The sequence below is a fragment of the Hemibagrus wyckioides genome, linkage group LG27 (genome assembly GCF_019097595.1).
Source record: "Hemibagrus wyckioides isolate EC202008001 linkage group LG27, SWU_Hwy_1.0, whole genome shotgun sequence".
Taxonomy (NCBI): Eukaryota; Metazoa; Chordata; class Actinopteri; order Siluriformes; family Bagridae; genus Hemibagrus; species Hemibagrus wyckioides.
The window spans coordinates 9,702,036-9,756,437 of record NC_080736.1 but is presented as its reverse complement, the minus strand read 5'-3'; the positions used below and the strand labels follow the sequence as shown (position 1 = coordinate 9,756,437).

General features: G+C 38.4%; 1 protein-coding gene across 2 annotated transcripts; it reads right to left on the bottom strand.

Annotated features, from left to right (window-relative positions):
• Nucleotides 1–3,452: 3,452 nt before the first annotated feature.
• On the bottom strand, nt 3,453–39,297 carry kcnq1.1 (potassium voltage-gated channel, KQT-like subfamily, member 1.1). 2 transcript variants are annotated; one of them, XM_058381985.1, is made up of 17 exons: nt 38,769–39,297; nt 30,144–30,234; nt 24,973–25,099; nt 24,750–24,828; nt 24,543–24,639; nt 24,305–24,445; nt 24,099–24,209; nt 23,925–24,020; nt 23,705–23,821; nt 22,773–22,908; nt 22,547–22,612; nt 21,701–21,830; nt 11,051–11,126; nt 9,494–9,588; nt 9,211–9,257; nt 8,694–8,755; nt 3,453–4,295 (listed from the first exon to the last, which is right to left on the bottom strand). In XM_058381985.1, exons 1-17 carry the CDS (start codon nt 39,053–39,055, stop codon nt 4,101–4,103), a joined length of 1,953 nt encoding a protein of 650 aa, XP_058237968.1. In that variant the 5' UTR covers nt 39,056–39,297; the 3' UTR covers nt 3,453–4,100. The 2 variants fall into 2 exon arrangements, with proteins under 2 accessions (XP_058237968.1, XP_058237969.1); XM_058381986.1 differs by lacking the exon at nt 22,547–22,612 and adding an exon at nt 22,242–22,295.
• Between the last annotated feature and the right edge of the window lie 15,105 nt (nt 39,298–54,402).

Sequence of the window (54,402 nt, the reverse complement as noted above, 5' to 3'; positions counted from 1 at the left end):
TCCTTTATAAAATTACCCCTAACTTAATGAAGATAAATAATAATACATTTCAATTATGCTTAGAACGCACAGAGAAATATTTAGATGAGTGTTATTCCTTTTAGTCACCAATTTCAGAAATATTTGGTTTCACTTTATATAACCTCAAAACAATTTATGTTTAGTGAGCAATTTCCCCCAAAAATGTACATTTAAGATAATCCTGACACAGAGAGAGTATTCAATATGATGTTAAGAGATGGTCTTTGTATTTCACTGCTTTTTGGAAACTGTCCAAATTTGCAGAGCTTTATTATTATTATTATTATTATTATATCATCTAACGCCTGCAATGTAAAACTGTTTAATACAACTTGCTTATAAAAGTTTAGTAAAAATAGGAATAAAACACATAAATTATACAAATAGAATCATTTTGATATTTGATATCAGGCCCTTTGTTATCTGTAAACATTGACGAATGTGTTCTTTTGGATTTTATTTTATCTTTTTAATTTTTAGAAATGTCTAAATCAGAGCCAAATTTTACACTAAACGAAATTTCATTCTGAATCACATTATATTCTTTCTTTCTTTCTTTCTTTCTTTCTTTCTTTCTTTCTTTCTTTCTTTCTTTCTTTCTTTCTTTCTTTCTTTCCCTTATCTAAGAGTACTTTTTTTAACAAAGTTTTTTCTCCTTTGCGCGGAGGAACATAACCATCATAAACATCATAGATAACCAATATAAGCAAAAAATTCGTTGCATTTCCATGTGATATTTTTTTATTCTTTGCGGTGAGACGCAGTCGGTGGGAGGACCTGGGCGTGTCTCATTTCTCCGACCATCTGGCAGGAAAAAAAGGCCGCAGCGGAACAAAAGGAGCGAAAGGCGCGTCAGGCCGAGCGAGTGCCATCGCATTCACCTGCAAATGAGCCTGTGCGCCTTAATGGGAGCCCTATGCGCCCCCAAATCCTCTGTTTGATTTGGCTTTTCTGCCCTATCTTCAGTCGTGTGCAAGAAAACAGAGATTGACCCCCCAAGGCTCCCATCAGACCCCAAGGAGGAACGATGGGTCTCATGTCTAATCTGTGCTCCTTTTGATCAGATGCACTCTTTGGTATCAGCTGAGCTGATGACATTACATTTTCGCCAGCAAGCGGAATAAAACTGCTGGATTGCAGGATTAAACTGCCATCGCGATTTAAAAGCAAAAGCAGAACAATATATGTTTACAGAATATGTCCAGTTTACACAAGAAAGCAAATCTCTGCCTGAAGATGGAGAATATTTTAGTCCTTGAGATTCCGAAGTGCAGGGTTTTTTTGTTGTTGTTTCGGTAGTTGGATTGACATGGTATACTGATTTTGTACTTTATGTTAAAACTTCATGTAGTTCAGATATATCTAAACAATTTATAGGTCTGCCCGCCCTGAGGGTTAAACTGGGACCTCATTATTTGATCTTATACAATAAAATCATTATGTCCAGATTGTCAATATGCTGTACCATTACCAGTGGGATTTCTAACCAGATGGATGATTTTCTGAGACTCTTGGGACTCACAGATTGACTTGCAGAAATCCCAAAGAGCCATAGCCATTCAGCCTCTAGCAATCTGCACACACCTCAGTGTAGTCAGGTCTCATATCTGAATCGATTCTTTTGCCCAACTCTTAGTTCATTAAGATTACTTTTGCGTAAAATGGGTATTCCATTCATACTTGCTAAATTGAAATTTACTTTCCAATTTTATACCAAACATAGCATGGTCGCTTAATACAGGATGTCAAATTACAGCATTTAATGATCTCATGTGGGAAAGCTCATTTTCTGTTATCAAAGAAACCACTTTCCCAGCGCTGTTAACCCTGTTATAATTCTATCAGGCTTCCAAGTTGCTGCCAAACCATCAAACCATCGATCTTGCAGATACTTCAGCCTCTTCCCATGTCAAGGCACTTCTTTTTCTCTCTGAATCATTTGGCCCATAAAACTTGCAGAGGCATTGGCAAGCTGTGTCTTTAAGGCTGGATACACCTCTATGGGTTCACTAGCTTGAATTAATAGCATTTGCTCCCCAAGTTTGCTCAGCAGTCTCAGAAAAAGTGGCAGCAGTGCGTCCTTTTAAACGCATAACAAAGGCCCATCATTTATGTGCCGGCATATGGCCCAGACCCCCACAGTAGCAAGGCCTGCCCTCCATGCTGCCTACCCGCTCTGTTGTCCTCTTGCCTTTACTGTTGACACAGTTGTCTTGTTGCAGGGTAGCAAAGTCTAAAGAACAGTCAGTGCTCTGGCCATGCTTGGCTCTTGTCACTCACTCACCTTCTGTGCTCTATTTTTTAAGAATTTAAACCCTTCTGTGTTGAGAGTCAGCCGTGTCAGGACTACATGCTTTAAATGCTTTTGAGTCATTATGAAAGAGGGTTATATAAGAGGCTTGAGCCATGCTTGTCTTGTGCTTTTATACACACAGATATGTATGTATTATCAGCAGATTAGGGAATACTGATTAGAAGAAACATAAAAAAAAAAAGAAAAGTCGAATAAGTATTGCAGGAAATAATTTTGTCTAAACCTCAGAAAGAAACAGCTGATATTAGTCACTATGAGGAAGTAAGTCATGTGAAGTTATTTTCTGATGATACTGCAACGGTCAGTATCATATTGACTTTATATGCTTCGGATCAGCACTTAATAGTTTATATAGTAATGTGTTTTGTAAAAAAAGGAGAATTAACAATTATTTTGAGGAAAACAAAATCTGGCGTAACTTTTAACCCAAAGTTTTTTTTCATGAAGTGAGTTTTAAGAAACTGCTTCCAAAAAGTCTTAAAAATGACTAGTTACTGGTTTCTAAATCGTGAAATGTGTTTACTCCATCCAACAGAGTTTCTTCAAACTTGATTAGGTCAAAGTGGTTTGGACAGTTGTTCTTAAGTTGAAACTTTCTAAACTAGATACTAGATACCTTAAGAAACAAGATAATTCCCTATTTGAAAAATCAGTTCACTATAACTATACATGAGCAGTTTGTGAAAGCATTGGTTATACATCTTACTGGCAACTCTAGTCAATATGATAAGCAATAATTAAAAGAAGCAGAGGAATGGCCATGTTCCTTCACAAGAGAGGGTCAGGGGGTGCACATGAAGTCATCTCCATAGAAACAAGCCCCTTCACCCAAAAGAGCAGAGGTATCGGAGAGAGGTCACAGGTCATGGTGCTGTCCATATGGTCGTGTGCTGCGTAAGTCATTGATCTGTCAGGATACACTAAAGGAATTCAAGCGTAGCTGAAAGACTTTTTAGAAAAAGGATTACAACCGTTCCTGAATGCCATAAATGCCTCCACATCACCATCGAACCGGCAAAAAGATATATGGGTATGGCCCAGAAAAGAGCGGGAAACCCACAGACACACCACAGAAACAGTTTCAAGATGAGACCTCACTGAACAAAATAATACAAACAAATTCATTAGTGATAGTTAATATTTATTAATGAGAACAGAAAAAAGAGCATGTATAAAAATCAAAAAAAGAATTTAGCAGTGTTGCTTCTGGAATATACCAGTAAACAACACCTGGCTCATTATTTGAACAACACTAATACTTTAGCATGTGAAAGAAAATCAGTACAAGTATGCATGTATACATTTGTGAATCAATGTATACATGCCTTAATAAATAAAGTAGATTTCAAATGTACAGATTGCAAAACCACCCCAAATGACTGGATCTAATAAATATTTATGCAACCATTTGGATGTGCATAGCTTGCCACAAGCTTCCCCGTACCTTGCATCAAAACCTAACAAAAAACCCTGATTTAATTTTAATCAGTAAATGAAGAAACTGAAGTAATTAAAAATGATCTCACATATTTTTCCTTATACAGTAAACACACCAAGCCAAAACAGTAATCCACGTCATACTATGTGCATGAGAGATTACATCTTTTTAAATTCATCTTACAAGTGACTTGATATGATTGGTCCACCTGAGTAAATCTAATCAAGCTCTGACTCAGTGTTCTTTTGTCTGTGTCTACTCTTCTCCAACACAAACCTCACCCCACTCAAGGCACTTGATTCAGTTGTTTTTGGGAGCTGCTTCAGCTCAGGAGCTGTCCTCGAGGGCAGATGGACATGGGGTGGAGAGCTGGTCATACGTGGGCAGACTGAGGTCGCGTGTTAGCATGTGGGCCCTTTCACCCTGTGTTGCTCCTGCCACACTGCTCACATCACTCTCCCTCTTCAGCAGGAGGTTCATAGAGTCCACAATGCGGTTTAGTGTCTTGTCCATGTGTAAGATCTGAAAACAAGACATGAGATGTAAAGTTAGACCTCGGCTAATCTTTAGGAATATAACCTGTTGAGATACTCTGAGGTAAAGTACATTACCTCTAATACAAAATAGCTAGATATGTAGGTTTTTGACAAGATCTTTGAACAAATTCTGTAACAAGCATCCATCTAATCATTTTCTAAGCTTTGAGGTTCTGGATGGTCTCACATAGACACTCATAGACACTTGCACTAAATTGGAAAACAATTTAGTAGAGATTTAGTAAAAATCACCTGAATACTGTAGATCTGTACATGTACTCCTGCTGTAATCATAAACACCACCCTATGCTCATCCTAGAACTCCTATTTATAATATGTTTATACTAAACACTCAGTACTGTTTGACATTAAAGTATACTGTAAATGAGTAATGATTTATAATGTCACCCAGAAGCAGTCTGGTTCCTCTTGAGCTTTCTTCCTCATGTCAACTCAGGGAGTTTTTCCTTGTCATTGTTACCTCTGGCTTTGCTTACTAGAAATCTAAATATAAATCTACATCCGGATTTCTGTAAAGCTGCTTTGTGACAAGGTCTTAGGCCCTATACAAATAAAATAGAATTAAACAGGACATTGTGGTTTCAGGCACATTCATTATGTATTCTGAATTCTCCTGAAGCCCAGGAAGCTGATAACAGACAGATGAAAAATATTGTAATCTCTCTCTCTCGCACATTTTTTGTTGCAGGGACACTAGCAATCTAATAACCTTGTGGAGATACCTAAATTTTACATTTATACCACTAAGCAATTGAGGGTTATGGGCTTTGCTCAGGGGCCCAGCAGTGGCAGCTTGGGGGAGCCAGGATTCAAACTCACAACCTTCCCATCAGTAGTCCAATGCCTTAACAACTAAGCTATCACATCCCTAGAAACAGATAATATAAGCTATCACATCCCTAGAAACAGATAATACTACTATAACCTACTATAACCATCTATTATAAAATAGGTTTTTAAAAACAATGCAGAAACATTATTTTACAGTCTGTTCATTTTAATACAATGGACAATTTGTTGTATGATGGTTGCTGAATTAGTCATTTTAGTTATTCCAGTACTTCCAGTGAGTGCTGGTTTTGTTGACATTCCCAAACTGTTAACACTTTATCAGAATTTAACACAAAAAATCCCTTTATGTATCTGTCATTCATATCATACCATAGTTCCCATTTCAGAAGCATATCATCATTTATACCTACTTGGCATATAATGCTTAGGATTGTAAAGATAAAGTACATCCAATGACTATGGTGCCTTCTTTTCTTCCTAATTAATTTGTCCAGACATGAATCAGCGACATATTACCGTTACATGTTTAGATGCATATGGAGATATACTGCTGTGAGGTTGAGTGTCCTTCCATGTTAAGTAATCTCTGGAGCCGAGTCCATCTCCACCCTATTACAAATCACCAGATGACAACATGTCTCTGAGCAACAACATAGTTTATATCGAGGTAGCGTTAAGGCACACACTCGCAAACACATTCACAAACACACGCAGCCATCCACATGGCATGGGACTTGACATGTAAACATGTACAAGCTCTCCCACGTAGACGCAGATATACAAATATACACCCTTCTAACCATGGAGAGACAAAACCCCAGCTCTAATGGAGTGGAATGAGACTGCTGGATATGATTGCTTACAGCTGAGAGCTGACAGGAACACATCTGCCATTGCAAAGAATTTTACTTGTTATTTATAATCGTATATATTATGTAGTCATCTATTTTAAAACAGATGTTTACAAGTTGTGTATGAAATCATATCCTATGACCTAAAAATATTATATATACTAATCTAGACAATAATTATGAATCATGACAAATTGAAATAGTGACCTCTGTTTAGCTATGTAAAGAACATTATGCTAAAAGTGCACATTGGATCCAAATTTGTCATGTTGCACTACACTCTTCTCGGTCAATCAGAGCGCCACATAGAGTGACATGGACGTCTGTGAGCTTGTGTATGTGGCAGCTGACAGTTACTGCTTTCCTCTGAATGTGTTCAGCTGCCCTGTGAAATAACAGAGATTCGGTAAGAAAAACGTGACAGTTGCTGGTTTCAAATGTCTCAGAAGAAGCACATGCTAGCTTTTACCCTCCCAGGTTGCCATGCGTCCTTTTTAGTTTATTGTGATACAGTTTTGACACGGGGTCAGAAGAGGGAAAATGGATGCAGTACTATTATCCCCTCTGTTCTGTGGTGCATGGAGAGGTTTGTGCAATAAATGTCTGCTGAAACAAACTTTGTTGGACAAATGGATTTTAGCATACTACATTTGTAGTCAGACAGTTATGTACACACAAACGTAGTGTAGAATAATATACAAGTATGGGACTTCATAAATAACATGGGCTGGCTGGCAGAAATGGACTTCTCCATAGGTTTAATTCTACAGACGTGCGTATGTAATATATATAAATATAATTTAAAAAAAAAAGGCCCTCATGCTCATAATGAACACCTTTTTAAAATACTCCGTACTATATGACTCATTTAGAAGAGAACTGGCTCTATTTTTGTGTCTGGTTCCTCTCATGTCAACTCAGGCATGTCTTCCACAGCGTCATATGAAATACAATAGGAGGCATAATAATCAGGAACAAAGTGCACTACTTTCTAAATAATTATGTTTTTTCATCATTACTTTCCCCTCAAATTGCAGCTGACACTCAAAGTTTTACCAAAGTTTGGGAGAAACATCAGAAAGTTGTATGTTCACTGACAGAAAGAATGGGTTCTTCTGTTTGCTGTACTTGTTATTCAGGAAGGGACACGACATAATTACGTGTTTTAAACAATTGTTAAAAAAAAATTAGGAAGCACAAATTGTGCTGCTTATCCGTCTTCCCGTTAGTGAGTGTGTTCCCATGTGTACGTGTAATCTTTTTAGGCTTAAGTCTATACAAGGAGAGTATTATAAGCCTAAAACCTAATGCTTTCACAACAGTACCGGAGTTATTAATGGCTAGTAAAATTTGGTTTTAGTGCTCCCGATCAATATCCAAACTAATCATCACTGGACAAACGTTTCACCACTGGAGCTGAATGTGTTTATATACAAATCTATGATCATACTCAATATTTCTACATGTTGTGCATAGTTTTCTATGGCTATATAATATGAGTGTGATATCTCGTGTAATATGTCTTTGTCCCACATACTGTAATGCCGGTATCACAGTGGGTGGCAGAGCAGAATACAACGAGCAAGTCAGAGGAATGCCTCAGGCGCCTGCTTGCCTAAAAAGCTCCAGCTATTTGTTCCTGTTTATGTCCACACTGTCTGCTTCCTGTTTACCAATGTACTATGGAAAGAAGAGCAATAGATTGTGGGGTGGGTCATCCTGTCATCACTGGACAACAGTCAACACAGTCTATGTGGTAACTAAAAAATGAGTCGTTATGGAGTAAAAAACTAGGCAAACACATCTGGTCTGCTACTGCAGCTTATGTGATACTGAGAGAGAATAAGTGAATTAATTGCTAATTCAGCGTGCTAGGTATACCAAACCCCCCAGTGCACTCAGTGGTCAATGAAAAGTTTTTTCATTACCTGACTTAAAAAAAACATGCATGTTGTCTTAGGAATACTTTTTGATGCAACTTATCGGTATTCATTTGAATCATTATAGGCATGGTATTTAGACAGTCAGAAGGATACAGAAAGATGACTACATTGCATTGGATTACATTACATTTACATGACTACAGAGAAAAGGAGAGTATATGAGACACTGAGTGGGAATGCAGGGCAGACAGAAGCAGGGGGTGGAGGGTGGGGGGAGTACGTCAGTAAGTGTGTGTTTTCCCCGGAGTTCATGTCTGGGATAAAAAAGTGTTTGTAAAGGGATTTAGGGCCAGAGTGGCAAATGAACAGGAGCATAGTGAGTGTTTGTAAAGCTCCTGAGTCCCTGGCTGTCAGTCAAGTCAGTTAAGAGGCTACACACACACTCTCTCACACACATACACACACACACACACACACACATACACAAATGTTTGTTAAAGTATTTTTGTGAGGACTTTCCACTGACATATATTTTTTTTATAACAGCCAATTAAATGCTACACCATAACCTATTCCTAATCTTAACCTGTGAAACCAAATAGAAATGTCTTGGCCCTGATTATTCTGTAAAAAAGCACAACAACAACAACAACAAACTACGGTGTCAGCTGTTGTGGGGAACACGGTCAGAGACTGAAGAAGAATTTCAAGTGTGAGTCACTTCAAAATGAAAATGACTTTCCCACCATGTTTTCCCAGAGGCACAAAGAGGAATTAATATGAACATTGGCGCTAAATTTAGGATCGTAATCTGAAAACAAAAATGCAAGGCCTTACCTTGTCCTCCATCCTTTTGAGTCGGGAGCCAATTGTATTTGTGCCTTTATCTCTAGCTCTCTCTGAAACAAAAAATTAAATAATCATAATCCATGAGGTGAAGGTGCTGATCCTGTTCATGATGTATCATTAATTATTACAAACGGAAAGAATAATAGTTTATGTCTTTTTGTCTTCTTGATTCTAAATGTTATTGATTTTTCTACATGCAGGCATGCAAAATTAATGAATAAACTTGGTAAAAATTCATATGACTCTAAGAACAATACATTTGGTAATTTTTTTTTTCCAAAAGGGAATAAAGTATTAAATTAAATCGGAAAATATCTCAATAAAAGTTTAGTTTGTATATTTCAAAAAATATTCAATCCAATGGCAAATCTGGTATAATGATAGCTTTTGCATTTATTCTGTAGTCTGTTGGTGTTATACACAATGCCTTAAGCCTTCCTAGTATAAATAAAAAAATAGATATGTTCTCTTTATTGTGACAAAGAAAGAGTACTACAAACTTTACCTGAGCTTGTCTGGAACAAGGACAGTTTCCCCAAACTCTGATCCAGTCTATGGAAGGCAGATAAAGCAGATTAATTAGTGTGATATATATTCATTTTTCTAATTATCCGTCCAGAAGTAACATACTTCAAATTAGTATACTTTTTTTTTTTTTTAATGGCTTAATGTTATAATGTAGAACAGTTATAAAAACCTCCAAAGTTTTTAGATCTGGAGCATTTATTTCACAGAAATTTGTGAAAAGTGAAGTGAAGTTGAAAGTGAAGTTGGCTGCAGTATCCCACCTCCTCTGCAGCTCCTTGATGCGCACCATGAGGTTGACATGGCCTTGAGAGTACTGCTCGATCACATCTCTGACATCATATGGTTTACGTGCTTGCTGCAAACACACAAACATGGTCAGTGGCGTGTTTCTACTTGTCTTTCCTTATATTATAAGTTCAGCACAAGGAAACCCTTGTATTACAAAAATAAATGGCATTCAGGTAGCAAAACTAAACACATAAGCGCACGAGAAAATGAGTAAATGACTGCGTAATTATGAACATTACATAAACTTTCATCACCTCATATTTATCCTGCTGTAGATCAAAGAGCACTAAGACCTCTATGCTTTGGGTTTAGCTTTGAAGAAAAGCCACCCACATGAGCCGACACCAAACGTTCATATTGATCAAGCACTCAAGCACTGATTCCTCGCTTTTGAACCTGATTAGACCTGCACTCTGACACCCTGAGCTGTTTGACTTTATTTGATGACTCCAAGCAACATGTGGAGAATGTGGGAAGTCACATGTTTGTTATGAGGCTTCAGTTGCTTAAGCAAAAAAAATGCAAACATTCACACATCTCTGGTAAAAGAACTCCCAAGTCAGACAGGAGTAAATCTGCTCAAAGAAGAGCAAACATTAGTCATGAAACTGGCTGCCAGTGTCTGACACACGGTCATGATTATGTGTTTGGTGTCACAAGAGTGTGTGAGAGGTGGAGGGGAGGAGGGGTGAGGGGATTTCAGAGACATGTAAGTGTGGTAAGCCAAAGGCAAATGAAAGGACTCTGAGAGGGAAGGAGGACAAAGATAGAAAGCGCAACAGAAAAAGGACCAGTGGTCGAGTGTCTAATAGAAGAGGGTGAAGAGTGTGTGGGATGCAAATTTGACATCAACACAAATGTGTGTGCAGTTGGATGTAATATGTCCAAACAAACTAGAACTTTGAGTATTTTGTTTGTTTGGCCTGCAGAATTTAATGGATCCAGTGAGATTAAAGAAAAAAAGCTGTATGTTTGACCACTCAACAGTTACTGCACAACATTAAATCTGCAGCCAATCATAGCAGTCATTTCTTAGCAGTTATTTCCAGTCTGTCTATATTCTAATATTTCTGAATGCTCGCTGGCACAAAACTCACTTTACATATTCACTCACTTTTATTAGGAACACTTGTATTGAGAGACTGGAAAAAGACTTAAGCTGCCTTTTAGGAGGTGCTGCCTTTCTGCCCTCAAGCCAGAAACCAGTACATGCTGTGTGTTACAAATATAATACAAATAGAAAAGCAGTTTTCTGTTGCCATGGATAAAGACCTTTTAGGATGAGGCCAGCTCTTCAACAGGCACCGAGAGAGACATTAAACCCCAATTACATTGGAACTCCTCATGGAGGCGCAATTACAGTTTATAATTACTCACATTATGGTGATAAGTGATCTGACCTTAACACTGAAATCCCACAGCCAAGAGCTCAGCACGAGATATAAAGTTACCTGCCCCCACTGCAAGGGGATTTCTAATTTCAGGGTACAATTTATTGGGAGGTAAAAATAAAATTAAGTCAGTCTTACCTGGAACCTTTTTTTGGCCACAAAATAGCGCATTCTCTGGATCACTTTAATAGCCGCCCGGTGGGTTTCTCGCAACCTGTGTATTAATGGGTGACCAAAAGGATGAGGAACAGAAAGGGAGAAATGACACATTACAGTTAGAGATAAGAATGTACGATTAAATAAGATTCTCAAAGCTTTAGTGTGTCTGAGAGAATAAAAAGGACAGCATGAACAAAAACACTGTTTCACTTATACTCGTGCTTTGGGGGGTGTTTGAAATCATGCCAGACTAATGCATGGTTTGGGTCCTTTACAACTTACAGAGAAGACGAGGAAGACAATAAGGCTGTAAAGTGCCACTGGCATCATGAAGATAATAGTTCCAAAGCACCGAATGCACTCTTGACACAAGCCATGCTATACCATTTGCAAAACAATCCTCTCCGGCTTGGGAAAGGCCCTCAGGTGCATCTTGGAGGATTTAATACAGAGGCTTTTAATGCTGATGAGCCCAGGTAATGACTCAGGCAGGGGTTGTGACCAGGACATGGACCAAACACAACCCTGATGCTGTCAGCCTTAGAGGATTTTGAAAGGGTTGTGTGTGAATGGGAGTGTGGCTGGGGTGAGATTTGCATCCTGTAGATGACCTGCATGTAGATCCCCTGTATAAAGGGATAGATGACCTACTTGTAGAACCTGTATAAAGAAGCTCTTTAAGTAAATTGAAAATTTGATTTTCTTCATGATAGACCATGCATAAATGTGTTTGTGGTGCTCTATGTGTATTTCTGTTGTCTGTATTTGTGTATCTCCAAAAGAAGGTGATAGTATCAAGCAGGTTGTAAGACATCAGTGACTTAATGTCCATAGCTGCCTGAGGGTGTTTGGTTCCTCAGCACCGGGAAATGGAGCATAACATATGCACGGCTCCAGGCAACAGCAAATAAATGGCTTGTAGCCAGTTCAGGATGTAATCTAGCATCATTCTTGTCTACTAGATATAGCTAATATACCTAAAGTTGAATGCAATTTAAGTTTCTAGATGTAAGGAAAAATACATATGAGCATTCCAATATTTGCCCATGCTTGAAGTTTTAACAGACAAAACCCTTGCTGATGTGGATAGCTAAGTTTGGATAACAAGCTGTCCTAGAGTGCAGTACAATTATTCCAAACAGCACCCTTGGCCCATTTTTCACATTCCACTGTTGGACAAGACATGCATTACATAACTGTCTTTGGGTTATTGAGTCTTCATTCTGACTCACAAAGATGCTGAACGACAGTGACTAACACGAAGACAATACAAAGCATGCCATCACTGTGGGATACAGCTCTGCCACTGACAGCCTTATGATGACCCTGCCGCCTCTACAGATGACAACCACAAGATCATTATGCTCTGGAATCGGACGCTTGTCATTCCAGTAGATTGGCAAATGGTGCTGAGAGTATTTATGTGCGTGGGAGAGTGAGAGAGAGTGAGAGAGATCAGGGGGGAAGAAGAACATGGGAACCAACCCATCTGTCTAGGGGACAGCACCACTTCCTTTCCCCATCCCTGGCTACCAGCATAGCAACGCTAGTCTCATGACCCCATCAGGGTCACCATCTGCCTTTGGTGCTGGCACAAAGCCTGGCTAATGGCAGACACTGGCAAGAAGCTACGCAAAAAGAGGAGAAAGAGATCTCCTGGAACTGATAAAACAAGTAGACAATCGGCAATGGCAGTTTCTCTTCCAGGGGCTGATATCAGTAGCAGACAGATGTGAACAAACCACAGAGTGTCTGGACTAGCAAAAGAGAAGTCAAAGAGGTAAACAACTTTAAGTATTAGTATACGAGAAGAGCTGACTCACCAAGACTGAAGTAAAGCCAAGTTCAAGTAAAGCCAAGTCAAGTTTTATTTATAGTCTACTTTTTATAGGACATTGCCAAAAAGCATTACAGAAAACTGCGTCCAGAGCTCTAATGAGCAAATGAGCGTGAGGGAGAAGCCATTAAGATTTGTTTTAAATAAAAAAAAAGTACATCAAACCCAAGCTGTCACGCTATCTCCCAAAGTCATTTGAAAGTCACGACATGTGTGCTGGATCGCTTGATTGCGTAGATGCTAACGGATGTTGTGTTTGTGTCAATGACAGTCACAAGAAGACCAAATAAAGATCAAAGAGGTGCAGCGTGGGACAGGAAACAGCCACACCATTACTCCCATCAACACCCAATTCGGAACAGCCTGCCCACCTGCGTCCCATGTACAGTGTGTGTTCAACACAACAAGGCACTGTCGGTTTAAACACTGATCTTGTGGTCAGGTTTTTCAGGTTTTTCAGTGCAGAAAGAATAAAAACAAGAAAAATTAGGCTCTGAAATTGGCATTGAATTCCTGACTGGAGCTGTACTGAGGTAAACAATCACAACACTTCAGAGTGGCACCATTAACAAGGAAACGAGGGAAGTAAACATGTTGGCAGGGACAGAGAGGGATTTTCTGCTTGGCTTGTTCAGACTGAGTGATAATGCCACATAACCGCAAGCATCTGCTGACTCTTGAGTTTGCACTAAAAGAAAGCAACAAAAAGTAATATTTGTAATGTTTACTATTTTATTTATCAGGTATTTTCGTTAAGTGGTATTCATGTGAATTTTTTCTCAGAGCTAATTGGACAGTTATCAGGACCAGATAAACAGGAAGGAAAGCAATCAGGTTCTGGAGTTCCTTGTTAATCTTATCATCAAGATAGAGACATTATGCCTGCAGCAGCAATCAGTACATGTACACACACATCCACGGGGACTGAGCACACAAAAACGAACAAACACACAGCTGTGCAGTTATAAAACCATGACGAGGGCTTAAGACAACACAGAGATGTGAACGAATGCTTTTCCGCAAACGCGGAGACAACTGAATAAATAGATGCAACTTTCTTTTATCTTCTCTCTCTACACACCAAAAACCAACACAGTCCTGACTGTAAAGTGTTAATGACACGCAATTTACATCATCAGTCTAAAATGTGAAATACACACTGCTGTGCTCAGCAAAAAACCCTGCATGAATAAGCCAGAATTGAGCAATAAAAGTGTCCTGAAAATGCTTTGTGCCCCAGAATAGATATCACGTGACATGATTCTGTTACTATAGCACCCCCCTTTCTAACACACACACACACACACACACTGCCCCTCCCCCGTCCTTAGCCGTGTCAGAGTGCACTCTTGTCCTCGTTGCTCTGAGTCAAAAGTTGAAGTGCTTTTGTGTGGCTGTGTTGCGCCGCAGGCTTTGGGAGTGCAGTGCTGGGGCACTAAAAGGCTGGAGGCTCTAAGAATAGCCCCCCTGCAGCAGGAGGGGAACAGCACAGCGATTAGCCCCAGTCTGCAGGGATATAGAATGGGGGGGGGGGGGGGAGTCTGGGCTTCTGCTCAATAAAACATGCTAGCCCAAACATCGGCCCACTCGTCTGCTCTCAGCTCAAATGCCTCCATGACGTTTTTATAAGTGTCCAGCACAAGATAAGCACATGCGAGCCTTGGGCTGCCCGATAATCATTGACCAGATGCCGGATCCTGGAGGATCACAGGTCGTGAGTAGGTCCGGCATGCCTAAGGACATCACACACATACACACACATATATACACACACACACATAAACACACGCCCATCGAACAAGGGGTCCCCATGGCTTTAGTCAAGCAAAGATTTCTTTCATCCTGATCATCAAAGGGCCAGACTAGTGCACCCAGTATTAAATATCCTTTAAGGTTGGGATGGAGCACCACAGCGCTGGATTACACCATGACTAAACAGTCAAACCTGCTTCTCCATGCTCCCAAGCCTAGCGACAAACTGACTTTTGCCACGTCTTCAATATGACCAGAAATAACTACAATATTATTGAATGACAACATTAACAATGTTCAAGGATATATCTTTCAAAGCCTGTATATGTGGTATAATAAAATTGGCTGCATTTTGGCTGCAAAAAAACAGAATTTTGTCCTAACTGATACTCTATAATATGTTGATAAACATTAATTCAACAAAAGGTCAATTTTTTTTTACCCTGCTTTTAAAGTCTAATTAATTTTAGTATTTTAACAGAATGATTTAGAATTTTTGATTTTTTAAAAATGTATTTAATATTGAATTTCTTTCTTTCTTTCCTTACATTTTAATTCACATAATATTCACTGAGTTCTCTTCGATTTGAGAAATTAAATCTTACATTTTATGACCTGAGATGTCACTCAGCAACACAATGCTCCCCAACAGTATGCTGCATTTAGTAATGAGAATTATGGCTCTTTTCAGCGACTCTGCAATTGACTAAAGCTCGTAAATTTTAATTTACAAATGAAACCTAAAGAAAACGCCCCCTCAACATTGAATTCCTTCTCATAAAGTCAGAAAGCTTGCCTCAACCCTGAGTTCAGCATGTGTCATCATAGCAACAGAGCTATACACACTGTGAACTGTAAATAATCCTGCATTTTTTTAACTTGTGAATTTATGAGTTTATAGAAGTATTTGCATTGGATTAACACATTAACACATATTGACACATTAGTTGGTTAATTACATAACACTGACAATATCGTTTCTGAGAATATAAGACTTGTTGTGAAGGTTGAAGTTAAAAGTACATTATACAAGTGAAGCTTATAGGCGTCCATATTTCTTTCCACTTTGTAGCAAAAAAAGGTAAAAAAAATTCCAAGCTCGAGATTCCCACTACAGAATTCAGTCACTTACTCACTATTTAAAATCCAAAGCAGCTCTACTAATTTTTATTTCTTGCATATGGATCTACATATTCAATAAAATCTAGTCTGATTAACACAACAATATCATGTCATGTTTGTTATGAAACCTTTCTAAATAAAATGAATAAAAATGTCAATGTGCCTTATATTTGTATTAGTAAATACAGTTAGCATTTAAATATTATTGTGCATACACTGTCTGCACTTAAAATTTGAAGGAGAAGGTTTTGGTCCATTTATCCTGATTACTGTTCACCTTCTCAGTATAATACATTTCACTACACACTATAAGACGCAGAATCAGACCCTGCTGCTGTAGTCAAACACACAACCTAACATTCTCAGCAGAAGCAGCTATAATGTTCAGATTTTGGTAAGACTCACTGGATTCGTTTCAACCATTGTTGTCCTGTATGAAAAATACAATTGTAAATTTTCAGCGTTACAAAGAAAATGTTTATTTAATTATATGTATCACTGACCTGTGTAAATAAATACTGCAGGGCAACAACCAAATAATTAACAACAAACACTCAATGGCCATTTGATTCAAAACAAAATAGTGGTCTCTGACTTTTGCACGGGACAGAATGAGGATCCAAAATCAACCGAAATCCTAGATTAATCTTGATTACAGTATCATTTCTATACTGTTTAAGTTAAAAAGACAGTAGCTAAATTGTTAATAGCAAATAATTAGCTTTAATCCATTACAATTGTTCGTAAAGGAAAAATATATTGAAATCACATTCCCAAACCAGAAAATTCAACAGATTAAGTGAAGTTTTAAATGCATTTTACACTTGAATGACGTTAGCAGGAACTTCAACTGTGTCTTGTAATAATAAAGTTCTAAGCTATGCAATATTTGACCAAGTTTTTACCAAATCTGACAGCATACAAGAGAAAACTCTAGAATTACATGCAATAGTGGATCCTGCTATCTATCTCAATCTGTATCTGTCTTCTCTGTCAGCCCCCTCCTCCCTCTATCTCCCTCTCGCTGTTTCTCCTCGGTCTCTTGTTAGCCCTGACACACTGTAACGAAACGCAATTACTGTTAAAGAGGAAAGAAAGGGTGGCCGTGACGGCCCTGATAAAGAGACTTGTGCTGGCAAGCCGCGCTGAAGAGGCATTAGTGAGCCAACGATCCTGTCCTATTCATCACGCCTCGCACACTCCTGTGCAGTTTTACACACAAACACACATAGGCACACACACACAGCAGTCTAGACAGTGTAGCATATTATGTCCAGACAGTACTGTACATTAGGTCAGCTCTAATAAGGAACTCCAGGAAGGCTATTATTACTGCCATATTTCAAATATAATTACATTATATTAAAAAATTCTAATATCATGATTCTACACAATGTATATTCAGAGGGTCAACTCATTTATTCTTAGTATTTTATTAATGATGTGATGATTTTGGAGATCATTATTCACTCCTGCTGATATTCTATGTATGGCTATTATATTTATCACAGTTTTACTACAACTTGACTGGTCAGTTGAATTGCATAGGTTTTAAAATGACTCCATCCACCATAATGTTTTTTTTTATATAAGAAGGTATTTACTAAATCTAAAATGTATGCATTTAAACAATGGAAGGCATGTTCACATGAAAATAGCTGTAAAATCATGTTGATGTGAAAATAGCTGTATGACATCATTTTTATGTTCTGCTGGTGAAATGGCCTGCACTAAAAATCTCTGTTGACTTCAATGAATATAAACATTGGTACATGTTTGACTAATGTGTGTAATAGGTGAAAAGTTGCATTATATTATAGTAATAAAATTATTATGAGCTGCAAGGGTCTGAAATAAAGGGAATAAAGCCAAACATTATGATACCATTAAATAATCCATGAACTGTAGCAACAGTAACACTACCTTTTATGCTGAAAATGTTTTTAAAAAAAATGTGAACAGCACAAGTCTCACCAAGCCCAGAGGTGATTGTTTCTTACGATAAGAGTGTGTCTAACAAAGCTGCCATTGCAGTCCTAGGCCAGGAGCCCAGTATGACTAGAGCTGCTTGTCAATCAGGCCATTGTTAGAGTGTGTAGAGCTGCAGACAATGGCTCTTTGTCTCAGGGCTAGAGTGGACGACCGGGTCCTGCCTTAGCCACAAGAAGCCCTTCTCTGTTTGCTGAGAATAAATCAATCTTTTGAGCCTTTGGTAAACCACACACCCCAGTGCCACAAGGCAAGAGGAGCCGATCTGAGCAGGAGCAGACGGCCACTCATGCTTTCACTCACTCACTCACTCTGTCATGCACCTGCTTCTGCTGCGATTCCATCTCTTTTCACCTTGGCCATGCCATCAGCTATGAGCTTGCTTTGTCTAACCTATAGGGCACTGCAAAGGCAATGTTAGGTGGGAAACATTCAGGTGTCTCAAAAACATCAGCATCTAAAAGTGATGGCTTCATGGATGCTTAATAAGGTGTTATTATTGACCTTTCTTGAATATATAAATATATGTATGCATTGTATATATTTACTATATTCTGATTATACTCCTCAGTGGTACGAGCTAAAAAATACCCCTATGTGTAAGTGTGCATACTTATGTGTATGAGTGCACACACAAACACACACAAGGGTCGCAGTGGCGTAGCTATGGTATTGTTCTCTCCCCACCCCCAATGCAGGCAAGCTGCTTCAGCTGCAGACACGGGGACGAGGGCTTAGGGCCTCTCTGTCCTCTTAAGTTAACAGGCCAAGGTCAAAGGTCATCACAGGAGAAAGATTATGAGCAACATGCTCAGAGAAGAGAGCAGAAGAGTACATAGGGATAATGTATTTTTAAAAAATAATAATAAGTGAAAAAAGTCTTTGCACGCTCCTTTCAGCCATTTTGAGTGACCTGCTGCTTCAGAGCACACAAACAAATAAACATGCGCTCACACCCACAGTGAGAGAGAAGCAGGAATAAAAGAAAGAGGGAGGAAGAGAGAGAGAGAGCAGGAGTAAAAGAAAAGAAGAGAGACAGCTGTTACCATTGCATCTCAGTGTGAGATGAGTGAAAGCTCATTAAACTTCAAAGATCAAACAGAAGCAGGCAGTGACAAGAAAGCTTTTGTGTCGGAGATGTAATATGTGTGCTTAAGAATGAGATGTGGAACTAAAATCAAATGTCTATCTAAAAGAAAAAATAATCTATACCTACTTTCAGAAATAAATATTTATGTCAAAACATTCCAAAGACAGATTCGGATAAGAAAATGCAAATTTATACGAAAATCTTGAGATTTGATGAAAATGTTATTTCATTATGTTTATCAGTTTATATGAACTGTGTTGCCTTTGTCCTCACATCCATAATTTGTGGTTGGAGGTCAGGGGTAAGCTCTCCATAATCCTAATTCTCCATCTGCCCCACTGTAGCATTTGATATATATATGATATATTTCTTTATTACCAGTGTTCAGTTATCTAAAGTACTACATTTAATTTCACTTACCATTGCTAAATTTTTATTATAGGGACTCAGCACATCTAAACCATTCGAGGAAACCTGGTCAGTATTTTACAACATATTGAGAACAAATCCCTGCTTACAATATATACTATATATTGTTATATACCACTATATAACAATATAAAACATGTTAATTATCATCATCATGGTCACAGCATGCATTTTTTTTTAACATCGCTGTTCTCATATTAATTTATAAATGCATTCATATTATTAATTATATTTGGACTATTGTAAAAGATCTGCAAAGAGAGTTATTCTCCTTAAGAAGAACAGTAAGTGTTGTCAAAGCCTATTGACTCATATTTAATAATAGTAATGATGATAATAATAATAATAAGAAGAAGAAGAAGAAGAAGAATTTACAATGCATATGAACTTTGTCAAATATCCAGAAATATTTCACTAACATTACCAAGATATGAAATAGCCAAGAAAAAATGTTCCTAATGCTAAAAATAACTCAAAACCATATGTTCCCCCTGGTGCTTCCAATAGTCAGAATGATCACTGAACCATACGTACACAAGATTACATAATCTTTCTATTTTTGCTGACTCATGTCCCCCTTGTTCTGGCATTACAGAGCAATTTCGTTCTTTCCAAGTCATTGAAAGTTTGCTTAGTCATTCAAACTTGAACAGGAAAAAATCCCCTGGCAGCTTGGGGGGTTGTACACTTTGTACAACACCACCATGGAGTTAAAGGAAAAATCTCCACTGCCCTCTAGTGGATCGCACCTGCCGCCAGAGAAAACAACGGTCAGTCATATAGGTGGCCACATTCCTACAGCCCATTTGCATTGATTCAAGCATCAGAGTCAGCAAGAGCGATAGCTCCTGACGTCACGTGCCACAAACGGACTGAGACGCTCTGTTCACGAGGCCCCCTTAATGTCTGTAGGAGAAAGGCCATACACAGTCTCTGTGGAACACAAACAGCAAGCAGAGCGTGCACTCCTACCGTTCCACATGCTACATGGCTAATGGGGCGCAGACGTCCAGCTAATAGCCCACTCACAGGCAATCCACACCCATGGGAACGGCAAGGCTCCAGGCACCAGAAATCTGGCCCTTTTTACACAAGTTTAACCCCTAAATAAGTTTGAAAGAGGAGTAATGGTGCTCTCAGGGGGGAATGAAGCTCATTAGGTGTGAAAGCTATAATCATTTACAGATCTTAGCTAAGTTTCAGGAGATTAGCAGATTGCTGAGATATGGACTGATGCTAACCACAGATAATCAGGTATTAAGTGATAAAGCTGGTTACTGTGTACATACCTGATAGCACAGACATGCCGTAAAAGTATTTTTCAGTCATGATTTAAGATCAGCACATAATAAGAAGTGCCTTTTGATGGCTCATTTAGTGCCATGGCAACCAAAGCCAGTTAAATTAATAGTGTAGATCTCTGACAATCATCTATAAGACGCCAGAAGTATAGACCACTTGCAGATGCATACGCGTGCTGCATTTTGCAATTTTATTCATGGCAGTAGTTGTTCCATGGTAAATAACAAGATAATAAGATAATAAAATGTAACTTAACAGCCAAGATAAATAGATATTCTCTTGCTAGCCACTAAGACCAACTTCAATATTGACCTTAATTGGCTTGCTAGGTGGTCATGTAATTCAGCACACTGCAGCCAGCAGGCAAAAACAGTCCGATGTACAATTACATCCACAGTTAGATTTTTTCCTTGTTGACAATGCAAGCCAATTTGTTTTTATTTGCTTTCTATGTGTCTATTTTCCATAAATTTCTTTCCATTTTTCCACAGATTTTCTGCGTTGTTAGCAAGCTAGTGAGCCAACTCTTTGCTAATGGTGTGCCATATTGTTGAGTAACTAAAAATTCTGATTAATTATTGTTTGCAGACCATTCTTTATCTACATTTAGAATTTACTTAAATAACAATAATTTCTTCTAAGTGACAGCTCAGACAGCTAACTATATAATGAGCTCTCAAATGGATACGCCATGTATTTTTATTTTTTGAGCTGCATTTTTTGACTGTGACAATTAGATTGATGTGCTCAAAGCAGTTAGTTGTATTTATTTTTTTTATGTGTATTAATACAATAATGAGTGCACATAATTCATGCTTAGAGGCTTGAATACTTGCGCTGTGCTTCAAATTACATACTAGCACACTAAGTATTTCAGTATACCAGTGATGCCATGACTTAATACATGTAGTATTAAATATTTCCTTAATGTGGAACACTATTTAGGTCTTCTGAACTATACTGAATTCCACTCAATATCCCAAGCGTGATTCTTATTTTCTAAGCAGCACTCATGGATCATCAATCACGTTTACCATATATTGATTCCTGGGCATTCTCTGGGACATAGGCAATGTGGTGCTTATCAGATATGTGTGCTGATACTCACTCTGACACATGAGAGACAGGAAGGAGAAGGATGTCTCTCTCTGCTTCCATTTCCAGGTCATCTGCAAAACTGTTGATCCTCTGCAATTGAGGACGTTGATGCACCTCCAAAAACTCTGACCTTTGCTGTACTATGATTGCACACACATTCACTCTCACTCACAGATTGGGGTTTTTAAGGGGAGATAATAATCATGGTCTGACACATAGGTCTCTGCAAACTGATGAAAGGAACCTGGGAGCTCTGTTTATAACACATATATCACATCCTGCAGTACGAATTTTTCTTTTGGAAGACACTTTTGCAAGGAGATTACCAGACAAAATGCAAATATACTGTTATAAGCAGCTGTTTTAAAAGCCTATTTCTTTTTAAAAAAAATTCTAAACGCCACAAACGTTCACAGTTTTCAGACCAAAAAATAGCACACAAAAGGAGGAAAGTGTCATGACTAAGTATTTCCTCCCTCTCCCTGTACGAACTGTTATTTCTGTGCTATTTAGGTTGGAGTAAACAGGCCTAATAGCTAAGATCAGATTACCTGGAGGAGGGGAGAACTGGAAGGAGGTTATAGAGGTCCAGGACTGCTGTCGTTCTACAAAGGGGAGGGAGTAATACACATTATATCTTTTGTTTTACCTAACCTCTTCACCATATCAGTGCACAGAATTTACCCCAGATGCAAATTTCAGGAACTTTAAATCATATGGCCAAGTCATGCTGCCAAGTGAACAAAAATTATTTAAAAAAAAAGGGGGAGTGTTCAAGCAATGTAAATGCAACACACATAAGACAAAGACCCACACACACCCTGACAGGATTTTGTGGTAGAAGTGTGGTACTAACAGCAAAGACATGCAGCAGCAGACACTAACAGCAGCTCACCAAATCTTCTCTGAGCAACTGCTTTTACTGTGAGCAGAAAACAGAGGGAGAAAAGTGAGGCAGATCATCTCTTTTATAATTGAATGATTCAAGTTGCAAGTACAATGAAAATTGGGGAAAAAATCAAATCAGTAGCTAGAGCTGATTAGTGTAAAAAAAAAGACGGTTATGAAGATATTGATACTACCGGAAGTTTCAGTACTGTACACCGTATCCTGACTTCGGCCATCATCGAACGCAGAGTCAAAGGTGATTGTAGGAATTGTTGGAGAGCTTGGACCATTGTCTTTCTCAGTGGACTTCATCTTTCTTCTCATTTTCACCTAAATAAGCAAATGAGATTTGTAAATATAGGCAGCAGTACACTAGATCAACAGCGACTTGATTAAGAATTCAAACCTTTCCAGAAAATTGGAATGTTACAATTACAGTGAATCAGAGTAGTGGCAGTGTCATCATGAGATGGTCCCCTCACCATTTCTACAATTTTCTCCCTAATTTGGTCTTATCAATTCCCACCCACCAACCAGCTCTCCCCTAATCACAGCTTTTAACCAGGGAGGGTAAGGACTAACATGTGTCTCCTCTGATACATGTTGAACTGGAACTTGTAGGAAAGTGCTATCCATAAATTGAATATTAACCACAATGAAAGTCATTTCCATGCTGTAACATTACAAACCATGTAGAAAGGTTCAGATGAAGTGAACACTGACAATGACTTAAATCCATTCAGCAGTAGTTATAAAAAAAACTGCTGAGCTGTTTGAAATCTTTGTTAAATTGCAAAGCATGCATCGCATGGGACACTCTCCCTATAAATAAAGATATTATCTACTTCATAGTGCAATGGAAAATGAGGTCCTGTTCTACTTAATACTTAACATAAATGTTCCAATGACCCAAGCCAGATTTTTACTGATAATAGGCATGCGGGAAAAAGAAGTACATGACTAATGCTATAATATTTCCAACGGCCAAACAAAAACTCTTTCACTTTATTTTGTGTCTTTCAAGTGATATGGTCCTGTACATCTATGATTTGAAATCAGATTGTGACCCAAACAGAGGGAGAGTTAGGGGTAAATCAGCAAGGTAAAAATAATCCTTCCTACATACAGTTTTTTTTTCCTTAGGACTGGATGCTGTGTGAATCGACGACAGAGGCTTCTTTCTCACAAACATCTTATAGGTGGAAGAGTCCGGGTTTTCTACTGCAAAACATCTCCAAGACGTCTGAAACCGAGTTGAATAAAAGAAAGATGGAAAATAAAATCCACTAACGTTATATCAAAAGAAAACTTTAGTCAAAGATGTATCAAACATATCTCAATCTGACCTGTATAAGACAGGCTGCAGCAGGAATTTGCCTGTTGAAATGCTTCTGTCTCTGTTTCTGCTGCACTTTTAGGGCAAAGCCTGAACCCAGAATGCCCTGCAAAGCATGCTTGTCTATATTATGGTAATTTGCTTTAGGAATAAGACATATGTTGTTGTGAATTCTGTGACTTACAGCAGGCAGAGCAAAAAAGGACATAGCAAAGACGGCAAAACAGGAGCCAATAGTTTTCCCTATCCACGTCTGTGGCACCTTATCCCCATATCCAATTGTGGTCACTGTCACCTAAAGCATGAAAAGAAAAAAAGAAAAATACACAAGCTCTGGGTGGTTTTGGAAAAGATTTGTTTACACAGCTTTCGACTATGAAGGATGCCTACCACTCCCCACCACAGTGCATCAGCATAGCTGGAAAATTCACAGTCTCCACTGCTGTCCACCGCGTCTTTTTCTGCCAGGTACACAAAGTACGAGCAGAAGATCAGACCCAAGAATCCAATATAGAGCGTCGTGATCAGTTCCTGTGAAACATTCATTACAGAGAAATACTTTTCAAGCTGTGTATGTGATAATATATGTGATAATATGTGCAAAAGGTAATGAAAGAGATTCTCCTACCTGGCGATGGATGAAGACCACGGATCCCAGCAGCCTCCAAGTTCCTCCCTGTCGATCCACATGCAACATTCGAAGGATCTGCAAAAAGCGAATGCCTCTGTACCAAAATATGAACAGCAGATCATCAATAACAGGCAAAAGCAAATAATTAAATAAATAAATAAATTTTGTAGTTTTTTTTTTTTAAACAAACTAGATCCTTATTACCTCACAGCAGAAGTTGCAAAGACCTGCCCATTAGAGCCTACTGAAAGAACAATGACCGAGGCCACCACCACAATTAGGTCTGTTGGAAAAATAGCGAAAAACTGGATGGAAATGTAATCAGTGGCAGCAAAACAATCATTAACATGACATAATTATGCAGGCACTTGGAAAATGCCTGTGGGTTGAACATACTAGACAATGAACTCAGTGAATGTGCTCTCACCAATGATAGAGATGGGCTTTCTTGCGAAGCGGAGCCTCCCCAGAATACCCACGTATTTACTGCGGCATCCTGCAGACCACAGCCTCACCACATACTCCACTCCGAAAAATACCACCAACACTATTTCCTAGTAAGAAGAGAGGCATTCACATTTCTAGCCTGCTTAGACAATGGTGGGTTTGATGATTTTGACAATGGGAATTGTTTTGATTATTCAGTTAACTATTCTGGAATTATGGTAAAGTGTGTTTACTCAATTCAGTAACCGCAGTCGCCTGCTACATATTAAGGTAGACAATCTGGTTTCATTTAGTGGAAAAAAAAAAGTTTAAGCTTGATAGTAGTCAGTTGATTTCGACATAGTTTTATATAAATGTATGTTTAAAACCATTGCGAAGGTATTTTCAGGACAACAGCTTATGCAAGGCATCATAAGGCTTTATTCTGGGGGAAAATAAGTATACTGTATACACTCCAAATATTCAATAAGACTCAAAATAATCATTTGCCAGCTACACAATGCATGAAATCATGCAGATACAGGTCAGGAGTTTCACCTAATGTTCACATCAAATATCAGAATGAGGAAAATGTGACCTCAGTGGCATGGATGTTCGTGTCAAATGGGCTGATTTATGCATTTCAGAAACTGCTGATCTCCTGGGATTTTCATGCAAAACAGTCTGCAGAGTTTACACATCATGCAAAAAACATCCAGCGAGCAGCAGTTCTGTGGCCAGAAATGTCATGCTGATGATAGAGTTCTGAGAATGACCAGATGGGTTTGAACTGAAAGTATGGTAAGTCAAGAAACTTACTAGAATAGCTCAAATAACCACTCTTTACATCCGTGGTGAGCAGAAAAACATCATAGAAAGTACAACCTTGAGGCAGATGGGCTACAACAGCAGAAGACCACATTGGGTTTCACTTCTGTCTGCCAGGGACAGAAAGCTGAGGCTACAGTGGGCACAGGCTCACCTAAATTTGACAGCTGAAGATTGGAAAAAATGTCACCTGATTTGATGAATCTTTATTCCTGCTGTGACATGCAGATGGTAGGGTCAGATTTTGGTGCCAACAGCATGAATCCATGGACCCAACCTGCCTTGTGCTAACAGTACAGGATGGTGGTGCTGCTGTAATGGATTTTTTTTGGCACACACTGAGCCCCTTAATACCAACCAAACATCATTTGAATGCCACAGCGTATCCCAGTATTGTTGCAGAACATACTGAGTTTAATAGAGTCTTACTAATACTGAGGCAAAGTTGACAGGCGTCATGTGGCAATACACAAAGCCAGTTCATGGTCACGGCCAATAACAGCAGTCTCACTATTTAACTAATGCAAACAAAGGGAGGCACAGAGCGCGCCCGGTGACGGAATCAGACAAGTATGAGTTATGAGGCTGGCCATGACGCCCTCTGTTCCACAAGCAGTCTGGAGAACTGGGAACAGACTGGACAAGCAGCCTGGGAAAAGGAACACAACTACAGTCGCTGGGCAGCTTGTCCAAATTGCCCATTAGAATGAAGTAGAACAACAGGATCAGTCTGGCAGGAGGTGAGGGGTCAAACAGGGCTGATGGGGCAAAGGAGGTGACGGCGAGGCTAACAAGGCTGGAGACGAAGCCATGAGGAAGGGTCTCCTAGCAGGACAGCAAAGGGTTTTAACCTGAAATGACTTCTCATCTCTCAGGGCGACTCCGTTAAAGAATTTAGATGAACATTTATTCATTTAATTTACTAGAGCCTTTATACAAGGCTGTTAAATTAACTGACTGTGACACAGATGCTGAGAAAACAACTGTCCAGTAAGATAAAAAAAAAGACAGTATCAAGACAGTATCCAAAAATTCTTTTAATCTAGATAACAAAGCATCAAAACTACAAATTAAATAATCTTGACATGTTATATTGTATAATAAGAGAATGATACTGAAAGGACAATAGATATGGTGACATAATCTTTATATAATTTTTAATATTTGTGAATTTTGGAAGGTGCCGTTCGATTCTTTGTTTGCATTCCTGTTCGGTTATGAACATTTCTGCAGTTCTGCTATTTTTATCATGCCTCTTATCTGTTAAAAGAATCACCAAGGCAAAGTTCCACACAACTGCCAGTGTGAATCCTTATCTCACTCAAACAAAACTCAACATCCAAAGAAATATCAAACGATTTATTGGACTGCGCTCACACTGTGGTGAGAAGCGCAAGCTCACCCCGTTTGTCCCAGTGACTTAGCCCACTGAGTTTCTAATTAAGTCTAGGCTAGTGACCACACTGACCAGCTGTCACCTAAAAGGTCCAGGTGGAGGGCCAATGGGCACCACGGGGGCCATGAGAGCAGCTCACAGGAAGAAGAAGGAAATGAAGGACCAGATGCAGGGCCTCTTTCTTTGTTACCATGGCAGTAGGATTTCCCATCCAAAATGTAGCTGGAATGTAGTCACCAAAGGACTAGCTGACCTTATTAATAATCCATCATGTGAGGTTACATGAACACATCTTAAAGTATCAGCTTAGAATATCTGAGGTCGAGTCGATTTGAACGATTGACGTGACAATGTAAGAAAAACATAAACTCAAAATTATGAAAAAAATGATTTTTTTTACTGTTTCAGGAATATACTGTGTATGAAAGCAGCACTAAGTAGGATTTCTGATAGATAGTATTAATCTTGATATAGATCTTGCCAAAAAAAAAAAGGCAGACCTGAGCTTCATGATCTTTTGCACTGATAGTGATCGTGACAAATGAAAAAGCACAAGGTAATTTGTTTCGATCTGCAGAATTTAATGCAAGATAATAAAAAAAGTCAGACATAAAAACACACAATTGCACGGTTTTAGGGGTTTTTTTCCTGTAAAATTTCTTGCATTGAATTTAGTTAATGTAAGCTGTCACTGCAAAGAGTCCCTTGTGTTATACAAAGGAAACACATGCACCAAACGAGGGGGAGGGTGAAGGCTCTTATCAGTGAGGTGAAAGATGTCATGAAGTCATTCCTCACACCCTTTGCAACTCTTGAGTGTTACAGAGGAATACTCAAAACCTCTGGGGGATAGGAAGTGTTTTCACCTCCTAGTAGTTAGTGCTCCTTAGTCATGTAAACAACAAACTTTTTGTACCTGATTGCTGTTTTGTTCAGGGCAGAATCTGGCTATATAATGTTTAGTTTTTTCTTATTCACTTGAATGACAAACAAGGTCAACTGTAATTGCGCCCTTTGGCAAATAGGTAAAACATTACCACAGATAGAGATGGAGATGAGTGAAGCAAAGCAGTGTGTGCTCATTATGTATTCATAGCTATTCACGAAAGGCATCTTTTATCATTATCAAGGCTGAAGGTTTTACAGTTTTATAGCAGTGCTTTAAAGTGGGCTCAGTGATTTCAATGAGAACAAGAAAGCCATTTGTGTTCTTTCTGATTATCTGCAAGGTGTAACTTTGCAGCAGACACTGTTCTCTGTGTGGAGTCTATCACCTCGTAGCAGAAGTGCTGAGGTTAAATCACCCGAAAACAGAGCATGATGAGGTCTCGTTGCACCTCGTTAGCGTAAAGACTTGGCTTGATGACACCTATCTGATTTCTTTGTGAGGCAGAAAGAGCTTACACGTGTAAGTTCACAGCTCTGTGGCACGTGTAAAAAACCTCTACGTATTTGACTGTCCTGTGTGAGTTTCTACACTTCATGTCTTCCTGACAGATGAGCTTCCCTTTTGTGGCGTTATGTTGGTCACCTTGGCTGGACAGACCAACGATACAGGTGGCACGTTATGCATTACAAATGTGCAGTAGCATTCCTATCAAGAGAACAATGTTGTACTAAGCTGGATTCACAGTTCAGTTCATTTACATTTGAAGCCCCAGCTACTGCATATAGTGTTAAGAAGTTAAGAAGTGTTAAGTAGTTGTTGCCATGATCTGCTAATTAATATGAGATATTAGTGCACTCAATGAGTTAGAGCAATTTAACTGATATACAGTTTGTGAAGTGATTCTGATCATTGTGCAGGCAGGTTCAATGCAGAAAGGCATCAAAATACATGATTTCTGCCTTTGTTCAGCCCAACAGCTGTGAGGCGAATACACAGGCCTGTGCTCATTAAAATGGGGAGCACTGGGGGTTGGGAGAAGAAAGGAGGGGTTCAGCATAGCAGGTCTACTTCCTGTGAGAAATATCCACGTCCATGTCATGATGTGCCTTCATTTGTATTTAATAACAAATGCCAAATCAATCAATCAATAATGCTAAAAACGTGGAACATCTGTCACAACACCAGAGACGGTTCTAATCCCTGCAGCTCATTCCCAGCGCCAAGGCCGAGGCATTAACTTATAATGTGCGGCGTCGCCTGTGAAGAATGCATCGCATAGCTTTAATCCTCTTTATCCAATGGCTAGGGTGACCTCTGACCTCTAGTGAGTAGTCACCACACTATAATTTCAAACTTTAGCTTTCCCCTTTTTCCTACCAGCACGGCCTGATTGATTCTCTGCATCCTCTCTTTGTCCCTGTCCATTGTCTAGTAATTATATTAAGCGTAGCTCAATATAAAAACAAAGGGTACGCTGTTCGGAGGAGGAAGCCGCTAGCTTGAACACATGGCACTGAGGTGGTGGAGCATACAAGCAATCAAGTGTTGTATTGATTATCTTGGTTTCTGATATGTCCTCTCACAACGAACAGTGCTGTTAACAGCGTGAACCGTAATTAACCAAACAGACTTTAATTGATCAGATATAAATCTGGGAAAAGTTAATTAAGCTGACCAAGCAATCAATTGAATCACATAAAATCGCAGCTGGATATCTTGTGCTCTTACCTGGAAAATTTGTTTCTAAAAAGCAGTTAGTCACACATACACTTATTTTGATGACGATGTGAACCAATTTCAGATAGATTGATTTCAGATTATTGGATTGGATTCAATAAATCAGTGGGGACTTTGTCATTTGTTATTCTTTCATTTTAATGTGTTTATTGCTACAGGGCATTATGGATCTGAATTTACTGCTCTGTCATTTTCATGCCATAAAGCCCAGTGATTTTTATATTATAGTGCACTATCGCCCCCTGCTGTAGAGAAATGCTTCAATACAACTACAGGAATTTGCATAAAAAAGACATTCAAAAGGTAATTTAAGAAAACTCACCACCCAGAAAAGTGTTTCTTGGGCCAGAGCCTGAAACTCAACAATAGTGGACAGTACGCTGAGGATCAGGCAAGATAGTACAATCAAAAACCTGCAAAAGGAACAAGACATAAAACACTCATCTCTTTACTAAGCACAACAATACATTATGTAAATAAATAAACCATTCATTAAAATAAAGTTCAAAATTAATAGACCCTAAACTCTTCACTATTTTGGAAAGCCTGTGGCACCCTCTGCTGGTAACAACTGTTTATCGCACCAATTATTTATTTTTCTTCAGAAACTGCTTTATCCTGGTCAGGATGCATCCTAAGCCAATGCCAGGAACATATCCTGGATGTGAAGCCAGTTCAACGCAAGGCACCATGAGAACACCTCTTCACACCTAGCATCCCAATACCCAAAGGGAATGCATATGGAGATAGGGATAACATGCACTGAAAGTCCACACACAATATCAAAACAGGGATCCTGAATTTGAATCGGATTCATTACCTGCTCCACCATCATACCACTCCTCACATCCACCAGAAAACTCTATTTGAGCATGTCAACATTTTTGGTAATATTAAGTGCTCTTATTAAATGTGTCCCCTAGGTGGCGACATTGCACCAGAGTAAGAATATCAGCGCCCTCAGCAGCTCAAGAACTTAGAACCCACACCCTTGTTACAGTGGCTTAGCTCTAAACGGTCATAGAAACAGTGTTTACAACTCAGTGGATCAGTGTCAACACAATGCTGAGAGACATTTTTTGGTAATAATTACCAAAATTAATGATGCTCAAAATTTTAATGCTCGACACGTCTTATTAAAATATTCCACTAGGTGGCGACATTGTATAAGTGTAGGAATATCAGCGCCCTCAGCACATCCACATCCTGGTACACTCAGAAGTTTATTTAAGTGCTAGATAACTTATTAATTAGTAAACGTTCTTGAGCTAGTTGCTAACAAGGTAGCTATTTTCAGCCCAGTAAAGTGGCATGCAGAGAAAAATTACATATCGCCGGAAATATCACTAAAAAGAATACATGCCATTCTTTTATTATAACTTGGCTTATTTGCTGATGGAAACAATGTTCTTCCACTGGGTTTACGATAGAGTGAGGAGCCGGACAGAGTACAGCCACTGATCTGAATGAACAGAAGTTAGATTAAGTGTTTGGTCAACAAGGATGTATGGGTAGATACCTCATCCTAATCCATCTTATCTCCAGTCTTATTGTAAATCCATCCTATACATAATTAATGGATTAATTCCTAACATCTGTTAGTCTGCTGGATGCTAGACATGCCATTAAAAAAGCAATATAAAACCTGTGAGTGTTTACTACACTGTGGATCAGTGGTTGGCATTTTAGCTGAGAATCAAATGAAAAAGAAATACAAAAAACAAAAAAGAATCTCCCAAACTAGTTCAAAAGAATTGGCGCCTCACAGTCACACAGGTGGAGCCTGAGCTCATGTTACTTTCTGTAAAGCGTTATTATGCCTAACTCATGTTTTCTGATTTCCAGCACCCACCATGAAACAAGCACATAGATGGATAACCTATTCTCAGTTTCTCTTGTATGGTGCCCCGCTATTGCCTGGCATCCAATCCAGGGTGTGTTGCCGCTTCATGCCATGTTCCGCAGATAGACAGGATAAAGCAGTTAATGAAGATAAATTAATTGCGTCAAAATTCCCATCACAAGCCAAGTTTCCATACACTTAACACTTGCACTGTTATTGACAAAGTGAAAATGTGCAAAAAAAAGTTGCTGTTTCTATCTAATCTAACCTTTACAGGTAAAATGAGTGCGTGTAAAGATGTCATCCTTATAAAAACGAATTGGTGTATCACAAAAGAAAACTGCCTTTTGTGGCCCACATGTCCTTAAATCTTTGTAAAATGGAGAGAGGAGTGAGAAAATCGTCAAGCTTATTTTAATTTTAATTCCATAAACGATGATTTTCATACAAAATATCAGATTACGTCAGAATGGAGCAGTTTCTCATCTGACAGGGTTCCAAGCAGGACATAAAAGGCCTAATGTTTCCTAATGTTCTAAAACAACAAACGGGAAAAACAATTTTCTCGTTCATTTCTTGTCCTGCTGTTACCACAATGGAACAATATTCCAAGTGCAAAGAAAATATTTTTACATTAAGTGTTTTCTCTCCACAGAAACCTGTTACAAAGAAAACGCTTAACATGGTTTAATGTTGACTGTTAAGACAAGCATTTATAAACAACAGTTAAGTCATAAGTTTACACACCCCTTGCTGAATCTGAATACAATAGATGTAAATCTGTCCCATATTTGCATTATTACTGTCTTAATACATTAAGGCACATCTTGAATTTTCTTTATAACAGGTAACGAAAGGAAATTAACTGGTATGTTTTACTGAGCATCTTGGATAATCTACCACAGTTTTTCCAGAGATCTCAACCTTCATGCTTGCTTAATTTTTTTGCATGGAAAAAACCAGCAAGCTATTTTATTATTTTTGTCTGAAAAGTGATCTCTTACATAATATGTTGCTTTCTTTACCAACATACAAATAATTTTATGTACCTTATTTATGTTTTTTGGAAAAGCAAAATGTTTTTTACTCTGACTCAATAATACAGAATTCCTAAACTAAATATCTATAAGAAAATTTGTACAAAAAATGGCGCCTAAGACTTTTCCACAGTACTGTACATTTCCATGAAAGTTTGCTGACAACTGAGCAATGTCAAGGACAGTCCTCTGGCCCAGGTCTTTACCTGACGTCAGACTCTCTGCTCACAAGATCTGATATAAAAGTTTTTTGGGGGAAAAAAAGTCTAATAATTGTACTGTGCATTATGTAAAGCAGCATAAAACATAAAAATTTTTGCTTTTGCTGACAAATAAAGAAATGCTTAGAGGGCACAGAACACAAAGCTAGCATTACCAATTGTCCTAATTCGTTAAATGTTCTAATGACCCACCTTGGGATCATCTGAAATGCTACTACTTATATTAATTAGAATTTAATCTGTTTGGTCTTGTGTGTGTGTGTGTGTTTAAAGTGTCTAACCAATTTTGGAGCTTATCTACTAAGTGTAAAGTCCAGGTGAGCTTGAAAACACAGGGTTGGAGGTTAAACACATCACTGGGTTGCTCTCCTACAAGGTCGACTGCATGCCTGAATAGCTAGACCAACAAAAACCCCTGCTTCAAGTCCTCCATATGCAAGATAAAACTGTTTTCTTTATTGAGAGATAAGCGAGTTTTACCTTGAGCAGCTATGCCATTATTCAGACAGGGACACACTGTGCAAACTCCGCCGTTTTCTCTACTCTAATTCAATGAAGAACCGCTGTGTATTAACAGACAGATATTAGAATGAATCAGATAAACAGTACCAGCCATTTAATAGACCTGGAGAACATCAAAATGCATAATAAGGTTAGAATGCACTGCAATGAAGCTATTACATATACATTTTTATGAATGTGGACTGATTCACTTTAATTCGCTTGGATCTACGGTTCGAGGTTAACTATAAAATTACTGTGAGTTAATTGTTCTAGACAGCAAACCTGCAATTGGATAGTAGCTCCAGAATGGCCGTTGTTATCTCACACTTTTTGTTTTCAGTCAACATCAGAGAGGCGTTTTGTACAGCATGTCAGCCAACATGTAAACGCCTCATTCATGCATTTAAAAGAAATTACCAACCAGCAAAACACCACCAAAGAGCACACAGCATGCAGCACAGCTGCTGTTATGACAAAGGAAGGCCAGCTGTTAGCTGTCAGCGCTGACACACAGGGAGGGGCCAGAGACGTAAGGAAACACAGTCTATTGGGAAGTGGCTGTCTGTCAGAAGTTTCATCTTCATCAGTCATTACTGTAATCATTTTTGCCGGGTACATGAGCTTTTATGGCCTTCAGTAGATCTTTTCAATACAAGAACAACCTGCAGTTACAACAGAAACTACAAAAACAGCCTGCAAACACAACGGTTTTTTATGAATAATACATCTGTGCTTCAGTGAAACCAGCAGAGCTCAGCAAAAATTTGCTCATGCTAATTGGTACTCAAAATAAAGTAGGTCGAGTGACTAAAAAGGCTGGGAAATAAATGTGATGTCACGGCGCTAAACACCACTTGTTAATCTTCATTGTGATACTTACAATAGATATAGGTGTGATAAGCCAGATAGTCAGTAATTAAATGTTAGTCACTATGCCTGATGTATGCTGGGGAATGTTTTTGAAGGTCCTGGGTTCATCTGCTTGGTAAAAAATATTACAAAATCACATTGACCCTGTCACACCACTGGTTTATGTACGGTTGTTCCTTAGGTCTCTAAACATGAAATTATCAACAAGATACATTTCCAAAATGAAAGCTCAAAACCCTAAGGTTCTAAATATGTCATCTTTTTGTGTTGTCCTAATTCCTGGCACTAACATAGCATCCCTAATTGCATTATATTGCAGTATATTTCACATTTTCCCTTTTCATTATACAGTTAAAATGGCAGTAACACTGAACATAGAAAGTCTGGATTTTTGTCTGGATTTTTTATAAGAAAAGAACCTCAACCAGAGTAAATAAGAGGTCTTGTCTTTTACCCCAGGTGATTATACACCAGATTTACAGTCACCCTGATGGTACTTGTGGGAAGGAAAGTGAATCTTTTATTACCATGTCACCAAGGTCAGTAGACATTTTTCTTTCTTCTTGTTACTACCCACATGGGTTTCCTCTGGCTTCCTTCAACCTTAAAAAACATGCTGGTATGGTGGACTGGTTATGATAAATTGTTCCTAGGTGTGAATAAGTGTATGTATTACACCCTTTCCCCCCACACACACCTCAACCCAAGCTTCAGATACACTGTGACTCTGATACAGAGATTACTGTAGATGAATGAATGAAAAATAGTGCAACTTAATAAATTAGGGTAAGAGCACTGAGTCAGCTGTTGTACATGACTGATGACTGTGGAGCTGCAGAGGGTTAAGGGCCTTGCTGAAAGATTCAACAGTGACAGGAAACAGTGGCAGCAGAGGGATTTGAATTCACAACCTTTACCACTGACTTATCACCTACACAGAACTACAAAAAAGGTCTTTTATCTGGCTAATGATATGGACTCCTACCATCTATTCATCTAATGCTGTTCTATTCATAAATTACATAACTGATATTTAATGCCTCTCATGCATGTCTATTAGGCTATTGGTTGAAGTGTCTGTATTAGAATAGACATATAATTGTGTTATCATATATATATATATATATATATATATATATATATATATATATATATATATATATATATTTAGCTTGCCTTCTGGCTCTCAGTATGAGCCTCATATGACAAGAGCTTACATTCCACTCTGTCTTGTATCACTCAGTCTTAAACAGGTGATCATAAACAATGTGCTAGAAACCTAATCCACATGTACACATCAGCACAATGCATAATCAGGCATGAACTAGGATGCAGACACACACAGACATGCATGCAAACACTGACCGGTCATGCTGTAATGATAAGTACAGTTCATCCCAACACAAGTGGCTTTGCTGCAGTTACAGCAGAGACAAGTAAATGCACATCTCAGCTTGATTTGCTCGCCTGCATTCTTTCTATCATGAGAAAAGGTTACAATTTAGCCTGCAAGCCAGACATTTTCATCTGACAGTAAATTCAATGAACAATATTAAAAACAGGTTTAACACCACAATTTACTGAGCTGATAATGCTTCCTACTGGTGCATGAACTTGTTTAATATTTTGGCAGTGACTAATGACTTCTTCCCTTCACATTTCCCCTCCTTGCTTACTATTTTCTCCTCCAAATCCAAGATATTTCAGGAACAAAAGTTACCAGATTGTTGCAGGATTTGGGAGCCTAATGCAGCCTGCATACATGCCAAAAGTTGAATTTCAATTGGAAATAGTGAACACTGATATAGGGTATAGGGGTCATTATTGCATGATTCTTTGATAAGATTTTTTGTGACCGACTTGAAATATTTCAAATATTTAGCATAAAAATAGCATTTGTGAGTTTAGAGAGATCGTAATACATCAGTCTGTCTGGCTAGCTATCTTTCAATGATCAACATAGATGAAACCTACACTATAAAAGTAATCTTGTAAAAGCCCTTCTGCTCACTGGATGTGTTATCTATGCAGCTTAGCACACAGAAGGTACACTAACACTCCCAAAATCCCCCTCTATCACTACCCAGCAGCAGTAGGTCATGAGGTCAGCAGGCCTCTGGGCTCCAGAGAGCGACCATGCTGCTGCCAAGTTTAGCAGCCCATTATCACCTCCTTTCCTGCTAGGGATAGAGAACATGACAGGCAGCTGGTGCCTTCATTCTGCACATTCCTCTCACACTGTCTTCAGCTGATCCTGAAAACAAGACTTCTCACACCATGAGTGCAATCTTCACTCTTGGGAATGTCACCTGATAGTAAACACTGACGTCATGGACTGACTGCTGGAGTGCTTAATATTGGTTTATCAATTCCCTCCCATTCTTTATGACCTTGATTTCTGCGTGAGTCACATAGACAAAGACAGTTCTGCTGCTGAGAAAGATGTTATGTAACTACAGTTTTCTTCTTCAGTGTATTCTCTTCTTAAATAAATCCCCTACCCTTTAAGTGAGAAATCGTGATGGTATTTTATTATTGCTATATGTTGTTACATTATAATACCTACTTTCTGCGAAATTATCATTAATATAAGATTTTACAGCATAACACCATCAAAATAATGTGAGATATTTGAAAGATTACAACATAGTGTACCCTCTTCTGCCTCTTCTGTCATTCTGAACACTCAGCAAGTATAACAGTTCTAGGTAAACCAACTGTCAAAGTTCTGGACCATCAACCAAATGCGGCAGTTCTAGAACATTCACAGACTGTTGCAATTATAAGACTATCACTTGTTACAGTTCTAGAACACCAACTGGGTTAGATCTAGAACAGTCACCAACTGTTGCAGTTCTACAATACTCTCCAATTTAGGAGTTTTATAAGTCAATAAGTGTCACAGTTCTAGAACACTCACCAACTATAACATTTCTAGAACACATGACAAATGAAGCTGTTCTAAAACACTCATCAACTGTTGCAGCTTTAGAACAGTCCCTAAATGTAGCCATTCTAGAACGCTCACCAACTGTTGCAGATCTAGAACACTTGCCAACCGTTGCGGATCTAGAATGCACACCACATGCATCAGTTTTAGAAGGGATTAATTGTTGCAGTTCTAGAACAATCACTGCCACAGTTCTAGAACACTCACCAACTATTACAGTTCAACAATTGACAAATGTGGCTTTTCTAAAACACTCCCTAACTGGCACAGTTTTAGAACACTCACCCATATAATATATAACAATATATAACAATAATAATATTGACATCAGAGGTGGCCTGGAACTATTTAAATAATATTTTGGACTAAAGCATTACTTTCATAGCTAAGAGCCTGAAATACAGTTCTAGAACACTCTCCACATGTAGCAATTCCAGAACAATCACCATCACAGTTCTAGAACACTCAACAAATGTAGCCATTCTAGAACACTCGCCAACCCTTGCAGATGTAGAATGCACACCACATGCATCAGTTCTAGAAGGGATTAACTGTTGCAGTTCTGGAACAATCACTGCCACAGTTCTAGAACACTCATCAACTATCACAGTGCTACAACACTTATCAAATGTAGCCTTTCTAAAACACTCGCTAGCTGTCACAGTTCAAGGACACTCACCCAACCTCACAGTTCTAGAACACTCACCATCTGTTGCAGTTCTAGAACCCTCACCAACTGTCACAATTCTAGAACACTCACCATCTGCTGCAGCTCAAAAACACTTGCCAACTGTTGCAGCTTTAAAACAGACATGAAATGTACCAGTTCTAGAACACTCATTAACAGCTGCAGTTCAAGAACAATCACTGTCACAGTTCTACAACACTTACCAGCTATCACAGTTCGAGAACATTTAACAAGTGTAGCTGTTCTAATACACTCACCAACAGCTGCAGCTTTAGAACGAGTTTAGCTGTTCCAGCGCACTCAGCAAATTTAGCTGTTCTAGAACAATCACTGTAGGAGTTCTAGAACACTCTACAAATATGGCAGTTTTAGAACACTCACCACCTGTTGCAGCTGAAAAACACTCAACAACTGTTGCAGAACTCTCACCAAATGCAGCAGCTTAAACAGCCCTATGAACTGTATTAGTAGGACTTACTGCATATATTTTGGCCAATTTAGAACACTCACTAACTAGCAGACTGAACAATGGTTTATTATCGCTCACTAACTGAACAAGTGATTCAGGCCAAAATTACAAAAAGACTGTAAACAACAAGTGATGTCATAGTGTCAAATAAATAAACCTCTATACCAATTACTAGACTGTATTGGAAGCCAAATCATGTTTATTCATTAGACTGTTTTTTTTTTTTTCTTATTGAACAGGTTACTTTTTGAATGAACATTTAGTATCACGCTCTTGGCTTCAGAGGTATATCTGTTCCTCGGAAAAATGAATATTATATGTTTTCCTTTTTGTTTGTTGTTCTTTCATTTCCCGCTAGTACTCACACTGTAAAGTGATACACAAAGCATTTCCACCCCGATGGTCTTTCTAGAAAGTTGTACACCTGTCCTTGAAGGTAAGTACGGGTGATGACGGGCCGCGTATTGCTGTACACGGACATTCGGTGACCATAGCCGTACAGGTGCGAGGCTCGGCGTTGAGGGAACGTCGGCGGCGCGTTTAGATCCAGCTGTGCGCCCTGCTCCCTGGTGGCACGCGCGCCCGGCGTCTCCGACATCTCCAACGCAGGAGCGGGAGAATCTCCGACGCGCCAGGAGTCGGACACGTTCATGTTGTCGGGCGACGAAAAGAAACTAACATGAGAGGAACAAAGACCGCAGAGCAACTTTCACTGGACGGCACTATTTCTACAGTCGGGGTGTCAGTGATGTCACAGAAATGCAGTTAGAAGATTGACTGCCTTTCTTTCCAAAATAACACCAGCTTGATTTGACCTACATTTGTCCGATTTGCAATTGTATTCCCTCCCCTCGGTGTTAGTATTTTAAGAACGAACGCCCTGACATGATGTTAGGGGACTCTGCAACGTGAAGTATAACGCAGACCCCATGCCGGACAAGTAGCGCTACTGCTGCCTAAACCTGGCTAAATCTCAAACCGCTTCCTATTGGAGATTTAGCGCATCTACGTAGTACCCTGTAGCCATACCCTGTGTAGTGCGATTATAAAGAAATTCATCTGGAATTCAGCCTCATTCATTTCCGATGAGTGACACGAGATTAGACCATATCCGACAGGTAATTAAACTAGCTCTTTTTATCAGGGCTGGGGAAGGAAACTATGCAGATAAATGCAGAAATAACCTATACCTCTGAAATCTGTTACCTAAATATTGTTCCAGATGTCATGAGTATTTGCAAAACTCCAAGTTTATATTTGCAAAACAATTGCAAGTATTTTTCACTTCAGAAACCTATAACATAAACGATCCATTTGTGTGCTTTTAAAAATCAGCCAGTATTTTATTGATTTAGTTCCCTAGGATCAGTGGCGGCTTGTCTGTAAACTCAGATGCCCATTATACTAGGAACATCTGTAGATGTTGCAACAGTGCACTGCAAAAAAAATCCTTGCAGATACAGGTCAATAGCTTCACTTAATGTTCAGATCAAACATCAGCTTGAGGAACAAATATATCTCATGTCATGGTTGAATTATACGCACACAGCAGTTTCTAAAGTTTATACAGAAATTGCATGAAGAAAAAAAAAACATTCACTAAGTAGCAGTTCTGCGAGAAGAAATACCTTGTTGACGAGAGAGGTCAGAGGGGAAGGTCCAGACTGACTTTAGCTGATAGGAAAACTTCTGGAAACTCAAATAAGCCGTCTTTTCAACTTTAAAACTCGCCAGCCAAGGACAGGAATCTGTGACTACAATGAGAGCAGACTTTATCAAACACAGCTGAACAAATGTATGTCTAAGACAGCTAAAAAAAAAAACTTTATGCTGGAACACTTGACTGTCTATTACAGGATCACTTGTCTTGCCACACCACTATCTATGGTTATACGATGCTGCTGCATAAGGCTAATGCTTGATATTACGATACAACAAATGTTAAATTGCACCATTGTTCTTAACAAAATAAATTTTCTTTGCGTGTGCACGTTATATAGGTGATTGACAATGAAACACATGTGGCTTGACTGTTAAGTCCATTGTTTAAAGTTGGACAAAAAGCATTTTCTGTTGATGGTTTTAAAGTAAGTATTCCCAGTCCCATTTCCATTGATTTCACATTGCACATTCATTGCACATGTCCTTTCCTGTGCCAAGGGGTGAAAGTGTTAAGCTTCTTGCTCATGACCTTGAATTCATGCTGGATCATCCTTGAGAATTAAGGGAAGCATTGATTCACTGAGCAGTGTTTTTTTTTATTGAAGTCATGTAGCACCAAAGTGGTGACAGATACTGTTGACAGGCAGATATTGAGAGAGATGTATACTGAGATCATCAGCACTGAGGCTGCTCAGGAAACCTTACCTACATACTACTATAGTACTGCAATCTTAATTAGACCAGTGAAGGTCAAATAGTATTAAAGGTTCCCTGATGTAATCAAAACCCAGATATTGTTTTCTTTTATATGAGCAAAAAATATGCTAGTTCACTGTAATGAAATAATTTGTATGTGCGACTTACATAACGAGAAATACCATGCTTGGTCATGGTATGGCCATGTATAAAACTGTGCTTGAGAGAGAGAGAGAGAGAGAGAGAGAGAGTGAGTGAGTATGTGTGTGTGCTTGCAGTAGGGGGCACATACATCTTGCTTAAAAGAAAGATGGATGAAGATTTCAGGATTCCTTAGGGTTCCATTCAGCTATCAAAGAGTGCAGTACATATGAGGTAAGGAAATATTCAGCACAGTTGAATTTTCGGGTAAATTTTGCAACACAATTGTATATTTAATAGAATATCTACAAGGCTTATTGTGTATATTAACCCACCTTCTCGTTTAGCTCAACTCACTACAGCTAGATTTCTCTCAATATTGTGGCATTGCTGACAGAGGAAACAAAAGCTACATGGCTCATTGCAATGTCATATAATATCTCCTGGGTAAATCGAGTTCACTATTCATTTTAGACTGGTTGCTATGTTTAACATTGTACAGCAGAGTGCAGTATTACAACATTTAGCCTTGACCTCTCTCCTCTGTCACTTACATTTATTGTATTATTACTGAAAAAGTGTAGCTTTAATATATTATGATACCCTACTTTGATATTAGAGCGTTGTCATTACTATAATAGCCATTAATGGTTTTCATGACATAGTGTTTATTAACAATGCATGATGACTTAAAAAAAGTAATGTTAGAGTTAAATATTTATACTGTTACAGAGAATCCACTACATGTTGAATACATTATGAAGGCCTAAAGGGGTTAAGGTATGCTAGAATATTCTATTTTACCTGAAATGATCCTGTTATATTTATAAAATATACAACTTAACTGTAAAGATGTCTTTTTCCACATCATAGTTTCATGGAGTCACATTTACAAAGTGGGTAATTCATTTGCAAATAATTGTTTTAATGATCTCATTATATCACATATATCACTTAAAGCATATGTATTCTTTCACCATTTTTCTTTTTATCGAGTATTTTCACCACTTCCCAACATTTTGTACCCTAAATATCAAGGAGCAGTGATCCTAGCTGTTCAGAAGGGTACCAATTCCCAACAGCTAATGTGATCTCAACAGAGCCTGGAGTCTTTAATTACACCCATCTGCCACCACTCTGTTACTTAGAGAGCATCTAGTATCTCAACAAGCCTTGTAATTGAGGTAAAATTGGATATTGAATGAAAATGCGATAATATTTATATGCAAAAGTACAACTAGGCTCAGTGAAAGGGAGAAATATATGCCAGCTCGCTAACATGGCTTGTTTGGTGATGTAAAAAAAAATGGCACCTTGCATAATATAATAGAAATTGTATAAACTCTTACAAAATAGAGTTCATGTAGGGTCTAACACCCTGTCAAGGTATGAAAATGAACATATATATCTTAGTATTAAAAGGCTCTATATGTCATTTGATCAAATAGTGTATCTCAGACCGAGTATAAACTCAGTGAGCTATTACTGGGTTCTATCAATTTCAAGGTGCTTTATAGCCATGGCAGACGTATACCATATATTTTCAAAGTGCAGATTTCAAGCTTTGTCACTATAAAAGACTAAGGTGACAGAGGTGTCTCTGGGTAAACATAGTGCATATTCTTGATCATGGAAGCCACCAGGCAATTCTTGAAGCAGTATTCTAAGCCAAAGTGTCAGAAAGTGGTAAATGGACCAGCTTGTTAAAGTGTTAAAAAATTAGTTTAAAATGGACCAGATGGGTGTAGTATAAAACACTTTATTGCTTCACAATGTGTGAAGTGTTTGAGTGAGAAAAGATCATATTTTACAGATACAATCATACGGCCTTGATTGATTGATGATTGCTAGGAATGAGGTTGACGGTGGGATTAAACTAGTTTGACTAGCTAGTACCACTGCACAAGCACAGTTTAGTTTAGCTTTTATGTTAATTATTACATGCAATTGTGTAATACAAACAAAGGTAGGTAGTTTAACGGAAGCTACCAAATGTCATATATGTTATAAATCATATATAACATCACAGCACATCCCTACTGCCATATTATTATTATAATATGAAGTAGTTCTTAAAGGGGAACTTTGCAGATTTTAGAGCCCTCTGATACCTAAAAGCTGAATTGCAGGTAAAAATGCTGACAAGTCTTTCCTTTTACTTAAACTGACAATACCCTCTCTGGCCTTTTAAGGAAAAGGGGCATGGTCAGGTAGGCATGGTCCAGAAAAGAAAAAAACCCCAGATCATTCATTGTATGGCATTATTGCACAATTTCCTTATTATTATTATTATTATTATTATTATTATTATTATTATTATTATTATTATTATTATTATTATTATTATTATTATTGCTGTTGCCATTATATTATTGTTACATATCTTGTATAGAAAACAAAATGCACTGCAGAACAAAAAGCAGTTTGATATCTGCTTTTTATAATTACCAAACACAATTATATTGATAAATGGAGAAATCTAAAGAGGCTTACATCCGAGTTACACCAGAAGATTTTATCTATTGCTTAGCAAATTGATTTAATTAAGAGCAGCCAGGTCAAAGCCAAAGATACATGTGTCTGAGCCCTGGTAAGAAAAAAAGCACTTTCAGATTGCATTATTATTTTTTATATTCCATATTTGTAGCGCCGTTGAAATAGTCCCTCTTGAACAGTAAATGTGGATTGCATGATCATAGACTTTCACCAACATTCACCCAGACACAGCCTTATAATCCTAATATCATGATGTAGTCCACTCTTAGACAAGAATGGACAATACTATGCCTCATGCTGAGCATTTATATTAGAGGGTTATTGGTTAAATCATAGACTATTAGAAGCAATCTCTGTGGAAGACAGTGTGTGTCAAGCAGCTACTTTTATCATTACCTTGTAGTAGGGTGCAAAATCCAATCCATGGCTAAGTTATTTTTCAGTAGCTTAATCAGTGTGACCAGTTAAGTAACTGTGATGACCTGAGGGCAGAACAGCTGTCTGTAGAGTGCCCTTGTTGGAAACAATGCTGTCTAGACCTGTGGAAGAGAAATGGCATGGCTTTGAAGTACTATAAAGCTGTAACCACTCTCTGCTGCTTTACCTGTGTGGGTCTCTGTGTTCTTTGTGTGTTACTAAGCACTTTATTGGTTCCTGGTCAGAGAGTTATCAAAAAGCCTTTACCACAGTATTACAGTGTACTCACTAACACATGCTCTCCATATATACTCTGTCTTGTGTGCAGATTTTCCATGCATTCTCCAGGTACTCTGGTTTCCTCCCCTGTACCCTGTGAGGCTCCAGGCTTTCTTATTAGATACTGTATTCTTTTGTCTTGCAATGAATATGCCTAGAAAAAAATGTTCCTGACACATACTTGGTACATAGTTGATATATTCAGAATGAATGTTTCCATACCTACACAGCCCTTAGAATGGTATCATATGCTTCACCATATCTATCTATCTATCTATCTATCTATCTATCTATCTATCTATCTATCTATCTATCTATCTATCTATCTATCTATCTATCTATCTATCTATCTATCTATCTATCTATCTATCTATCTATAGCATATTCATTGCTAGAGAAAAGCTAATACTAAAGGATGGGGTGTACTAAATACTAAAGTACAAGAAGTAGTGACAAACAGTGACAAAACTGAGCTAAATAGAAAATACTGTAGCACAAAAACGGTTATATAACTCCAACGCTAACACAACACACAGTGTCCTTACATTTAAATGAGCAATCATGCACAAAACAGTCAAAAAATGAAGACATTGTCTTCAGTAATGTATTTACGTGCACGAAGTCATAGCTGAAATGTTAGCCAAAGACTTTCTTACTTTCTTTCGAGGACACAAACATGAAATGCTCCACCAAAGACATTATCATGAGAGGATAAAGTCATCCCTCCAAGGGATTCAAGTAATCGCTTATTTTCCATAGCACTCACATCTGTTGTCCCTAAACATGATAAACAGGGAAAGGTCAACACCCGTAAAGGCCGCTACAGGCTATCAAAATATGAGAATTAATCAGTAATGCTGCATTCATAAGGGGATAACAGTAATTACTACTAAACTAGGGAAAACAACAACACTGACCTTGGAGCAATAATTCCAAGTTGGAATTTTTGTAGCACTCTAACAGCTGTGATTTTAGTGACCGTTCCTGAAAACTAGGCTTCTGACTACATGAGCATGCTATGCATCCAAGGAAATCATAGTCTATTAAAGCTTAGGAAGAGACATGCTACTGTGAACACAGCTAACACCAACAGCAAAAACTAAATAATATGGCAAAGATTTCCAAATCAGTCCAGATAATGGAAAGTATCACATTCTTCTAAATTCTCCCACATGATGTGAATGCGTCATTAGAGAATACATGATTATACTATGGATGTCAAAATCATTTGTTTGGTACATAAAAAAAACCTGTTTATCATTTAAGCAAAGATGCGTCAAAGACTCCCACAAAGAGAGAAAGACACCATTATCACCACAGATGGTTTACAATAAGAAATAAACCACTTGTAAGCCTCATGAAAAGGCCAAGGTAGAGTTTGTCAGAAAAATAAATAAGAGGCCTGTAGGGATTTGGGCAGATTGGTTGAAGATTAACCTGTGCATGTCTCAACGACAGCTAGGTATAAAAATGACCATGATTCCTTCCAACATGGCTTTAAATACTCTCAAATTAAAGCTGACATTTTAAACCAATTTGCTGGATCACAGAGCCATACCAAAAAAAAAAGTCATCCACGTCCTTTTATTTACATACTGCATGATATGTTTACTCTGATGTCTGGGTGTCCTTCTAGCATTTGGCTGGATGGAAATTCTACTGTCTAAAAAAGTCTGTTCTGAAAGCTCTCAGTTTACTATGAATCAGAACTGCACAGTCAGGAAAGGTGAAAACTGTAGCTAGTCTTTAAACACTGAGTTACACTGGGTTTTCTGACACCCTGAGGTGTTAATCCCTGAGTTTATTCCTCTGCTTGGGTCTCTGTGTGTTTGTGTGTGTCTGGGCATGTGTGAATATTATTCACTGCATGAGGCTTAGATAATGTGAACTGCAATGATGCCCTCTGAGGAAAGTAGGGGATATTTTTAACCCTGGCATTGAAGCTCCTTTTGAAATGAAGAGGGTTCTTTCTCTGGAGTACCTTTGATCGACTTTGTGAGTTTCTAAGAATTTTTTTTGTCCATGTCTGTGTTTGAGGGAATTCAATGGGGTTTCTGTCTTTTAGATGCCAGAAAGCATTGATATTCAATACATTTCATGTCGAGAGTGTCAGTGGATGGGAGGGAGGAAGGCTGCCCCCAAGGCAGTTCATAAACGTGTATAAAACCTTGAACACCCACCAAATGAAAGGAGAGGAGTTCAACACTGTCTAAGAATACTAATGTGTTTCATGCTTTTTTTAAACACCTGGAATAAATTAGAAAGAAATAGCTCTTCAGTGAGCCCCCACTTTGCTCTCTCCTCATGGACTATAAGTGGTTTCACCTCTCCTCACCTCTCTCAGATTGTAGAAGCAATATACATTCAGACTAATGGCTTATAAATTGTGTTTCGGTATCTGGACTCAGTGTTACATAAAAGTACTTGGAAAGATGGCACAGACAGAATACATAAAATACTGTATTGTGTTTGAATTCAATTTATCTCTATTCTACTTTTATCAGTGGTAGCATATTTAGACTGTAATGATGCCAACTGCTTTCACACACATTTCTGTGTTAGCACCTCTTTGAGTAATTATAGCCTAGCAGTAATTTGTTCGAGGTCATCAAGATTCTTCATATCACAAAGCCCATGCAAAGGTCATGTCAGTCATTTCTGAGCTTTTTTGGATAAATTGAATGTTTAATACATTCTTATACTGCAGGAATATGAGAGTAAAAACTCAGCAATAGATTGTATATGTTACTTGTCCAACATGTTATCTGAAACTTTGATAATATCTTAAGCTCCACCCACTGGGTGCAACCATATCATGTTATACATCCCTGAAAGACATCTTTCCTGATGTCACACTTTATCTTAACACAGTTTTTTCAAATCTGTGTTTTCTATATTCAGAATAATGAAATGAATTTCAAATGCAACTCTGTTTCTGGGAGCATCTTCACAGTGAGCAAATGTTTTAATTCTAATGACAGAAGACTTGTGATTTGTTTATATATTCCAGTATCTTACCATAACTGCACAACTATTATTTGGCAGGTGATTTTATCCCAACTCCTAAACATATTTGTGGGGCAAAATCCAATTTAGACATCTCCCTGAGCAGTTTGTGGTTAACCGTTCTGACTTCCTCACTGCAGTCCTGAGATTGAACTCACAACCAGTTTTTAAGATGTAAGACATCGTTACTTCTCTGGCTTTTAAGCGCAGTACCTTAGATGTGTCCAGTCTAGTATAAACCCACTTTGAACATCGAGAAATAGGACTGTAACATTTCTGAGGGATTCTATCAAAGAGGTTTCTGTGGGATTCTAATCTTAGACTGTACATCTGGGATGGTGGCACTTACAATTTTGTTAGCATGGTGTGAAATTGTCATTCTGTACACCACATCAGCATACACAGGAATACAGCATTACTATGAACACTCCCAAGTGCTATGAAATGGAAATTGAGTTTTCCACCGAGTTGTGACATACTCAACACTTGCTGCCGTGAGGGACGGAAAGGCTTGTTAGTCACTCTCTCTCTCTCTCTCTCTCTCACACACACACTTTTTTTTCTGAGATGCTTTTATTCCACGCTGCCAAGCAAATGGTATCAGCAGATGAACTGCATGGACTCCGGAGTGACTCTGGTGAATATGCCAGTCACACACAGATCAAAGAGTGGATAGGTTGCCATCACAGAAAGCAATGGTCTCATTGGCCTTTACGTTAGCAGGAGGGGAAGAAGAAAACCAGCACAAGCAACTCTGATAAAGGGTGACCATATATAGTATGAGCAGAATGACAGATTCAGGTTGAGCTTTAACACAGTAAACGTTTAACAAAGGGTAGTGGGTGGAGTCATACTCAGTAGATAAATTATTTGCATGATAAGATGATGATTACAAATTTAAGAAGAGTTTTTAATTCTTGTGATATGACAATGTGATAATTAACATTAATGTAACAAAGAATTTACACATGCAAAGAATTAATGAACTTCATTTGTACATCTCAGGTAGCCACTTTATTCTGGTCAGGATTGTAGTGGATCTGAAGCTTACTTCGGGAACACTGGTTTGTGAGGCAGGATTACTTTCTGGATGGGATGCCAGGGCCACACATAGTCACACACTTATTCAGTAACCTGAGCTCAGGATCTAACCAGGAACAGTAGAGCTATGAAGCTGCAAACCTACCTGCTCAAACACCATTACTCGTAATTAATAATTATCAAAAATCATTTAATTTTAAGCAATGGCAATTAGGAATAATTCCATGAGTACCTGGTGTAACATGAGAGTCTTTTGTATCTTCATTTTGAAAGACATATTTAAGAAAAGCTATATTGAGCTATTATTCAATACAATCTGTGTTTTACATTTTAGTCTAGATAATGTTGAGAGTAGATGTTAGATACAGTCATGATGCCTCTCATAATTTTGTACTGGTCTGAATGAGTGGATATTATCTATCAGTTTCCAGTGAAACTAAATGTAAGCAGCGTATCAAATCATGTTATTGTGCTATGATGCATTAGTATGATTTATGCAGAGATAACTTATAATGTAATTTGTAAACAATCTTACTTATCGTCATTTTGACTGAAACTTTTTCGAGTCTCAAACATAGATGTGAGATAATTATATCTAGAATTCTGATTAAATGTGTTCATTAAAGCAATAGAATATCTTTCATTGGAATATTGTGCTTTAATATTCATATATATTAAAGATTTAGCAATTATGTCATGCAACACCTCTAATAGAATGCAATAGTATTAGCTTTGAATCGCACACTAACCATGATGAAAGCAGGAGACGCCGACTAATGCTAATGAGTCAAAACGCTTGTTCAGCGCAGCCCTTGTACATTTTAAACCAGAAAGCCAACGTGAGGCTCCTCATGAATGCACAATGAGCTTTGGCACCTTTGCATTTCTTTGATAAAAAGTATCTGTCAGCATGAAGAAATCCCCTTGGCGAGCAGGTGGTATTAAAGGAACAGGGGTTTGTTATTGCACTACTTATGAAACTGGATGACACTTATTCCACTAAAACCTTCTACAGAGAGTAAAATGTGGGTCAGGAAGTCAAAGATTACAGGCAACAAAGGCCACATTGTTTAGGAAATCATCACATAATAGATCCAGCTGTTCTGATTCTGGGGAATGATCTGTTGTGACGTAGGAGGAAGAGGAGCAAATAAACTTGTCACCAGCGTGAAGTAAACAGAAGCAGGGTCACAGCTATGGGAGTAGACAGGTAGAGAATCCTATCTGCAGTAGGGTAATTATCACTGTCGAAGCTGATATGACATTGTCATGTCCTGGCAAGAAATTCCTGGCACTCACCTTTGCATCATATCTGTGTCTTCCTGAATAGGCTCCACTTGTCGAGTAGCGTGAAATGATATAGGTTTTTGGAGCCAGGCACCTGCATGAACTAAAATAATGTGGCCAGACAGTCAGGAGGAGGCAAGATGAGGGAAAGACAATTCTTTTTGCTCAGAGCTATGTGGGAGGCTTAATGTGGCTTGAAATTTAAATTCTACTTTTAGAGGTAGTGGCACCCTCAGCCTTCACCTGTAAAACCATGAAATTGAAAGAAAGTGCAGTGCTGCAGGTCAGGGTCAAAATGTGGAGTTGGTTTAATCATGCCAAAGAAAGGAATATATTTGAGGATGTTTCAAGGTTACCATGTAACTATTGGGCTTTGCATTTCAAATAGATATCCGCTCCCATTAGCATTCTGCATCTTTTTTCCATGTCATGGCTATATCAAAGGGAGAAATGCATTAAGAAGAAAAATTTCTCTGTGACCTTTCTTTCCACTGACATTCCTCTGAAGGCAGATGTCCATTTGTCATCCCTGCCCACAGAGCAACATGAGTGCTGAACACGCTCTCTCTCTCTCTCTCTCTCTCTCTCTCTTCCGACTCTCCTGATGCAGGACAGCCATCTTTCTGTAACTTTCACTTCACTACTAACACGCACTTATGCTCCTATTAACCCCCATGTTCTGTTCACCCTAGAGAAATGCATGTCCCAGGGTAGCTCTTTTCATTTTTCAGCAATGCGGTGGTAAAAATATTTGAAAGCACCCTGCAATGTCTGGGGTGCAATTTACCATAGCCAGTTCACCTACTGGGATGTTTTTGGAAGGAAACCAGTGAATCCAGAGTGAATGAACGCTGATATGGGGAAAGTATAATCAAGGCAGGTGTGTGTGTGCGCGCACATGTGGGAATATGACAACAACTGAAATTTCAGTACTGTTTGACAAAACCATTTCACCATGTTGCTCTTTGTAATATCTGTATAAAATTAAGATGGAAAAATTGGATCCAGAGGCAGTTGGATGCAAGAGTGTTTCTATAATAAAAATAATCCATGCTGTGTTATTGAGGTCTATAGCAGGGGCCAAAACACTGGATGGATGATTAAGGTCAAATCCACATCATAAACAATAACAGATAGAACTGAGGGAAAACAAGGAAAACCTGTCAATTTAGAAATGATAAAAATAGCCAAAAACACGTGAGGGTGAAGGTTAAGGTCTTACTGTCATTTGGTATACATTTTACATTTACTCATTTGGCTGTTGCTTTAATCCAAAGTGACTTACCATTGAGACAGAATGCAGTGTGACAGCTTGGTGGTGCTGGGATTTGAAGTCACATACACAACCTTCTATACAGTAGCTCAAAGCCTTAAGCAATGAGCCACCACTGCCTCATGCTGATCCGTTGCGCATGTTTGATTTTTTGGATGACAGAGTCATCGATGGTTAGCAAGCCAAGACAGCATAATTAGCTCTGCACTCTGGGTGGAAAGGATTACTTTGTTTCCTTCTACCTCTTATACTTAACCTGACACTGGAGCATACATATTATAACACATTGGAAAGGCACGCAGGAAAGACAGAAGTATAAACAGTATGTGACAAGATTAATTATAAGGGACAGGCGCAAACATCGACTGGAGGAATGTTAGTGATAGAGCTGGAGCAGCAACAACAGGAAACAAGCTAAAACAAAAAATTAACAGATGGCTGTGAAATGAGAAACTGAGCTAAGTTCCATGTTGGGAAACATATTAAAATGATATTAAACTTGAATAATATTATCATTTAAAATGGCTCATTTCAATCTGAAAGCGAACAGGAAGGTTAAGCACTGCTCTTAGATCAGCATCTATATCATGGTAGTGGAAAAACAGCTGGCTCACATCCCTCTTGGCTCAGATAACCCAGTGGTGGCATCTGTTGTGGTGGAAACAGCAGTGCGAGTGCTTCCTGCTTGGACAGAGAACTCTCATTTACTGACACCATGAGACCGCCATGCCTCACGGCACTGCCGGCCATGCTAGCCCCTGTCCTGCCTCTCACAATCTTTTTCATCTCCGCCACGCCAGGATCTCAGTGGAGGCCATGTCAGTTGTGATGCACTGCTCAGCTTCTTTGCTCCGGGAAACAGTGGTAAGGCCAGACAGCTGAAGCAAGGCCTTCAAAATGGCGAGCACAAAAAAGGGCCCCTCAAGACGGGGCAGTGGTAATTATGTTTGTCATGTCTTGGCACATGGATTTAAACTTTGAAAAGAGAGGGATGTGGCCGCCGTCTGACCCCTGACAAACAGGGTTTTTTTGTTGGTGAAGTGTAATCAGGGAGGACAGCTGTTTTTCCAAGCCTTGGAGTTTACATCTTCGGTGCAGAGCAGGAAACATGCACTACATGAAGTGGATTTACAAAGTCTATGGGATATTTATTTCAGTTACAAATGAAGCATCCAAATAAGCAACCATTTTTTCCCAGATATACAGTATGTATAAATAATGGATGGCATTCAGTGTTAAAACATTTCAAGCTGAGCTAGACATTCTTTTGCTACTGACATCCTGCCTTTGGAGTAAGACAACACTTCTCCTCCAGGATCTCTCAAAGCTAGTATGATTCATGAACTAGTGTAAAACACCATAGTAGAAAAGGCTAACAATAACATAAGGGCTGATCAAGCAGAACACAAGTGTTTAAACTCGGTGTGTTTGTTGTTTGTTATAAGAGCAAATCAAATTTTTTGTCATGCTTCGAAGTGGAGATCGACACACATGTAGGACAACCAGAGATGGTAGATCCATAAAGAAATCAATAAAGCAGGCACAGTTCAGAAAACTGGAAAAGCAAACAAAACTCAGGAATGCTTGGCAACAATCGATGAAATTTATACAGACGAAAGTCTGTTTAAAATACAGAACAGGTAAACACCGCTCAAACTTTACCTGGGTTAACAATCAATCCTGTCTATTCATAATCTTATGTTTCACATTGTAAATTCATTCTTATTTGCATATTTGCACTGTCTACAACCGTGACTAGATAAATACAACACTCGAGTGCTTTTAATAACAGCTTGTCTCTCGCTTTTGCATCAGTGAAGGAAAAAAGGACAGATCTGCCATTCTGCACCTATTGTTATCTTTAACAACTTTCATATTTTTTTTGGTCTTTTTAAGTTTGTAGTGTACTTGACCCGGCATACAGATTTCCAGCTTTTGCTCATTTTTCAGGGTCATGTATTTCCCCCTCGCTACATTGTGCACAGTGTGTTCAGTGTTTTGCTGCCTGACACATCTGAGCCATTTTTAAGTGTTGCTATATCCTGATTTTGTATGATATGAGTTACGCTGTTTAATTTGTGATTGGGTGTCTGTTGTTAAGCATTTAGCTGTAATGTTCCAACACCACATCGTTTCACACTGTACATTTAGCAGTGCTAACCCTGCTTCAGAGTAGGCTTTCATAACCCTGGCTAAAGAGTGATACTAACCTCACCTCGCTTCTAAATTACAGTCCTCTACTGGGGTTAAATGCAGGGCTGAGAACGATAAAAACCCAGTGTTACGTGCAGTTGGAAAAGCCCTATGTAGAAGCTCAGGGGCACTGAGAGGGGAAATTCGTGACCATGTTATTGTATCTTTAGTACCATCTAATTCATAGGGACTTGTATGGCTAATGCACCACATAATTTAATACTAAAAATCTGATGCATTAAGTATAATGTCTGATCATTTATATAGTGCAGTGTTGTGTAGAGATGTTCATTAACCATTTATGGAAGGTGGGTCCCAGTTGTGAGTTGTTGTAACTGATGTAAAGTTCTCCACCAAAGAAAACTCTTCAGGACATTTATTTAATCTAGAACACTGAGTAATGTGAAGGTAAGTTTGTTTCCTGTCAACCTGAGAAACTGATTATGTGCATTAACTTTTTGTTTTGCTGATACAGCACAAATATACTATTCTCCATTTTTTAGATTTAAAAATGTATCATGGATAAGAAAACAAATAAATTGATTCCTTTTATCATTCCTGTAGTGGCATTGTCTAAGGAGTAAATTCACTATTGATTACCTCAGCATTTCTATCTACATTCGAGCACCTGCGTTTATCCGCCATATCTATCTTCTCTTTTTTTCTGTAATATCTGTTTATTTACTCACAAAACCAAAGGCTCTTTCTTTGTGACTCTTCTTCTTATTCTCTGAAGATGGAGAGAATATGTGCTACATGAAAAGGCTCAACCACCCACCAAAACACCCACCCAACACCAAAAGCGTAACCTTGTCACGACAGATAGGATCCTTTAGCATGCCAAGTCCTCACCTCCTCTTTACTTCATCATTGCCATCTGGAAAGTGTAGCCTCCCATGCTGCCTCAGAGCTGCACTCCATGCATACTGGTGTGATCCTGTTATAACACTGATCGTCTCTGACCATCTCTTTCACTAACCTTTTGGATGATTCATCACTGAACTACTGCAGTTCCATGTATGCCAAAAGGTTCTCATACTTCAAAGTCGAAGGAATTCACATGAGCCAACTTTTTTTATTTATTTCTTTATTTATTTGTCTTTTTTTTTTGAAGGGTTATAAATGAGGAAGGTTAGCGCTGGGGCAGATTGAGCAGATTTAGCTTTTCTTACAACGTCTGCTCTGTGCAGTCTGATGAAATTGCCCTTCCTTTTAGGATCCCTGTGTGTTTATTGAGACGTATTTGTACAGGTTTATCAGTCTATGTCTGAAAAGCCTTCAGGATGTTCCTGAATATCGAGTTTAGAAACCGTTATGAAGCAATTGCACAAATAAATCTCAACTTGGAACCACATATAACCACTTTATTATACAGTACCTTTTGTCATTGTCTCATTTAGTATTATTGATCACTTCTATTATTTTGTATTGTCAGTTTATGAGTTTATTTCTTATATATATATATATATATATATATATATATATATATATATATATATATATATATA

What these genes read in the sequence shown, in the direction of transcription:
- kcnq1.1 (XM_058381985.1), bottom strand. Translation starts at nt 39,055, where the DNA reads ATGAACGTGTCCGACTCCTGGCGCGTCGGAGATTCTCCCGCTCCTGCG. An exon ending in GTCCTAAGGAAAAAAAAACT is followed by an intron (nt 22,909 to 23,704) that starts GTATGTAGGAAG and finishes TTGCTTATTTAG; the next exon opens with GTGAAAATGAGAAGAAAGAT. An exon ending in TGGCCAAAAAAAGGTTCCAG is followed by an intron (nt 9,589 to 11,050) that starts GTAAGACTGACT and finishes GTGTGTTTGCAG; the next exon opens with CAAGCACGTAAACCATATGA.